The sequence below is a fragment of the Hemiscyllium ocellatum genome, chromosome 7 (genome assembly GCF_020745735.1).
Source record: "Hemiscyllium ocellatum isolate sHemOce1 chromosome 7, sHemOce1.pat.X.cur, whole genome shotgun sequence".
In the NCBI taxonomy this organism is placed as follows: Eukaryota; Metazoa; Chordata; class Chondrichthyes; order Orectolobiformes; family Hemiscylliidae; genus Hemiscyllium; species Hemiscyllium ocellatum.
In genome coordinates, this window is record NC_083407.1 from 89,235,013 (window position 1) to 89,305,650 (window position 70,638).

A 70,638-nucleotide genomic window follows, 5' to 3' on the forward strand; every position below is an offset into this window, starting at 1 on the left:
CTCAGATTTCTCCAGTTTCCTCATTTCCCCTTCCCCCACCTTGTCTCAGTCCCAACCCTCGAACTCAGCACCACCTTTCTAACCTGCAATCTTCTTCCCGACTTCTCCGCCCCCACCCCCACTCTGACCTATCATCCTCACCTTTACCTCCTTCCAGAAGAAGGGCTAATGAAATGTTGATTCTTCTGCTCCTTGGATGCTGTCTGACCTGCTGCGCTTTTCCAGCAACAATTTTCAGCTCCTGACTTTAATCCTACATTCAACATTCAAGTTCAACGTTCCAAAATGCATCACTTTGCACTTATTCAGGTTGAACTCTATCTGCCATTTCTCAGCCCACTCTGCATCCTGCCAATGTTATTCTGTGGCCTGCAATAGCTCTTGATACTATCAACGGTAATTCCAACTTTTGTGACACCGGCAAACTTACTAACCCATCCCTCAACCTCCTCATTCAAGTCATTTATAAACATGACAAAGAGCAGACGCCCAAGAACAGAGCCCTGTGGGACACCACTCACCACTGACTTCCAGGCAGAATACTTTCCATCTACAAACACTCTCTGCCTTCTGTCAGCTAGCCAATTCTGAATCCGGACAGCCAAATCTCCCTGCATCCTATCTCTCATGACTTTATAAATGAGCCTATCATGGGGAACCTGATCAAATGCCTTGCTGAAATCCATGTAAACCACATCCTCTGCTTGACCTTTGTCAGCTTGTCATTGTCACCTCCTCAATAAGATTTGTGAGGCATGACCTGTGTCTCACAAAGCCAAAGCCATTCTTGCCCATATGCCTATCCAATGACCATTTCAATGCCCTTAAAGCTGATGAATCTACTATTGTTGCAGGCAATGCGTTCCACACCCCTACTACTCTCTGAGCAAAGAAACTATCTCTGACATCTGTCCTATGTCTATCACCCCTCAATTTAAAGCTATGTCCCCTTGTGCTCGCCTTCACCATCCGTGGAAAACGTCTCTCACTGTCCACCCTATCTTACCCTCTGATTATCTTATATGCCTCAAATTAAGTCACCTCTTAACCTTCTACTCTAGCGAAAACAGCCTTTCCTCTTAAGATCTTCCCTCCATACCAGGCAACATTCTAGTAAATCACTGAACCTTTCCAAAGCTTCCACATCCTTCCTATAATGCAGTGACCAGAGCTTTACGTAATACTCCAAATGTGGCCACACCAGAGTTTTGTACAGTTGCAGTCATAAAGGATATAAAGGAGTTCTGTTGTAAAGGCTAACATAAGCATTCGACCGTCTGCTCAAAAAGCCTTTTGGAGGCAAGTTCCCATCATCAGTTGCATTGTTAATGATCTTTTGTCCATGATAAGGACAAAGTTGAGGATGTGTGCTGATGATTGTACATTGTTCGAGAACTATTCACTACCCATCAGATACTGAAGCAGTCATGTTCCTATCAAAGAGGAACTCAACAATTAAGCTTGAGTTAAAGTGTAGCAAATAACATTCATAACGCACAAGTGCCAGACAATGATCATCTGAAATAAGAGAGAACCTAACCAGTTTACATTGGCATTCTACGTTGTTATAATCTCTGAATCCTGCACTAACAACATTCTGGGTTTAGGGTTACCATTGAACAGAGGCATAACCATAATTACTATTAGCTATATGAACAGGTAAAAGACTGAAGATCCATCACAATCTTATATGTTTCAATTATATTAGCCTTTACTCTTTTCAACTCCAACAGACATAAGCTCAGCCTAGGTGAAAGTGAGGACAGAAGATGCTGGAAACCAGAGTTTAGATCAGAGTGATACTGGAAAAGCACAGCAGGTCAGGCAGCATCCAAGGAGCAGGAAAATTGATGTTTCGGGCAAAAGTCTGATTTTCCTGTTCTTCGGATGCTGCCTGACCTGTTGGGCTTTTCCAGCACCACTCTGACCTAAACACAAGCTCAGCCTAAACTATCTTTTATCATAAGACAACCTGCCCATTCCAGGAATCAATCTAGTAAAGCTTCTCCGAAATACTACAAATTCATTTACATGTTTCCATAAATGAGGTGACCTTTACTGTAGACAGTATTGTAGACAGTGTGGTCTCATTAGTGCCCTGTATATTCATGTCCTCTATATGTTTGTACTCAATTCCCTTAATAATAGATTATAAGTTCTACAAGTTTCCTAATTAATTATTGTACCTGCATACTACTTTTGTGATTTATGAAGTATGATAATCAAATCCCACTGCATGTCAGAGTTCTGCATTCTCACTATTTAAATAATATGAATCCTTTTTATTCTTCCTGCAAAATAGACAATTTCACATTTGCCAAGATCATACTCCATTTGTCAAATCTTTACCCACTCACTTAAACGATTTTTGAAGCCTTCTTATTACTTCTTTACAATTTGATTTCTAACCTTTTTTTGTGGCAGCAACAATTCTGACCCTTCATCCAAGTCATTTTTATAAATTTTGCACAGTTGAGTTCCCAGCACTGATTTGGGAGAAAGTGAGGACTGCAGAAGCTGGAGATCAGAGCTGAAAATGTGTTGCTGGAAAGGCGCAGCAGGTCAGGCACATCCAAAGAGCAGGAGAATCGATGTTTCGGGCACAAGCCCTTCTTCAGGATTGCTAGAGTCCTGATTTGTAGGGAATTTTCATTAAATTGGTTGTCTAACTGCTAATGTTTTAGACACAATTTGTCTGGAATTTTCAAATTCGCCACCATGGAATGGACACCGAGACAGGATATATAATGAGCTGAGGATCTGATGTCTATCGTGACCTTGTTTTTTTGTATCAATTTGAATATATCTCTGAACTATTGTCTCAGTGATTCTGTCTCCAGCCCACACAATATCTTAGAGAAAGTTCCTGGAAATCCAAACACAAGGCAATTGAGAAAAACAGAAATGAATGCACGTGTATTTATTTGACCAATACATATGTCACAAAAAACATTTTTGTCAAGAGCAATCTAGAAATCCCTCATGCGCCTGAAAGATCCGATAGTTGAGCTGTAGCCTCCCCAGTCACTGTATCTCCTGTATTCACCGGGTCTCATGAAGTACTGTCGCCCTCTGTAGTTGGGATGTTCATAGAAGATCCAATAACCGTCCATCACGTGGCAGGAGTGGATGTCACGGTAACGGAAACGATCGTAGACGGATGGACAGTCATCCGTGAATTCCATCCTCTGTCCTCCAAAGTCAGGCCTCTCGTAAATCCTCATTCTGTAGGAGCCTCCTCGGTACTGGAATAGAAGTAAGATCATGTTAGTGAGAAACGTATCAATTAAATATATAAAATATGCAAAAAATTAGCTAGTTTATTGAGAATAAAGCTGAAACAATTCAATAACAGGTGTATGGATCATATTCTCATCTGATTATAATTGTTCAACTTTGTGCAATTTTCTATAAAGTGAAAAGGAATTATTGGTCACATATAAGACAGGAGTTTCTTTGCATTTGTAAATGTCTAATGTGCTTTTCCCTTCAGTTTAATATTTTCTCATGTCTCCAGGTGAATGATGCGGGAATGAATATTTACATTTCATGACTACCTTCGGGCTGTTTGTGAAATGAGTGCATCATGAGTTGCATGATCTTACTGCTAAACATTCATTTATTGTGTAAGTGGACCCAAGCTAAGGATATTTTCACAGATAATGCGGTGATGGGATTTGGTCTAATTCACTCAATGTGACCAGTGTAGTTTGAAATACATTAACTTGATTGCCTGTGATTGTGAGGAATGGGCAGTTTTTGAGGGCAATATATTGAAAACAATAGAATAATTAGATGGATTTACGTACAGCAGTGGGGACTCTTGTTGGGCCATGTGATATTGGAATGTTACTTTTATGTATTGCTGGTGTAATGTGAATCATGAATGATGTTCTCTGGAACACACTGGAAATGTGAAGCACATTCCAATAACCAACTTCAATTGTGATGCAATAAAGCAAGCTCTAACATAAAAGCAATCTGGAAAGGAACATTAATATTTTGCATCAGTAGGATCTATCCAACAACTTCATACCCTTAACCTATGCTCTAGATCCTCAATCCATGGGCTCCTTTTAAGGGAAACAATATATTTAACACAAATGTTTACCCCTGCTGCAGTTCTGTAGCATATTTAAATAAACCTGCTTATAGGTATAATGAAGTGGTAGAAATGTCAAAAATAGAAAGGATACTATTCATGTGTTTAAGGGAAATTTCAATAACTGCATGAAGGCAATAGAAATGGAAATATGCACTCATTGTGTTGGTTGCAGAGATATATGAGCCTATTGTGGATAAGCATAATCAGAGAGATACAACTGAATAAACTTGTAAAACTGAATGGTCCTGTGCTATGAACTCTCTGTAAATAATTTACTCAATTATAGATGTTCATCATCTTAAACTAATAGCATTTAGGAAGTACACGTTTATTCAATCTCATATTTATTCCCAGACTTGAAGCCAGAGACGTGGCAACCTAAGAGCCAACATTAAGCATGAGCACTCATTATCTTTCAAGGTCCAAATGCAAGAGGTCATGACCACAAAGACTATGGAGTCAGACAGGCGCCCCTACATTCCTTAGGCTAAATAGCAGCTTTTCATCAAACAAACAAGTCGTGTTGATCAAATGCATTGGATACTGCAGCCATTTAAGAATGCCTCACAATACAACTTCCTGGCACAGAATTAAAACAAAGCTTTAAGCCCTTCATTCACATTTTAGGTGACTCTATTCCTTTTTAGGATGGCCACCTATAAAACTTGAAATATTAGTTGAGATGCACTGGGTACCTTTTTTTTAAACTGATGCATATTTATACACATAAAAACTCACCTTAATCTTTGCAATTGATACACATATCAAGTGTGAAAAATGGGAAAGCATCCATTAACTTAACTGCTTTACTCTCTGCACATTTTCTGAACTTTAATCTGAGTAGAACATGTGAACAACCAAATTATATAAGGGTTGAAGTCACATGATCCAACGCTATCATGGAATCCCATCCTAATAAATCCCATGCACTGAGTAAACAATAGAGGAGCAGACAGTTGCAAATATAAATCAGTTTATAAACCCATTTATTCCAACAAGGACAAAGAATGACTTACGTATGGGTGGGAGCGACATGATCTGACACAGTCATTGAATCCCATCCAGCGCTGGTAGTCAGGATACTCTCCCCTGGTCAGAATATACTGGTATCCCATATAATTGCGTTTCTCATACAACACCCACCAGTCACTCTCAACACGGATGGAGTTACAGCGGCTGAAGTAAGGGGACAGGTCGGCACAGTCACTGCTGCACTCATAGTGCCGTCCCTGGAAGTTCCTGTCCTCGTAAAAGATGATCTGTGGAATGTAGCACAAGATAAATTATTGGACTTGGAAATCACAATTCAGTAATCAGAATTCTTGAATCATGTAAAAAATCAGACTTGTTCGTACCTTTCCCATTGTGAGCTCACGGCTAGGTGAGTAACTGATCTAACTTTGTAGCATTATCTAACGCGTGGTATTTATATGATGGACAAAATAGCCTCTCTACTGTATACTCTTGTTATGCAAATAATTTGGTGCTGAACGACAAAAAAAAGAATAATGGACATCACTTGACATGTTGCTTGACATGTGACTGATTCTTTCTAATATGCTTCCACTTCATTTTAGTTGTTGTTTGAAAACAAAGGGGGAAGAGTCTGTTGTCTGTTCAACACTTGAACAGTTCTGAAAAGAAACACAGAAAAAAGTTTCAAGATTTTAATTTCAAAGCATAATCAGCTCAACCAGTTCTGAAATTAATCAAAAGTGATGAAACAAAAGTTGCAATAGCTGTTGTGGTCATTGTTGTAAATGCTTTAATTTATATTACAACTGTAAAGAGGGTTGCTGCTCTGTAAGGTGCTCATCAAAATGGTCTTTGAATGAAATTGGAAGCATTTTGCAGGTAAACTGCAGGAACAGCAATGACTTATTTTTACTGTATGAATCCATCTCTGATTTTAATTTTTACTGCTTATTGCTTTCCTTGATAAGGTGTCTCATAACAAACTGGTCAGCAAATTGGAATGTCATGGAATGAATTGGGCAATGGAACATGGGTGGAAAGTTGGCTGAGTGATGGGATACAGAATGCATGCTAACAGGCTGTTTTTCACCCTGGAGGATGTTGCATTCTGGGGAACCCAGGGGGCGCTATCAGGAACTTGCTTGACTTCTTCAGTACCAATGACGTATACTTCAGTGTACTGGGCATAATTTCAGCATTTTCCAATCAAACCATGGTTGTGAATGTCGTGGAATGTGAGAAGAAATATGTTAAACTTCAAGTGAAATTACTTAGGCTGGTGAAGAGAGCTGAACACGGTGATGGAATTTGATGTAGTGAAGTGTGACTTGAATCAATTCAACCGGAGGACTGAGGAGGGGTAATAAAAAATAAAGCATACAATGTTACAGAGGATGCAAGAGCAGGACAGGCCCATATTTGCTCAAATCCTTCAAAGTGGTAAGTCTGGTTGAGAAAGTCATTTGTGTTGATCCTCGGGGTTTATAAATATGAACGATGAGTATAAAAGTAGGGAAGTAATGATGAACCTGTATAAATGTTTGGTTCCTCCTCAACCAGAGGATCATGTCCAGTTTTGTTCCCTTCACTGGAGGAAGAGTGTGAAGGCATTAAGAGTGGCTGCAGAGAATATTTGGGATCATGGGTCCAAGAATGAGGAGCTTCATATACATAGATTTGAGAAGCTGGGGATGTTCACTGCGAAGAGACAAACAAATCATGCAGGGCATAGACAGAGAGTATAAAACGGAACTGTCTTCATTGCTTTTGCACTACCAGAGGGCACTGACCGGATGAAGGTGACTGGTGAAAGAAAGTATAATGGCAAGAGTGAAAGGTGTTTTCTATAGCAAGCAGAATAGAAGCAAATTCATTTTGAGATTTTTAAATTATTTGTCATTAATAAAAAAATTACACGTTTCCGGGGTTGTGATTCTAAGTTGCCCATGCAGAGAGTAGACACAGAACATGCAGTGCTGCAATAGTTCTATGGGTCCATGAAATCAATCAGCTTGAAATCTGGTGGTTCAGCTGTCAGAGTAACTGCCATTGACGCCTTCCGTCTCTGGCACTCCACTGTGCCAACTGTTTTTCTACCAATCTCACGAAATCAAAAGGTGGCTGTTGGGTTTCAAGATGCCATCGGCTCATGACATGACTGATGATTCTGGTATGCAGCCCATGCACACATGTACAGTGTGTAGACTATGAAAGCCATGCTGCCACCCAGAAGGACTGGGTAACTGTGCTGAATCCGAGCTGCAGCTGTGTGGACCATTCTTCATGAATCCTGCACAGTAATTCTCAGGATACATGGTGCCCTGTTGTTTAACCTTGCCCTTATGAGCAAACAACACACTTGACTCACTCTACGTAAAAGAACTGCGGATGCTGTAAATCAGAAACAAAATCAGAAGTTTCTGGAAAAGCTCAGCATGTCTGGCAGGATCTGTGGAGAGAAATTAGAATTTGCGCTCATGTACAAATCTTCGGGTCGAGTGACCCTTCCTCAGAAATGACCTGGAACATTAATTCTGATTTCTCTTCACAGATGCTGCCAGACCTGCTGAGCTTTTCCTGCAATTACTATTTGTGTTCACTCACTCTACACATAGATTTTTAGCAAAAATAAAGATTAAAAGTGAGAGAAAGAAAAAAAAGGTAGGGAGGGTTGATCAAATCTGCCCGAAAAGGTAGATGCAGAATACATGGGTTATTTTAAAAGGCAATTGAGCATGTACTTGAATGATATTAATTTTTAGGTATCAGAGAAAATTGTTGAGGAGGGTAAACTGAATGGTGAATTGGCAGAAGCTGAATGAATCCAGTACCCTCCTGCTGTGCACTCAGAGACTTTCAATGCTGAAGTTTTTCACTTACGATGAACAGACATCATTCAGTTGTTGCTTTCTTATAGTTCCAACAAAACCCTGGGAGGTGACATGGCTCCCCCCTTCGGTCACACCAACTATCATCTTTTCAGTGAGTGGCTATACCACTTCAATTGAAATGTGATTAATTAGATTAGAATAAAGGAGCCAAATTGCAAAGTTTTTATAATTTTTAAAAAAGAGGGATTTTATTATGTGCGACCAGAAAAGGAAAAATCCAAACATGACATCAGGCACTCACAAACAGCAGGAAAAAACCTCAAAAGGAAGGGAGGGTATCCATACAGAGTGAATTGTTGATATTTAAACTTCTTAAATTCTTTGCGTTGTGAGGGTGAGTGTTGATTGTGTAGTTGCCTTGTTTCTTCGGCTGTGGCGAAGTTTTGCACCTAGTGGCTGCGCTGGGTTGCGTTTTCATAGAGCACTGAATTTTGAATAATGAGACTGAGGGGGAGAGAGAGAGATTTTCAGCGCTCATGTACAAATCTTTTCTCATTCTCTCTACTTTGCTGCATTAATGCAAGCAGCTGTAGATAAAGGTACATTTGTAACCTCCTGAGTCAGCTCATTGTTTCTCCAAGATAGCTAACTGGCGGGCAAGCACTGAATAGCCCAATCTGTGCAATTATCATACTTCTAGAGTCATAAGCTGTATGGCAGGAAACAGAGGTCCAATGTGTCCATGCCAACCTGACATCCTATATTAAGTTAGCCCCAATTGCCAGCATTTGGACCATATCCCTCTAAACCTTTCCTATTCACATACTCATCCAGATGCCTTTTAAATATTATAATCATATCAGCCTCCACCACTTCCTCTGGCAGCTCATTCCATACACGTACCACCCTCTGTGTGAAAACATTGCCTCCTAGTCCCTTTGATACCTTTCCCCTCTCACTTTAAACCTATGCCCTCTTGTTTTGGACTTCCCCACCCCAGCAAAAAGACTTTGCCTAGTTATCCCATCCATGCCCCTCAAGATTATATAAAGTCGTCCCTCAGCCTCCAACGCTCCAATTTAAATATTCACAGCCTATTCAGCCTCTCCCAATAGCTCAAATCCTTCAACCCTGGCAACATTCTTGTAAATCTTTTCTGAATTAAATGTGAATGAAATAAGTTGCAAATTTATTGGTCGTGATTATTTCTTGGATTGACTGTCTTTAGATCAATGGGGATTTTATTGCAGCCAAGAAATGGTAATCTCACCTTGATTTCACTTGACTCACTGATCAGGTGATCACAGCATCTATGTTTGGCCATTAGTCATTCTATTGAAAGACAGTATTGTCTATTAAATCTGCAACAATATAACGTTGGATGCTGGACGTTCATAGAATGCTACAATGCAGATACAGGCCATTCGGCCCATCCAGAGCCTCCAAAGAGCATCTCCCCCAAATTCCACCTCAGCCATCCTTGTAACCCCACATTTCCCATGGCTAATACACCTAGCCTATACATGCTGGAACACTATAGAACAATTTTAGTACAACCAATTCACCTAACCTGCGCAAATTTGGGAGGAAGCTGGAGTACCCAGTAGAAACCCACACAGACACAGGGAGAATGTGCAAATTCTATACAGACAACTTGATGATTGCACAGTTGAATTCATATTTGTCATTATTAAGAGGTGACCTCTGACCTCTTAGAGGTTTGTAAAATCATGAGGGGCAATAGATAGAGTAAATAGATAAGGTATATCCCCTGTAGGTGGGGTGGGGGGGGGTGGGGTTGTAGATTGCAAAGCGAGAAGGCATTGGTTAGGGTGAGAAGGATTTATAAAATACTTAAGGGGGAACGTTTTCACACAGATGGAAGTTGGCGTGTATGGAAGGCATCTGGATGAGTATTATCAAAGGTAGGGTTTGGAGGCAAATGTTGCCAAATGGGACTAATTTATTTAGGATATATCGTCAGCATGATCGAATGGACCAAAGGGTCTGTTTCCATGCTACATATCTCTTTGACTCTATGACTGTACTTAGGACAAGATGCATCTTGCATTCCTCTTTGTCTGCGTTCAACACAATATATAATCATTGAACTCACTGTCGGACAGATGGCAAGGATTTGAAGAGATGCAAAGAAGATCCATTAGAATTGTACAAGGACAATGGAAATATAATTACTAAAGACTAAAGGTGAGTGAATGTGTGGGTTAATGGGATCTAGGTGGGTGAGGATAGGTGAGGTAGACGATGTGAGTAATTGTGTCAATGTCGATCGTCGAAGTGGGTGAGGTCAATGAAGTGGGTAGATGAAGCGGCAAGTAGATAGCCCAGAGACGAAGCGATTTGCTTTGCTGGAACAGAAGTAATTTATCTGTCACGGCAGCACTAATGGGCCGTGGAGCAGCAGATGGTGTTTAATTTAGGTAGATGTGAAGTGCTGCATTTTGGAAAAGCAAATCAGAGCTGGACTTAACTACTTAATGGAAAGGTCCTGGGGCGCGTTGCTGAACAAAGAGACCTTCGAGTGTAGGTTCACAGCTCCTTGAACATGGAGTCATGGATAGATAAGATAATGAAAAAGGTGCTTGATATGCTTGCCTTTATTGGTCAGAGCATTGAGTATAGAAGTTGGGAGGTCATGTTGCAGCTGTACTAGAGTTGATTAGGCCACTTTTGAAATATTGTATCAATTCCGGTCTCCCTGTTATAGGAAGAATGTTGCAAGTCTTGAAAGGGTTTGAAAATAATTATTCAGGATGTTTCCAGAGTTGGAGAATTTGAGCTATAGGGAGAGGATGAATAGGCTACAATTATTTTCCCTGGAGCATCAGAGGTTGAGGGGTGACCTCATAGAGATTTATAAAATTATGAGGGGCATGGATAAGGTAAATAGGCAAGGTATTTCTCCGATTAGGGAATGGGACGGTAGAGGAGAGGTGTGTGGATTCCAAAACGAGAGGGCATAGGTTCAGGGTGAGAGCGAAAAGATTTAAAAGGGACTTAAAGGGGAACGTTTTCACACAGAGGGAAGTAGGCATGTATGGAAGGTGTCTGGATGGGTATTATAAATAGGAAGGGTTTCAAGGCATATGGGCCAAATGCTGACAAATGGGACTAATTTATTTAGAATATGTAGGCAGCATGAATGAATGGACTGAAGGGTCTGTTTCCGTGCTATATATCTCTTTGACTCTATGACTCTGTTTAGGACAAGATACATCTTGCATTCCTCTTTGTCTGTATTCAACACAATATATAATCATTGAATTCATTGTCGGACAGATGGGAAGGATTTGAAGAGATGCAAAGAAGGTTCATTAGAATGGTACAAGGACTACGGAAATCTAATTACAAAAGACATTTGGAACTAGTTTTCTGTAATCTTTTGCAATAAATTCTGTGTCTTATGATCTTATACTCCACAACCACCTGATGAAAGAGCAGCACTCCAAATGCTAGTGCTTTCAAATAAACCTGTTGGACTATAACCTGGTGTTGTGTGATTTTGAACTTTTGTTTAAATCATTCTGTTTCTGTTCATGATGAGAAAATGAAAAGGAAAATTCTGTCTAAACTTCCTTCTTTTGGAGTTTTGGACAGCAGTCAGAATTATGGATGTTGCAGCACCAAGGAATGAAGCAAACTTAACATTTATGGTGAATGGAACTTTTTATTGTGTCTACGCTATTCTTTTAAGACCATAAGACCATAAGGCCATAAGACATAGGAGTGGAAGTAAGGCCATTCGGCCCATCGAGTCCACTCCGCCATTCAATCATGGCTGATGGGCATTTCAACTCCACTTACCCGCATTCTCCCCGTAGCCCTTAATTCCTCGAGACAACAAGAATCTATCAATCTCTGCCTTGAAGACATCTAGCGTCCCGGCCTCCACTGCACTCTGCGGCAATGAATTCCACAGGCCCACCACTCTCTGGCTGAAGAAATGTCTCTGCATTTCTGTTCTGAATTGACCCCCTCTAATTTTAAGGCTGTGTCCACGTGTCCTTGTCTCCTCGCCTAACAGAAACAATTTCCTAGCGTCCAACCTTTCCAAGCCATGTATTATCTTGTAAGTTTCTATTAAGTCTCCCCTTAATCTTCTAAACTCCAATGAATGCAATCTCAGGATCCTCAGTCGTTCCTCATATGTTAGACCAACCATTCCAGGGATCATCCATGTGAATCTCCGCTGGACACGTTCCAGTGCCAGTATGTCCTTCCTGAGGTGTGGGGACCAAAACTGGACACAGTATTCCAAATGGGGCCTAACCAGAGCTTTATAAAGTCTCAGTAGTACAAGGGTGCTTTTATATTCCAACCCTCTTGAGATAAGTGACGACATTGCATTCGCTTTCTTAATCACGGACTCAGCCTGCATGTTTACCTTTAGAGAATCCTCAACTAGCACTCCCAGATCCCTTTGTACTTTGGCTTTACAAATGTTTTCACCATTTAGAAAGTAGTCTATGCTTTTATTCTTTTTGGCAAAGTGCAAGACCTTGCATTTGCTCTCGTTGAATTCCATCAGCCATTTCCTGGACCACTCTCCCAAACTGTCTAGATCCTTCTGTAGCCTCCCCACTTCCTCAGTACTACCTGCCTGTCCACCTAACTTCGTATCATCTGCAAACTTCACTAGAATGCCCCCAGTCCCTTCATCCAGATCATTAATATATAATGCGAACAGCTGTGGCCCCAACACTGAACCCTGCGGGACACCGCTCGTCACCGGCTGCCATTCTGAAAAAGAACCTTTTATCCCAACTCTCTGCCTTCTGTCAGACAGCCAATCCTCAATCCATACCAGTAGCTCACCTCGAACACCATGGGCCCTCACTTTGCTCAGCAGCTTCCCGTGTGGCACCTTATCAAAGGCCTTTTAGAAGTCTAGATATACCACATCCACTGGGTTTCCCTGGTCTAACCTACTTGTCACCTCTTCAAAGAATTCCAACAGGTTTGTCAGGCATGACCTCCCCTTACTAAATCCATGTTGACTTGTTCTAATCAGACTCTGCTCTTCCAAGAATTTAGAAACCTCATCCTTAATGATGGATTCTAGAATTTTACCAACAACCAAAGTTAGGCTAATTGGCCTATAATTTTCCATCTTTTGTCTTGATCCCTTCTTGAACAAGGGGGTTACAACAGCGATCTTCCAATCCTCCGGGACTTTCCTTGACTCCAGTGACTCTTGAAAGATCTCAACCAATGCCTCCGCTATTTCCTCAGCCACCTCTCTCAGAACTCTAGGATGTATCCCATCGGGGCCAGGAGATTTATCAATTTTAAGACTTTTTAGCTTTTCTAGCACTATCTCTTTTGTAATGGCAACCATACTCAACTCAGCCCCCTGACTCCCTTTAATTGTTGGGATATTACTCATGTCTTCCACTGTGAAAACTGACGCAAAGTACTTGTTAAGTTCTCCTGCTATTTCCTTATCTCCCATCACTAGGCTTCCTGCATCGGTTTGAAGTGGCCCAATGCCTACTTTTATGAGTATCAAATAAAGCTCTTCTCGGTCGAATGGAGTGCAGATCAGATCTTGATTAGATAGTATACAGGGAGGGGATTAGTTAAAAATAATCTTGATCCAAAGTGCCAAATGGAAAAGTACTGAGATGAGACATTTGATCAGGATGTCTGAGTATGAAACAATCAAGAACCCCGATGTATTAAGGTCTTAGTGTTCAATGCAACTTTTGTCAACCAATTCATCATGTGTTCATACTCTACTCAAAGTTTTCTGCCCTAACTTTGAGTAATTTCAAACCCAGATCACGTCGACCATCTGCTGTTATTTCATGAATATTTACATTTCACATTTTACACTCTAAAAGTTTAAGGAATGGAACTTCTGGCTCCCTTTAGAAAGAAGACTCAGGGAATTAGATTTGTATCATTGTGGAATTGGTTAATCCAATTGTCAATGATGCCAAAATTGTCAATTTTAAACTTTAATTCTGAGGAATGGAAAATGGGTCTGGGTGTATCTTCCCCAATATGTCCCAAACTTGATGTTCATCATTCGGCACATCGGGGTAAGGTTTACACTTTGATTCTTACACTGTTCTATTCAATTTCTTAACAGGATAAAAAATGTCCCTAACCTTCCTAACACAATCAACTGACAGAGACAGCAGTAAATTTGTGCGTATTTATTCTGGTTAGACTTATGTCAGAAAAATTGAAATGCTTTTGTCAAGAACAATCTAGAAATCCCTCATGCACCTGAAAGATCCAACAGTTGAGCTGTAGCCTCCCCAGTCACTGTATCTCCTGTATTCACCGGGTCTCATGAAGTACTGTTGCTCTCTGTAGTTGGGATGTTCATAGAAGATCCAGTGACCATCCATCACATGCCAGAAATGGATGTCACGGTAACGGAAACGATCGTAGACAGATGGACAGTCATCCATGAATTCCATCATCTGTCCTCCAAATTCAGGCCTCTCATAACTCCTCATTCTCTGGGAGTCTCCTCAGTACTGGAATACAAACAAAATATAAGAGTATAAGAGTTAGGAGCAGAAGTCGGCCATCTTTCTCTTCAGGCAAACTTTATCATTAAATGCGATCTTAGCTGACATTCTACTTCACCACCATTTTGCTGATGCTTTTAATATGTGAAAATCAGTCAATTTCAGTCTTGAATAAACACAGTAAGTGAGGTTCCACAGACATCTGCGGCAAATAATTTAAAAGGTTCACCAATATCTGAATGAGGAAAATCCTCCATATATCAATGGTTATGGCTTGCTCCATATTCAGAGACTGTGTCTTCTGTTTCTAGACTCCCCAGCCAGTGGAAATTTCCTTCCAGCATGTACTTTGATGATTACTGTAGGAATTTTCTATGCTTGAATTAGTTCACATTTCGTTCTCTAAACTTTACAGAATGTAGACACAGTCTATTTAATCTTTCCTCATAAGACAATCCCACTATCACAGGAATTAATTTTGTAAGCATGAGTTGTGATCGCCTCTATGCAAAGTATGTCTTTCCTTAGGTAAGGAGACCAAAACTGCATGCAATACTCCACATGTGGCCTCACCCTGTTTCTACGCATATACAGAAAGATATCCTTGATTCTGTACTCGTAATAAGTCTATATATCATTTGACGTTCTGACTGGTTACTGTAACTTCAAATTAATGTTCACTGACTGAAATAATCTTGAACTCACAGGAACAGTTGAAATTCAACACTTCCCAGTCTTACACCAGTTAAGAAACACTCTGTGCTACTATTTTTTTCCCACATTCCTTCAGGAAAACCTAATATTTCTCCAGATTGTATTCCATTTGACAATTTCTTGCCTTTCCACTTGTCCAAATACACCTGAAGCGTTTTTGCAGCGTCTTTGGTTCCCACCAGTTATGTGTCATATCCAAACTTGGAAATGTTACAGGTTATCTTCATACAAAAATCATCAAAATACGGTTGGAAGTGCTGAGACCCAAGCACTCATCTTTGGTCTGCCTCATTAACCACAGCATGTCACTCAGAAAATGGCTAATTTATTTCTACCGTCCGCTTTTTGTCTTCAACATTCTTCAGTCCATGACAGTATATTTTCACCATTCCCATGTGATCTTGTTTTGTTGGCCAATCTCTGACATGGGACTTTATGGATAGCCTTCTAATAATGTAATATACCAAACCCAGTTTTTTCCCTTTGTTCTCTTTTACTGAATTTCAACTGCTCCTGATCTCAAATGCTCCGAGTTAAAACCAGAAAGCAATAACTATACTAACTTGCATCAATAGTTCCTAGCCAATAGCCTCTTAATCTAAACCTACATTCAAAATGTCCAATCCAATAATATCCTTTCTAGATCAAAACATGTATTTAATATGATCAGCTCCAGTTGTGAATGTGTAGTATATTTGAACTGATCTAAGTAGACAATGTGGAAGTGTGAATGATTATCAGAAACAAATAACATGAAGAAAATATATTTCAGGAAAAGCTATATGAGTGTACAAGGGCTAAAAAAATAGAAAAGACCAAGTTAGATGAATAGATGCAGAGAAATATTCATGTGCGATGTGTCCATAACATCTGAATACACTTATGCAGCTGAATGGCCCATTTGGGTGAATTCAATTCAATTTAAATAAGTTATTTAATCATAGTCAGATGCTCATAGACATTAACTAATGGTATTTCTGAGGCACAAATGTAATTGGTGCCAATTTTGTTCCCAGAATTACAAATGGATAGGGCACATCATAACAATCACAATTAAGCACACACAAGTGGATTAGACTGCGAATGGGGGAACCCAAAGTTATGTAAAGATTGCAAAGGGTTCAGTTCACAAAGACCATGGATTCGGACAGACATCCCAATATTATTTTAGCACAACTGGCAGTATTTCCTCAAAATAATCTCCTGTCGCACAGTGTTTAGTCATCTAAGAATCTATCATAATCCCGTTTGCTTGGTGGTAACTGAAATGTAACCATAGGCCACTCACTTACATTTAAAGTAATTCAACTTTGTTTGTCATGGTGACCAACAATGCCTAAACATTGACTTCAGACAATTTCAAGATGCAATTGTTCAAATTGCTATCAGTCAGCTACATGTTTTCACTGTTATTGCTAATGAGAAGTGTGAAGAAGGGAAAAACATCCCCAAATGTAACAGCTTTGCTCAATGGCAATTTTTAAGACCTCAATCTGTGATGACAACACAAACATGTAACTTACATATAGGTAGGAGTGACATGATCTGACACAGTCATTGAATCCCATCCAGTGCTGGTAGTCAGGATACTCTCCCCTGGTCAGAACATACTGGTATCCCATGTAATTGGGTTTCTCATACAGCACCCACCAGTCACTCTCAACACGGATGGAGTTACAGCAGCTGAAGTAAGGGGACAGGTCAGCACAGTCACTGCTGCACTCATAGTGCCATCCCTGAAAGTTCCTGTCCTTGTAAAAGATGATCTGTGAAATGGCACAAAATAAATTAATGAGCTTGAAAATCAAAATGTAATGTGAAAAACATCTAGCATCATGTATAAAATTAGACTTGTTCTTACCTTTCCCATTTTTGCGCTCACAGCTAGGTGAGTAACTGATCTACCTTTGCAGCATAATCAATAACAATGTATTTATATGATGGACAAAATGGCCCCTCTACCGCATACCCTTGTCATGCAAATAGTTTGGTGCTGAAAGACATCAAAACAAAAGCAATAATGGACATCGCTTGACAAATTGCTTGACATGTGACTGATTCTTTGCAATGCACTTTCACTTCATTTTAGTTGTTGTTTGAAAACAAAGTGGAAGAGTCTATTGTGTGTTCAACATTTGAGCAGTTATCAAAAAAATCAGTGGTCACAGAAAACATTTTCAAGGCCTTCAAAACATAAACAGCTAGATCAGCTCCCAAATTAATCAAGAGAGGTGAAACAAAAACTGTTGTGATCATTGTTGTAAATACTTACATTTAGATTAGAACTGAAATAGATTTGCTGATCTGATTGGATCCAATTAAAATGCTGTCATAAAGTGGAGGTTGACCCCCCTCTGAGAACTAAAACCTAAACACCAAAGAGGAGCATCTCACCCTATAATGTGTAAAACAGAGCATGAAAAGTGGTGTAACCTGCTTTTCAGCAACTTCTAGCAGTTAAATAGAATAAATCCCTAACACTCACTTTAAAATCACGAAGTAACAGTTTGTTTATCTAACTCTAACAGTAAACAATTTAACTAAACTATTAACGAACTGAATAAGTCCTTCTAACTGCTGATCATTCCTGAATAAAACAAGATTCTAATGGTATGCTGTTCCAACAAATAGAAGTCCCACTCATATAACAAAAAAATTAAATTTGGTCTCTCGAAATTACAGCCTGATAATGTGTCTTCCAAAATGTTCTGTACCTTTTCTGTCAATTCTTCTGTCAGGAATGCCTTCTCCATCGTTGATACCACTGTTATTTCGATGGTGCTTTCTCTAACACATAGCGGAGGCTGTGAGGACAAACAATTCTTTTGAGAGAGAGCTGAGGGCTGTTAGCTCTGGCGGATGGCGGTCTGCTCTGGGGTCTTTGTCTAACTGCCCCCTTCTTTATTACCCATGATGACATATCAATATTTCTGACAATGGGATTGGTCTTATGTTGCCAAAATCATCCGAATTAAATTTAATAGTTTTGTGGTATCTAAGTACCTGGTTCAAATTGATTGGATAACTTCAAAAGCCTGCTGTCTTGGTAAAAACTGCTGCTTGGCCTATTAACTGTACAACCTTTCAATACACGCGTTTCAATTTGGGTACTCTCTGTGCACCTGCAAACTTTCAAGCTGCTGCTCACAGATATCCATATTAAATCTCCATCTTCTTTTAATGGACTATGTAATGCTTTCCCCATTTTACAATTTTGCAAACACCAAATTCTAACTTTCTGTCTTCCAATCTACCCAACTCCACAACAGCACATATTATCATGATACTTGAATGAAGTTGGAAGAATTTTGGAGGTAAGCCGATGAGTTTTTTTATTGTATGACTCCATCTCTGATTTTATTTTCTATTGCTTATTGCTTTCCTTGATAAGGCATCTCATAACAAATTTGTCAGCAAATTAGAACGTCATGGAATGAAATGGACAGCGGAACTTGGGTGGAAAGTTGGCTGAGTGATCGAAATCAGAATGAATGCTAACTGGCTGTTTTTCACATTAGAGGATGTTACGTTCTGGTGATTTCCCCACTTCTCCAGATCAATACCAACTACCTACACTTTCATGAACAGGTAACAATTTCAACATTTGTCAATAACGTGGAACGTAGATATACTGCGAACTAAGAGAAGGATCATAGAGTCACAGAGTCATAGAGTCATATGGAAACAGACCCTTTGGTCCAACCAGTCCATGCAGAACATAATCACTAAACTAAACTAGTCCCACCTGCCTGCTCCTGGTCCATATTCTCCAAACCTTTCCTATTCATGTACTTACCATGTTGAACTTCATCAGTACATGTATGGAATGAGCTGCCAGACAGCTCATTTAAAAGGTGTCTGGATGGGTATATGAATACAAAGGGTTTAGATGGATATGGATCAAGCACTAGCAAATGGGACTAGATTAGGTTAGGATATCTGATTGGCATGGACAGGTTGGACCAAAGGGTCTGTTTCCTGCTGTAGATCTCTATGACTGTATGGTTCTATGCTGGTTGAATAGCTGATGAAATTTAATGCAGAAAAGTGTCAAGTTAACTAATTAGACAAAGAAATGAGGAAAGGTGATATAAATGAAAGGTACGATGCTAAATGGATGCTAAAACAAAACAGCCCTGAGGGTATGTTTGAATAACGCACATGGTTTCCCAGGTTTGTGAATATGGGTGATGGGTATTTAAAAAAAGAATTAATGATGAATCGAACAGTTGAACATTTGAACAGTGCATTTACTTTACCAACACCTTCCACCCTGACCGCAAATTTACCTGGACCATCTCAGACTCCTCCCTCCCCTTCCTAGACCTTTCCATTTCTATCTCAGGCAATCGAATCAACACGGACATTTACTATAAACCGACTGACTCCCACAGTTACCTAGACTACACCTCATCCCGCCCTGTCCCCTGTAAAAACGCCATCCCAAATTCCCAATTCCTTCGTCTCTGCTGCATCTGCTCCCAGGAGGATCAGTTCCAATACCGTACAACCCAGATGGCCTCCTTCTTCAAAGACCACAATTTCCCCCAGACGCGATCGACGATGCCCTCCACCGCATCTCCTCCACTTCCCGCTCCTCTGCCCTTGAGCTCTGCCCCTCCAATCGCCACCAGGACAGAACCCCACTGGTCCTCACCTATCACCTCACCAACTTCCATATACATCGTATCATCCGTCGTCATTTCCGCCACCTCCAAACGGACCCCACCACCAGGGATATATTTCCCTCTCCTCCCCTATCAGCATTCCGTAAAGACCAACTCCCTCCGTGACTCCCTCGTCAGGTCCACACCCCCCACCAACCCAACCTCCATTCCCGGCACCTTCCCCTGCAACCGCTAGAAATGCAAAACTTGTGCCCACACCTCCCCCCTTACTTCCCTCCAAGGCCCCAAGGGATCCTTCCATATCCACCACAAATTCACCTGCACCTCCACACACATCATTTACTGCATCCGCTGCACCCGATGTGGCCTCCTCTATATTGGGGAGACAGGCCACCTACTTGCGGAAGTTTTCAGAGAACACACTGGGACACCCGGACCAACAAACCCAACCACCCCTTGGCTCAACACTTCAACTCCCCCTCCCACTCCACCAAGGACATGCAGGTCCTTGGACTCCTCCATCGCCAGACCAGAGCAACACGACGGCTGGAGGAAGAGCGCCTCATCTTCCGCCTAGGAACCCTCCAACCACAAGGGATGAACTCAGATTTCTCCAGTTTCTTCATTTCCCCTCCCCCCACCTTGTCTCAGTCAAATCCCTCGAACTCAGCACAGCCTTCCTAACCTGCAATCTTCTTCCTGACCTCTCCGCCCCCGCCCCCACTCCAGCCTAGCACCCTCACCTTGACCTCCTTCCACCTATCACATTTCCAACACCCCTCCCCCAAGTCCCTCACGCTTACCTGTTGGGCACACTTTCCTCATTCCTGAAAAAGGGCTCATGCCCGAAACGTCGACTCTCCTGCTCCTTGGATGCTGCCTGACCTGCTGCGCTTTTCCAGTAACACATTTTCAGCTCTGATCTCCAGCATTTGGAGTCCTCACTTTCTCCTCAAATCGATATAAATGCCTGGTTTAGCCTGGATTAGCCAGAGTGTTGTGCCCAATTCTGTTCCCTACACTTCAGGAAGGATGTGAAGGCATTAAGAGCAGCTACAAAGAATATTTGGGATCATATGTCCATGAATAAGGAATTTTATATTGGAGAAGCTAGGAATGTTCTCTTTTGAAGAGACAATTCAACCATGCAGGGCATAACGAGAATGTATAGATAGAAACTGTGCTCAGTTGCAGTAGGTGGAGAACTAGAGGATACTAATTGAAGACGACCAGCAAAAGACTTCACAAAGACACAACGAGTAGTTAGAATCTGGAATGCCGTTCCTTGAGACCAGAATGGGAGCCAATTCATTTGAGATTTTCAAAAGGAATTTTATAATTATTTGCCATTAACAAAAAATTGCAGGGCACCTGGGAATTGCCAGAGTATTGCAACTCAGCGTGTTGCCCATGGAGAGCGTAGACACAGAACAGCAGGACAAATGGCTTCATTCAATGCGTAACTGATCTATCATTTCCATGAGATGGTGCTGCTAAGCGTCTGGTGAGTAGCTGTCATTGATGCCTTCAGTCTCTGGCACTCCACTGTTCAAACTGCTTTTGTATCCATCCCAGGAAATCAAAAGGTGGCCGCTGGGTTACAAGCTGCCGTCTGCTTACGATATGAATGACGCAGCCCAGCATGGACACGTGGCTTATCTGGGTCATATATTTCCTTCTCATTCACTTTTAGCACATGAGTATCACTGGTTGGGATCACATTCCTAATTGACTTGCGAAGATGATGATGAGCCATTGGTCTGGTCTTGGATCATAATACTTTCCTTGATTACTTTAAAATAAATGGGTAGTAACTGCCATTCTATTGATGTTTTGGAATACATTTTATTAATACTTATTTTCTTTCTCAGCTGTGTACTATGATTAAACACTCCACAGTGCATTTTAAATAGCAAATACAATCCAGACAGATCCCACAGCTTTCTCAGCATCTCCTCCCAGATGTTAACAGGTCATTAAATCTCACTAAACTTCACCAGCGATTGTGGTTCTTCCATTTTGTTGATCTGGCCTTGAAACTCCCTGTCAACAGCTGCATCATCAAGAAGATCTGAAATAATTGTGCCTAATCTAGTCGATCCCGCTCTGTTCCTGTGTCCTTCCTTCCCTTCACACCAATAACTGCACACCAGCATTTATTCACAGGCACAACCCCAGGTTTTCACCAACAGCCTGCTTCACTAAGCTAAAAACTGCCCCTGAGTATTCCCTGAGATCCAGTCTTGCTTAGTTGTATCAAACAGACACTTCTTATGTCATTTCAAAGCTGCACTGATGCATTCATGCTTACATTCTTCTTCTGAGCCATTCCTGACCTTTCCCAGTACAGAGCCTGGGAGTCTCATACTTTCTGAGCACTCCTGCACTTTACCCCCGGCCTGACTGTAACTTCCAATTGCTCACTGATCCCCTGAAGTTCTCCTAATTTATTTTCTCTATCAGCCATTCAAAACAGAGCCATTCAAACGCTGCTGCCTTCCCCCTGCAGGCCTGCTAAAAATCAGCACTGCTGACGTGGAATCTGCCCTTATATCTGTCCTTTCTCCAATTATCCCGTCTCCTTAGAACTATATTGCAGTGACCACAAACTGCCCTGAGAGACTGACTGAAAAGAAGCCACTGCCCTATCTCGGAGCAGCAATTCTGCTACTTCATTACTCTGGAACTCTCTGTAATGTTGAATGTTACAGTATTCACACCTTTATGAATGTTTACAAAAAAGGATTCATCACAAATAATATAAGCTTAATGCCAATTGATGTGTGAATGCTATTTTGTTTCAGCTCTTATGCTTCATTCATTTGAAATAAATCTCTCTCAAGGGGAGACTCTGTCAGGCTTTGACTGTGCTTCATAGATGTGCCTTTACAAAATTGGTCAGGAACCAAAGTGATCGACACGTGAAAGGCTCTAGGGCTCAACATTATTGAGAATGCCTGAGCTGAGAGAGAATGTGGAATGTATGAATCCAGACCCACAATACTGAGAACTCCAAAGTCATGGTAACTTCCCTCATTTTGTTCTGTGCATTAATGCACTGAATAAAACTCCCATGACTCTCTTCACTAAAGTTGTGATAAAATGTAAGCTCAGAACAACATAGCAACCTGCTGTTATGGACGGGGTATGTGTTGATTGTTAATACTTTTGAATTTCCACATTTTGCACTCTGAAAGTTTAAGGAATGAAACTTCTAGCTCCATTTAGAGAAGAGACACAGGAAAGTAGATTTGAATTATCATGGAATTGGTTTATCTAATTGTCAATAGTGTGGAATTTTGAACTTAAATTCCATGGAGTGTGTGAGGTGGAAATTTGAGAATGACATGCGTGAACCTTTAAATCTATATGAATTTCCTGGTGCGGTTAGAATGAGGTAGGAAGTTTTAGTTAACTTCATGAAGAATAATCATAAAAATCAATCAGAAGAAATTTTCCATTTACTCTCATTCAAAGAAATAGGGCAAAAAGAAAGTTATTAAACTGCATCAAAATGCTCGGATGCTAAAGCAGCAGACAGACTGAGTTTCTGTGAGAATGCAATGTAGCTGAACCAGCTTGAAGCCAGAGGCCTTATTTGGAAATGGAACATGAAGATTACCCTGTCCACACCAAGTAAGACAAAGCAATGGGATGTAATCAAGGATGGGAACAAAGCATAAGTTTCAGAGAGGAGTTGGATGGCACCTGGGAAGATGGGAAGTGGTGAGACCTAGGGTAATAGGTGCCTTACCACTTTTGGAATGGAGGCAAAATAGGATATTTATCTAAAAGTGACCATTTTGGAATTTGACCAATGTACTATGTATGTGACTTACCATATATAAATACCTGAGGAATCCTCATTGGGTTAGAGTGCTACCTCAGAGTCTTTTCTGGAGTGGACACTCCCAACACTGGCCCAATAAATGACTATTGACTTGTACCTTGAGACTTCAGAAATTATTCTGTCAAATAATCTGCCCACCACAAATAAAAAATGATACTGGGCGCATCACGGACAAACAATCCCTGATATGTCATAAATTTGGCCTAAATCATCCTGGACATCAGCTAAAGTCACTCTCTCAGATAGTCTTTTGCGATTCTATTCAATAACAGGATAAAAAAAAAGTCTCTGACAATTCAAACAAAAGTCAACTGAGAGCAACAGCAGTCAATTCATGAATATTTATTCTGCTCATATATATGTCAGATAAACAAAACCATGTTTGCCAAGAACAATCTAGAAATCCCTCATGCGCCTGAAAGACCCGATAGTTGAGCTGTAGCCTCCCCAGTCACTGTATCTCCTGTATTCACCGGGTCTCATGAAATACTGGCGCCCTCTGTAGTTGGGATGTTCATAGAAAATCCAGTAACCGTCCATCACATGGCAGGAGTGGATGTCACGGTAACGGAAACGATCGTAGACAGATGGACAGTCATCCATGAATTCCATCATCTGCCCTCCAAAGTCAGGCCTCTCATAAATCCTCATTCTGTAGGACCCTCCTTGGTACTGCAATAGAAATGAGATTATGTTAGTGATGAAATGTGTAAGAAAGTAACTGGCTGGTTAGAAGGGATCATTTGAAGGAACTTTTGATTAATATTGAGAGTAAAGCTGAGATAACTCAATGTCATGTCCAGGACATTTGGATTGAATTCTCACCTGATTATCACTGGGCTTCCGTGTGTACATTTGTAGGATGTAAAGGAAATGGTGATCACAGTGAATGTAAGGCTAATGTATTTGACTCATGTAGACTGTAGGCTTCATAAACTTAATAAAATTCCATTTTATTTTGTTCTGATTAAGATTATTCCATTCCTATAGATGGATGACTGTGATGATGCCGGAGTCTGGGGTGGACAAAGTCAGAAGGCACACGGCACCAGGTTTTAGATTAGATTACTTACAGTGTGGAAACAGGCCCTTCGGCCCAACAAGTCCACACCGACCCGCCGAAGCGCAACCCACCCATACCCCGACATTTACCCCTTACCCAACACTACGGGCAATTTAGCATGGCCAATTCACCTGACCCGCACATCTTTGGACTGTGGGAGGAAACCGGAGCACCCGGAGGAAACCCACGCAGACACGGGGAGAACGTGCAAACTCCACACAGTCAGTCGCCTGAGTCGGGAATTGAACCCGGGTCTCAGGCGCTGTGAGGCAGCAGTGCTAACCACTGTGCCACCGTGCCGCCCATAGGTTATTGTAACTTCACCGGACAAGGGAGCAGCGCAACAAGAGCTTGTGATTTTAAATTTACCTGTTGGAATATAACTTGGTGTCATGTGACTTCTGACTTTATAGATGGATAACGCAGGAATCAGAATTCACACAACCTGACTATTTCACTTCCCAGGCCTTTTTGTGGAATCAGCACATCTCAAATTTTAATTATTTTGTTGAGCATTTTTGTATTCGCTATATATGTAGACTCGAGGTATAAGAGCAACTTAACAGATGATGGGATGACGGAATGGGATGACAGTTCACTCAACTGTCTCTGTGATGGTCTGGAATATATCAGTCTGATCTGCTTTGTGAGGAATGGGAATAGTTTACCGGGACAATAACCAGGGTGACTTGGAAACAACAGATTTGAGAGAAACAGGTGGAAGTATATAATAACAGATGATGGATGCAGATAGGTGCTAGAATTACATACCATGAGGACTGAATAGACTTATGGGTTTTTCTGTATTATAAACTCTATATTAATCACAGATAGATTATACTGGTTTTTACATGTTAAAGATCCATTCATATTTTGGGTCCATCCTCATAGACAGTTGGCACCAACTAAGTGGACCTTCACTGGCCTGAATGTGACTCTGACAAAGATGCATTTTATACACAGCCACCCTCAGATGGCAGTTGGCATTTTTGAAGGGCGCAGGATGACAGCTAAAGCAGACACCAGGTATTGGAAAGATAGAGGGGTGCCGTGGTGGTGGTGGTTGGCGGGGGGGAGGTGGGAGTAGAGAAAATGCCAAAACGCCATCACAATGACTGCGGATTAAGGCCAGCACACCTTTTTCTTCCGAGTCCAACAACAACAACTTTCATCAAAGCATTACTGTTCTTCAGTTGTCACAACGGCCATGTAAGAATCGATTACAGTCCATCTTTGCTTGTTAGCTCCTCACTTGCATTTCATACAGATATTTGATAGTTACAACACCAACGGAGGCCATTTGGCCAATCATATCCATTGCCAGCTCTCTGTGAGCCTTTTGCCTTTTGATAGTTAGCCAGTTCCACAATGAAACTGCTTTAATCTGCCTGCACCACACTCTGAAGTAGTGCAATTAGATCTTAATTGCTGTGTAAAAATATTTTCCTTGTCTCACCATTGTTCCTTTTAACAATTCAGTTTGTATTGGCATTCTCTGGTTTGTCACAATTACACCAATGAGAGCAGCTTCTCCCTACTTTAATCTTTCCTGGCCACCTTTTGGTGTTGAACACCTCTTTCAAGTCGCCACATGGAGTTTCTTTATTCTAAGGGGAACAATCCCAACTTCTCCAATCTCTTCTTCCCCCAACTCTCAACTTCCTCTGCCACTTTCAACCTACTCACTTACCTCCCACTCCCTCTGCCAAGGCACCCTATTTTGGAAAAGTATTCATTATTTTATATTGCCCCTCCTCATTCCTTCCACTGAAATGCATCATTTTGCACTTTTCAGGTAGTTCATTCTGGATTTCATCTGCGATGTGTCCAACCTTTACACCAGCCTGTGTAGTTGGAAATCCATCACTTGCTCTGCACAGGTCTCATTACTTCCAAGTTTTGTGTCATCTGTAAATTTTGAAATTGTGCCCTGCACACCCAAGACTTAGTCACTAAAATATAAATCAAGAAAAGCAGTGTACCTTCATGATTGGGAAACCCAAACTTACACTTTTCTCCAATCCAAGTGTAAGGTTGACCAGACTCTTTGTTTCAGGTTATTCAATCATGTCAAGTGAAACAACCTTTGTATTAGATGGCCACCAGGAATGCCTGAAACACTTCCAAATGCCATTTAAACTGAAAGAAATTCCAGTTTCTACTGTACTGATTTGGGCATGTATGAAATTGACTGCATAGTTTTACTGTTATTACAAATACTTGATGTGTTAAACACAATAACATCCTCAAGTTTAGTTGCTTAGCTCAATGAGCATTTCCTTGATCTCAGTCTGAACAGAATGCATAAACATCCAACTTACTTGTGGGTAGGAGCGACATGACCTGACACAGTCATTGAATCCCATCCAGCGCTGGTAGTCAGGATACTCTCCCCTGGTCAGAACATACTGGTATCCCATGTAATTGGGTTTCTCATACAGCACCCACCAGTCACTGTCAACACGGATTGAGTTACAGCGGCTGAAGTAAGGGGACAGGTCGGCACAGTCACTGCTGCACTCATAGTGCCGCCCCTGGAAGTTCCTGTCCTCGTAAAAGATGATCTGTGGAGAGACACAAGAGATGTTTATGAGCTTGATAATCAAAGTGTAATACTTAAAAAACTATAGCATCATACAAAAAATCAGACTTGTCCTTACCTTTCCCATTTTGAGCTTGAAGCTAGTTGAGTCACTGATCTGACAGTCAACATTATCTCCAGCGTGGTATTTATACACTGCATGAAATGGCCCCTCTACCCCAGACTCTTGTTATGCAAATGATTTGGTGCTGAACATCAGCAAAAAACACATCACTTGACGTTTTGCTTGTCTCATGACCAATTCTTTTCACTTCGCTTTCACTTTTCATTTTATTTGCCATGTGTAAACAAAGTGGGAGAGGTCTACTGCATTTTCTATACACTAACTGCTTTGTAACAACAATCAGTCAAAAAAATTCATTTGCCAGAACTTACTTCCGAAGTTACCAATCTAGCTCAGTTCCCAAATTAACTCAGATAGGGGAAACCAAAAGTGGACCGTTTAGCTCACTACCTTACAGACTTTCAGTTACAGTTCAATGGTACATCTATCCCTCTGACTGACAAAACTTCAAATAATTGTATATCATTGAGATAATGTATGTAAAATAAGAGGGAAGAGCTCAGTACGTAATGTGGCAGAATACCAAATAGGATTGTTGCATTTTAAAACTCTCAACTAAATTTTACCAGAAATCAGATAAGTGTCGAGGCTTCTCTGCATAAGCACTCATGTGATTTCACATGCTAAATTCTGAAACTCATCTCCTTCCCAATGCACAGTGCATTGCTCTCCCTATCTTCCCGCTCACCAGGGGGCAGAAGTGCTCACTGCTGCCAAGACCTCCCAGGATTCCCAGAGCTGGCACCATCATTAGAATGCCATTGTGCATCAGATCAAGCACTGTCTGCTCAGGCATGTCCTGTGTATGGTTTTTGTGCATGAAGAATTGCCCCAGAGATGTCAGACAGAGGCAAAGTTGCCACCCTGATTTGCTGGAAGCCCTGGTGGACACCAGAATGGATTAGAGAAGGGTTGTTTGCTTTTCTCAACACTGGTAGAGAAGACTATGCCAGCCTGGTATCAATTTTCCACCCAGGTCAATGCAATGTCACCGGTCTGGAGAAATGCCCAGCAATGCTGCAAGAAGGTCAATCAACTTCTCTAACCTGCAAGTGCCATCATTTTCCCTTGGCCACTTCATACTCAATCTATTTCTACTGCAGTACCCCCCTCCCACCAAGATTTATGGGTCTATCCCTATCACTATTGCATCAAACGTCTTCCCTCACTCCACATTGGCTATTCACTCACTACCTTTTCCCCATCTGTACCAGATGTAAGAACTATGCCAGCCACCATCATATCATTCAATCCCTCCCTTTGCTGAAAACACTAGGTCCTGGCAACCAAGTGACAGCCATTCAGTGAGACTCTCCCCTTACTGTCACTGTGAATGTATTCTGAACAATCCAAATTCCTATCCATATTTCACAACTTCTTCTCTCTTTTCTCTTGGTGGAATCTGCACAGTCTCTGCCATCATAAAGTCAAAGTCATCACGTGATATAGAAACAGGCCCTTTGAATCAACTCATCCATGCTGACCAGGTTTCCTGAACTGAACTAATACCATTTGCCTGTGCTTGGGCCTTATCTCTCTAAATCTTTCCTATCCATGTCCCTGTCCAAGTGTCTTATAAACGCTGTCATTGTACCAGTTTCCACCACTTCCTCCGGCAGCTCTTTCCATACATGCACCACCCTCTGCGTGAAAATGTTGCCCCTTAGGTCCCTTTTAAATCTTGTCTCTCTCGCCTTAAACCTATGCCTTCTAGTTTCAGAGTCCCCTACCCCGGGGAAAAGACCTTGGCAATTCACCTTATCAATGCCCCTCATTATTTGATAAACTTCTAAAAGGTCATCCCTCAGCCTCCTACACTCCAGGGAAAAAGTCCCAGCCTACCTAGCCTGTCCCTATAATATAAACCTTCCAGTCTCAGTAACAGAGCTGAAAATGTGTTGCTGGAAAAGCGCAGCAGGTCAGACAGTATCCAAGGAACAGGAGATTCGATGTTTCAGGCATAAGCCCTTCTTCAGGAATGTCCAGTCTTCCTGAAGAAGGGCTTATGCCTGAAATATCGAATCTCCTGTTCCTTGGATGCTGCCTGACCTTCTACGCTTTTCCAGCAACACATTTTCAACTCTGATCTCCAGCATCTGCAGATCTCACTTTTTCCAGTCTCAGTAACATCCTTGCTCATCTTTTTTCATTCTTTCCAGTTTAATAACATTCTTCCTTTTGCAGAGCAATCAGAATTATAATTAGTACTGTGAATGCTGCCTCACCAATGTCTTGTACATTGGCAACATGGTTTCCCAAGTCCTATACTCAGTGTTCTGACCGATGAAGGCAAGTGTGCTAAACGCTTTCCTCCCCACGCTGTCTAACTGTGACTCCACTTTCAAGGAACTGGGCTCATCTTGTCAAATTCTGGCCCCTCACTCATGGCTGTGATGATACAAATATCTCTGCCAGGGGTCCCATAATTTCTTCCCTCACTCCCCACAATATCATGGGATACACATAATCATGTTCTGGGGACCTATCTACCCTCATGCTTTTCACGACCTCCAGCCCCTCCTCTTCTGCAATGTGAATTCTTTTCGAGACATCATTATTTATTTCCCTGAGTTCCATTTTAAGAGACTCAAGGCGTAATTCACATCATCTCAGCGCTCTAACTCTCATTGACCCCCATCTCTAACCCATAGCATCAGTGCATTCTCCAGTTCCTGGGAGCAGAGACTCCAAGGCCCAAGAAGTGTCCTTTGACTGGACAGTATCAACATAAACCCCAGACAGGACCTGCATGGGAAGCTGATGTCAAGAGGCCATTCTGTATCCATTGTTACCCCAGTGGAAGGAGGTGCTCCATTGCAGATGCACAGAGTGTGATCATAAAGCTCTGGTTAGGCCCCATTTGGAGTACTGTGTCCAGTTTTGGTCCCCACACCTCAGGAAGGACATACTGGCACTGGAACGTGTCCAGCGGAGATTCACATGGATGATCCCTGGAATGGTTGGTCTAACATACGAGGAACGGCTGAGGATCATGGGATTGTATTCATTGGAGTTTAGAAGATTAAGGGGAGACTTAATAGAAACTTACAAGATAATACATGGCTTGGAAAGGGTGGACGCTAGGATTTTTTTTCTGTTAGGCGAGAAGACTAGGACCCGTGGACTCAGCCTTAAAATTAGAGGGGGTCAATGCAGAACAGAAATGCGGAGACATTTCTTCAGCCAGAGAGTGGTGGGCCTGTGGAATTCATTGCCACAGAGTGCATGGAGGCTGGGACGCTAAATGTCTTCAAGGCAGAGATTGATAGATTCTTGATGTCTTGAGGAATTGAGGGCTACGGGGAGAATGCGGGTAAGTGGAGTTGAAATGCTCATCAGCCATGATTAAATGGCGGAATGGACTCGATGGGCCGAATGGCCTTACTTCCACTCCTATGTCTTATGGTCTTATGGTCTTGTGGTCTTGTGGTCTTACATACAGATTTGACTTTCCCCTCTGCTCAGACTCTACTATCATCACCCTTCTCTTATCAGTTCTGTATGCATTGTAAGACGAGTGACTGTTGCTCGGCTGCATCATGAGGGCATTCATGGTTGGACATTCTGTAGTTCCACATCAGGTGAAGGTAGGTGCTAGTCCTGGATGTGTTCCTCATCTATTCATGTAGCAGCCCTTAGCACAGTAGACACAGGGCCAACCATATCTTCTGTGCTCAGATCCACTGGAGTCAGATCCAATGGATTGAGAGTGAGGTGCTGGGAAAGCACAGCAGGTCAGGCAGTATCCGAGGAGCAGGAAAATTGACGTTTCAGGCAAAAGCCTCAGGAATAAGGTTTGGAGACTAGGGGGTGGAGAGATAAATAGGAGAGGGTGGGGCTGGGTGGAAAGCAGGTGAGAGTGCAATCAGTGATTGGAGGTGGGGCTAAAGGTGATAGGTCGGACCTGCACTTGCACAAATGTCATTTACTATATCCGTTGCTCCAGATGCAGTCTCCTCTACACTGGGGAGACAGGACGCCTGCTCGCAGAGTGCTTTAGAGAATATCTCCAGGATACCTGCACCAACCAACTCCACTGCCTGTGTCCGAACACTTCAACTCCCCCTCCCACTCCACCGAGGACATGCAGATCCTGGACCTCCTCCATCGCCACTCCCTCACCCCCCGACTCCATATCTTCTGCCTCGGGATACTTGCATCAATGTGGACTTCACCAGTTTCCTTATTTCCCCTTCCCCCACCTTCCAGCTCAGCATTGCCCTCATGACCTGTCCCATCTGTCCATCTTCCTTCCCACCTATCCGCTCCATCCTCCCCTCCGACCTTTCATCTTTACCCCCACCTCTATCGACCTATTGCACTCTCAGCTACCTTCCCTCCAGCCCCACCTCCCCCCTCCCATTTATCTCTCAAAGCCTCATTTCTGATGAATGGTTTTTGCCTGAAATATCAGTTCTCTCCTGCTCCTCAGGTGCTGCCTGACCTGCTGTGCTTTTCCAACACCACACTCTCGACTCTGATCTCCAACATCTGCAGGCCTCACTTTCGCTCAGTTGTAATGGACCCATATCATTGGCAATATCAGAAACAAAGCAGCTCATCAGTCATGTGATCATTCAGCAGTCACAGCACACAAAATAACATTCAATCAACATCCTCCAAACACTGGGGCATGAGTGAGTCTAACACAGTGGGATACCTCCACTTGGACATTACACATTATGACACTGATTCAGATGTCTTTTGCTCAAGTCTTTTGGCGCACATGCAAAGAGAGGTTTTATCTCTGGCAGCAATTCTGAGGTTCTGTACCATACCCCCAACTCCTTAATTAACCACAAAATGCAGTGTGGCATGCAGAATAACAGTGTGGAGGTTTTACGGTCTGAGTGAAGTGAACAGCTCCTGTGTCTCGTGCAGTTTATAGGACCTTGGAAGGTGATTGCTAATTTGGCAACTAGAGTGAATATTTCCTAGTCACAAATCATTGTTAATGCCTCTCAACCAACAGCAGGATTGATTCATGATGTTGAATGATGTGGTCAACAGTGTTTATGGCCAAGACTTTTACTTGACACAGTCAGAAAAGATGCTTGGCTCACACTCAGCATTTTGTGTCTTTCACCTTCACTGAGTGGGTATGTACTTAATGCGATTGTCCTTTGAAGGGTCTTGCATCATATGAAAGAGAAACCTCTCCCTTAGAGAATGAAGCACTTAATCTGCCCATTCTGGGTGTGATGCTAGTCAATTTTTTCTCCATTACACACTCACTGTTTGGATAAGGGTAGGAGGCAACACAGGGCACAAATCTTCAAACCCAGCTTTGATCTCCATCACATTCCCACGCGACCAATCTGTTTAACTTACCACTTTATCACCAGATCACCCCCTCCATGCAGCTCCATGAAGAAATGATCTACGATAACTGACATTCAAAGAAAACATATTTTATTCGTGCTCAGAAATGCTTGAGCAATTTTTTTAAAAAATCATAGTTTTTAGCAACAGTCTAGAAATTCCAACAGTTGAATTGTAGCCTCCCCAGTCGCTCTATTTCCTGTATTCACCGGGCCTCATGAAGTACTGTCGCCGTCTATAGTCAGGGTGTTCATAGAAGATCCAGTAACCGTCCATCACATGGCAGGAGTGGATGTCACAGTAACAGAAACGGTCGTAAACAGACGGACAGTCATCCATGAATTCCATCATCTGTCCTCTAAAGTCAGGCCTTGTTCTATGAAGAAACAACACAAAAAATTTACAACCCAGGAACAGGCCCTTCAGCCCTCCAAGCCTGAGCCAGTCCAACTCCACTGTCTAAACCCATTGGCTAATTCCTATGGATCTGTATCCCTCTGCTCCCCACCTACTCATGCATCTGCCCAGACACATCTTAAATTAATCTACCATGCCTGCCTCTACCACTCAGATAACAAGGTGTTCCAGTCATCTACCACTCTCTGAGTACCAAATACTTGCTGCATGTATCCCACTTAAACTTTTTGCCTCTCACCTTGAACACATGACCTCTCTTTACTGAATCCCTCACACTGGGAAAACGCTTATTTCTATCCAACTTGTCTATACCCTTCATGATTTTGTGGACCTCAATCAGGTCCCCCCTCAACCTCCTTTTTTCTAATGAAAACAAACCTAACCTACTCAACCTCTCTTCATAGCTAGCACCTTCCATTCCAGGCAACGTCCTCGTAAACCTTCTCTGAACCCTCTCCGAAGCATCCACATCCTTTTGGTAATGCGGTGACCAGAACTGTACACAGTATTCTAAATGCGGCTGAACCAAAGTCGTGACCAATTTTAACATGACCTGCTAGCTCTTATACCCAATACCCCATCTGATGAAGGCAAGCATACCATATGCCTTCCTGACCACTCTATCCACCTGTGCAGCCACCTTCAGAGTACAATGGACTTGAACTCCCAGATCTCTAGTTTGTAGGAGCCTCCTCAGTAGTGGAATATAAGAATGCTATTGGTAACTCATTTTTGTAATTATATGTTCAGTAATGTCATTCTGACTGCTTGAACACCATCAATTGTAATCACGCCACTATTAGTCACAATGCTATCAGCAACCTGGTTCCAAAGCCTTCTTTGGAGTCTCATTGCTCTTTCTACTTAAAGCCTATGTTCTTGACTTGCATCTTGTCCTAATATCTCCTCTGTGCTCCATGTCTAATTCTGCCTTAAAACACTCCTGTGAATCACCCTGACCATTTTATTACCTTATAGGTGTCATATAAATATCAGCTATTAGATGATCTGATTTGAAAATCAGTAGCCGAAATCAGAATCCAGAGGAAGAATTGGATTCAAAGTAACTTTAAAAGAGACATTGGGATTAGAACAGTTAGATGGTTGTTTTTGACCAACACAGACTTGATTGGCCAAAGGGACTTTTTCTGTGCTGTAGACCTCTATGGCTCTATGATTTTATGTCATGGAGCTGATCTGTAGAGCTTTGGGGCAAAAGCAAAGGTAAGGAGGGAACTTGGATTTGACTTTCAGAAATCCATTGGAGGCACATTTCATCAAGTCTGAATGGCCTCCTTCTATGCAGCAAGAGTTTACATATCCATAATAATTAAACACTTTGCTGTATGCAGTGATATGGTCTGCATCCTCAATCAGTTATTAACTTGGTGAGTCGATTTGAAGATTTGTCCGAAGAGAGTTTGAATTGAAAATCATGTTACAGCAGGATACCTCCATCTCAAGGACATTCAGATCAGGGCACATCATCAAAGGAAAGATAATATTGGCCTTGAATGAAATATAGTGAAAATTCAGCACAGATGTTGGGGGTAAGAGGATTAAATTCAGAGGGCTGCTATTCCATTTAACATAGAAGCTTAAAGTGCTTTTAGAAAGTATTTCCTCTGGTGGGGGATTCCAGAATAAGAATTGGGCCACACAGATCAGACCAAGAAGAACCTTTCAATAGAATATTCAGCAAAAATCTGAAACTGGATCACACAATAGGTTATTGAGTCTCGGTCAATCGAAAATTTCAAAACTGAGTTGATATTCTTTTGCTAGGTAAGGTCATGAAAGGCACTGGGACCAACTGGAGAAATAAAGATTTGAAAAAGATCAACTATAATTTGCTTAAAAGTTAGATTGAATTTGAGGGGCAGGCCAGCCCCTTCCAGTTTTTTTATGCTCCCATGCTCTCACAAGGACAAACTGTCAAACTATAACTGACCTGTGGGTAGGAGCGACATAACCTGACACAGTCATTGAATCCCATCCAGCGCTGGTAGTCAGGATACTCTCCCCTGGTCAGAACATACTGGTATCCCATGTAATTGGGTTTCTCATACAGCACCCACCAGTCACTGTCAACACGGATGGAGTTACAGCGGCTGAAGTAAGGGGACAGGTCGGCACAGTCACTGCTGCACTCATAGTGCCGCCCCTGGAAGTCGCACTTGGTGTTGTGGTGCAATGGTAACAAACTCTCTCTCTATGTCAGCAAAACTAAAGAACTGATGATTGACTTCAAAAAAAAAGGAGAACACGCCTCCATCTGCATCAAGGTGGCATGGTGGCTCAGTGGTTAGCATTGCTGTCTCATCGCGCCAGGAACCCATGTTCGGTTCCTGCCTCGGGTGACTGCTTGTGTGGAGTTTGCACATTCTCCCTGTGTCTGCATGGGTTTCCTCCAGGTGCTCCAGTTTCCTCTCATAATCCACAGATGTGCTGGTCAGGTGAATTGTCCATGCTAAATTTGCCATCGTGTTACATGCATTAGTTGGGGGTAAATGTGGGTCTGGGTGGGTTACTCTACGGGGGATTGGTGTGGACTTGTTGGGCCAAATGGATTGTTTCCACAATGTAGGGAATCTAATCTAATCAAAGGAGCTGAAGATGAGAGGATTGAACGTGCAAACTCCTACGAGTGACGATAACCGACAACCTGTCCTGGACTTCCCATGTAGATGCAATGGTCAAGAAGGCACAACAACACCTCTTCTTCCTCAGGTGGCTCCGAAAATTTGGCATGTCCATAAGGACCCACACCAACATTTATGGATGAACCATTGAAAGCATACTGTATGGGTGCATAATAGCCTTGTACAACAATTCTCTGCCTAGGATTTAAGAAACGGCAGAAGGTTGTGCGCATAGCCCATACCATCATTAGATTAGATTAGATTACTTACAGTGTGGATACAGGCCCTTTGGCCCAACAAGTCCACACCGACCCGCTGAAGCGAAACCCACCCATACCCCTACATTACCCCTTTACCTAACACTACGGGCAATTTAGCATGGCCAATTCACCTGACCCGCACATCTTTGGACTGTGGGAGGAAACCGGAGCACCCGGAGGAAACCCACGCAGACACGGGGAGAACGTGCAAACTCCACACAGTCAGTCGCCTGAGTCGGGAATTGAACCCGGGTCTCAGGCTCTGTGAGGCAGCAGTGCTAACCACTGTACCACCGTGCCGCCCACAATCATGGAAGCCAACCTTCCATCCATGCATTCTATTTATATGTCTTGTTACCGCAGAAAGGCTGCCAACATCATCAAAGACCCATCCCAACTCAGTAATGCTTTCGACAACCTCCTCTGTCAGGCAGACGATACAGAAACTAGAACACGTGCAGCAATAGATTCAAGAACAGCTTCTTCTCTGCTGTTATTAGATGGATGAATGGACTCTCTAACTTCAAATCATGCTGATCTCATTAATGTTTATCTTGCCTAGTGCACATCCTGTGCAGTGTAACCTTACACTGTTCAAGATTTTTTACACCCTAACATCTGTATGTCCTTGCTTACTATGATCTGCCTGTACTGTTCGCAAACAAAGCTTTTCACTGTAATTAAGTACACATGGCAATAAATCAAAAGAAATCAAATCAAATCATAGTGCCGACCCTGGAAGTTCCTGTCAAACATGATCTAAAAAAAACAGAAGTTTAAAAATCAATTTCTTAAAATAAGACATAATTAGCAAATTATTTTAATGTAACAAAATATAAGTTTACCTTATCATTCCCATTTTTGAACTCACAGTTAGCTTAATACATTACTTCACACAGATTGGTATTAACTGAACACATTTGCTTTGGCAATGCTTTGTCATTGTAATATTTCAGGACTCAAAATCAGCAAAAATGAACAAAACATGTGTTGTGTTCACGGTAGAAAACACCTGAAACATATAATGTCCTAACCATTCTTTCCCTTTTTGCTTGCGTTGCATGAACAGGAAAGGGAAAATGGGTGCTTTACTTTTCCTGCATCAGACTCCATTTTATTGTTGAAATATTTCAGTAAAGTCACTAAATTCTATTTGTGACATTGCATTGTGCCTCCAAAAACACTCAAATGTGGGACAAAGAAAGTCGACTGCAAGTTATGTTGCTTTCGCTGTTCCAACCATTCAGCTTTACACTTAGCTGTAAAACCAAGGGTGACTACAGTGGCTCAGTGGTTAGCACCGCTGCCTCAATGTATCAGAGGCCTGGGGTCGATTCCAGCCTCTGGTAGAGTTTGCATGCTCCGTCTCTGTGGATTTCTGCTGGGTGCTTTGATTTCTTCCCACAGTCCAAAGATGTGCAGGTTAGGTGGTTTGGCAATGCTAAATTGCCCCATAGTGTTGAGAGTATACAGGCTTGGCGGGTTAGCCATTGGAAATGTAGAGATAAGGTGGAGCTGGACCTTGATGGGATTCTCTTTCGAGGGTCAGTGCAGACTTGATGGACTGAATGGCCTCTTTGCACACTGTGTGGATTCTATGAAAATCTACCAATATGATATTGAACAATGTAACAAAGTATGAAGTTCAAAATTGTAGGCAGGTTCACACCTCGTTCGTAGTTTGGAAAATTATATTAAAAAAAAGACCGGCCGCCAAAAGAATATGTATATCATTGCAGTGGAAGCTCCAGCAGTAGTGTTGAGTGGGATTTTAGTTAGCAGGGATCTTTAAGAGCAAAGGAAATCAACAATACTCGAAAAAATCAGTTTGAACTGACAATAATCAGCTTTTATTGATAATACTGCAGCAGTTTTGGCTAAAACTTGAGAGGAAGAAATACAAGTTGTTCTCAATTTCTCTTCCAAGTTTCACGCCTTTACAAAGGAAGGTGTAACATTTATATACTTCAAAATATGTTGAGAAGTGACAAATTATCATGAAATGCCATTATCCGTAACACTGAACTTTGGCCTTCTTGGTTTTCTGAAACATTATTCATTTGCGTCATTCCATGACTTTCTTTCTGTAAATGGATATTTTGTTTAGACTAAAAAGAAGCCAAACGCCAGCTCGCGGACGCCTCCTCTTATCGCCCCCTTGACCACGACCCCACCTCCCACCACCAAACCATCATCTCCCAGACCATCCAGGACCTCATCACCTCAGGGGATCTCCCATCCACTGCCTCCAACCTCATAGTCCCACAACCCCGCACCGCCCGTTTCTACCTCCTGCCCAAAATCCACAAACCTGCCTGCCCCGGCCTACCCATTGTCTCAGCCTGCTCCTGCCCCACCGAACTCATCTCCCAATACCTCGACACGGTCCTGTCCCCTTTAGTCCAAGAACTCCCCACCTACGTTCGGGACACCACCCACGCCCTCCACCTCCTCCAGGATTTTCGCTTCCCCGGTCCCCAACGCCTTATTTTCACTATGGACATCCAGTCCCTGTACACCTCCATCCCCCATCACGAAGGACTCAAAGCCCTCCGCTTCTTCCTTTCCCGCCGCACTAACCAGTACCCTTCCACTGACACCCTCCTTCGACTGACTGAACTGGTCCTCACCCTGAATAACTTCTCTTTTCAATCCTCCCACTTCCTCCAAACTAAAGGAGTTGCCATGGGCACCCGCATGGGCCCCAGCTATGCCTGCCTCTTCGTAGGATATGTGGAACAGTCCATCTTCCGCAACTACACTGGCACCACCCCCCACCTTTTCCTCCGCTACATCGATGACTGTATCGGCGCTGCCTCGTGCTCCCACGAGGAGGTTGAACAGTTCATCAACTTTACTAACACCTTCCATCCCGACCTGAAATTCACCTGGACTGTCTCAGACTCCTCCCTCCCCTTCCTAGACCTTTCCATTTCTATCTCGGGCGACCGACTCAACACAGACATCTATTATAAACCGACTGACTCCCACAGCTACCTGGACTACACCTCCTCCCACCCTGCCCCCTGTAAAAACGCCATCCCATATTCCCAATTCCTTCGTCTCCGCCGCATCTGCTCCCAGGAGGACCAATTCCAACACCGCACAACCCAGATGGCCTCCTTCTTCAAGGACCGCAGATTCCCCCCAGACGTGATCGACGATGCCCTCCACCGCATCTCCTCCACTTCCCGCTCCTCCGCCCTTGAGCCCCGCTCCTCCAACCGCCACCAAGACAGAACCCCACTGGTTCTCACCTACCACCCCACCAACCTGCGCATACAACGTATTATCCGCCGCCATTTCCGCCACCTCCAAACGGACCCCACCACCAAGGATATATTTCCCTCCCCTCCCCTATCAGCGTTCCGCAAGGACCACTCCCTTCGTGACTCCCTTGTCAGATCCACACCCCCCACCAACCCAACCTCCACCCCCGGCACCTTCCCCTGCAACCGCAGGAAATGTAAAACTTGCGCCCACACCTCCACACTCACTTCCCTCCAAGGCCCCAAGGGATCCTTCCATATCCGCCACAAGTTCACCTGTACCTCCACACACATCATCTATTGCATCCGCTGCACCCGATGTGGCCTCCTCTATATTGGTGAGACAGGCCGCTTACTTGCGGAACGCTTCAGAGAACACCTCTGGGCCGCCCGAACCAACCAACCCAATCACCCCGTGGCTCAACACTTTAACTCCCCCTCCCACTCCACCGAGGACATGCAGGTCCTTGGACTCCTCCACCGGCAGAACACAACTACACGACGGCTGGAGGAGGAGCGCCTCATCTTCCACCTGGGAACCCTCCAACCACAAGGTATGAATTCAGATTTCTCCAGCTTCCTCATTTCCCCTCCCCCCACCTTGTCTCAGTCGGTTCCCTCAACTCAGCACCGCCCTCCTAACCTGCAATCCTCTTCCTGACCTCTCCGCCCCCACCCCACTCCGGCCTATCACCTTCACCTTGACCTCCTTCCACCCATCCCACCTCCATCGCCCCTCCCCCTAGTCCCTCCTCCCTACCTTTTATCTCAGCCGGCTTGGCTCTCTCTCTCTTATTCCTGATGAAGGGCTTATGCTCGAAACGTCGAATTCTCTATTCCTGAGATGCTGCCTAACCTGCTGTGCTTTGACCAGCAACACATTTGCAGCTGTGATCTCCAGCATCTGCAGACCTCATTTTTTACTCTAAAATCTGCAGTTCCAAGTATACAAGGAGTCGTTAAGAAGATTACTGAACTATTACCAAAATTGCAGAATTTGTTTACATTCAGCCTGAAATGAATGCTGTTTCTGACCTTCTGCCACAGTCCTTGTTAACTTATTGATCTGTAACCCTGAAGTATGGCCAATTTTTCCTATCATGCAATGTTAAATGTTCCCCACAAGACCACAGTAGGTGGTGACAGTGAGTGAGCACACTTAAGCAGGGGCACTCAAACCATTGTGCTGAGATCTCCATCAGTAGGTGACAAGGTTGAGGAAGGCTAGCTGCAGCAGTCAAATGGACTCTGTCTGGGAAAATGTCTGCCTTTGAATGAAAGAGGCTTCATGGGAAAGGAGCAGACAAACAAAGGGCTCTTCAATTCCAAAGTAAACCATAGATTTTATTCTGTATAAATACTTCTCTGTTAACCTTAATTTCCCTTCAAGTTTATAATTATTTGATGCCAATGGAATAGTGAATTCCTGTTCATGATCTTTGGGCCACCTGTGTGTTCAAATCTTATGTTATATCATCAGGATTATCAGCTTAAATTTCAATGATTTTTATTTTGCTTAACTAAACAACCAAGTTTCTAGTTACATTTAATCTATGCTTCCTTGAGTTAACAAGTTAATGACACTCCTACACATGCAATTACCAAGTCTTTTTTTTTGCTTTTTCCAACTGCTCTAAAATGAGAAATTTGAAAGCTGAGGATTTATAAGGAAAGCAACATGTTTGAGAACATTTATACCGGATGAATGCAGTCCCCATAATACTCAAGAAACTCCACAATATTCAGGACAAAACAACTTGCTTGACTGGTACCTCAACTCTCATCTCCAACATTCACTCCCTCTTCACTGACATACAGTGACAGTCATGTGTACCATCCACATGATGAATTACAACTGCTCACCAAGGCTCCCTCAACAGCACTTTTTGAAACTGGGAGCTGTAGGAAACCCACTTGAGCTCTCCCTCATTAATCAATCTGCCATGATGTATCTATCCATGATAGTACTGTCCAGAATGTCCACTGTGCAATCCCTGTGGACGCTAAGTCACATCTTGATAGTAAGGAATTGGCAAGCTGAGGATTATTGCAGAGAAGTGGAGGTCAGCAGCAGACTAGAAAGGGACTCAGGGCAAACAAGAACAGGATTTTTTTTGTCGTCTGTACATAAGTAGGATGAAAGATAGGAGCAAAACAAGACTTCATACTCTATTTAGTTAAGTTGTTTTAGAACTCACACCCCTGATTTGCACATGATGTATGATATAGAAAATCCTAAACCCTCCAATAGTCTGCGTGACTGTGTGTGCAGGAGTTGCCTCCAGCTGGAGCAACTCAAATTCCCGTGTTGGGGCAGCTGGGAGCACTAAGATGCATTCATGAGTTTGAGGGGTTCATGGATAATTCCTTTTCAGGATGTGATCACCCTGAAACCTAAGCAAGTGCAGGCAAAGTGAGAATAGGTGACTACCAGACTGAAGAAAGGGGCCAGGCAGGTGGGGAGGGGATCATCTTGAGCCTTTTGCACCTGGAAACCCTTTTCCAGCCATGAAAATCAGCGAGAGTGGCAGTCCCTCTGTGGAGGCCTGCCAGACCAAGGCCATTATTCTGTGGGTGGTTCAGATAAGGTGCGGAAGGGAGAAGGTGGTAAGTGATTTGTTAGGGCAGGGAAGAGTCAGATGCTTTTGCAGCAGTAGATATGACTCCATAATGATATGTTCTTTCCAAAGTCTAGAATACATTTCATTTAGAAGTACGGATTCCCACAATATAGGCATGCAAAATATGCTAAATCCCTGTCTTTTGTCACAACATATTTAGATTGAATTGTGGGCACCACCTTGTTAAGCTTTCTGGAGAGGATTGTGGGGAGGCAATGGTGTCGTGTGGGTAGTAATGATTCACAAGATGAAATGGTGGAATGGATGAATAATGAATGGATGAATAATAACACATGTTGTGTTGTCTAAAACTTGTATTTAGACTCTTTGAGTCATAGAGATGTACAGCATGGAAACAGACCCTTCAGTCCAACTCGTCCATGCCGACCAGATATCCCAATTGGATATAGTCCCACCTGCCAGCACCCAGCCCATATCCCTCCAAACCCTTCCTATTCATATACCCATCCAAATGTCTTTCAAATGTTGCAATTGTATCAGCCTCCTCCACTTCTTCTGGCAGCTCATTCTATACATTCACAATCCTCTGGGAGAAAGAGTTGCCCTTTAGGTCTCTTTTATATCTTTCCCCTCTCACCCTAAACCTATGCTATCTACTTCTGAACTCCCCCACTCCAGGGAAAAATCTTTGTCCATGTCTTTTCATGTCCCTCATGAGTTCAGAAGTGGACTGAGGAGACCCAAGAGGGGGCACAAAAAGAGCTTGGCAGAAAGGATTTGGGAGGACCCAAAGGCATTTTATTCATATGTGAGGAATAAGAGAATGATCAGGAGAAGGTAGGGTTGATCAGGGATAGCGTAGGGAACTTATACGTGGAGACTATGCAGGTAGGGGAAGCCCTAAATGAGTCCTTTGCTTCAGTTTTCACAAAGGAAAGGGACCTTGTGAATGAGAACTTTGATGAGCTGGGATATACGCTTGATCAGATTAAGAGTGATGATGTTCTCCTGCTCCTTGGATGCTGCTTGACCTGCTGCGCTTGATTAGATCAAGAGTAATGATGTTGATGCGCTGGAAATTTTGGCAAACATTAAGATTGATAAGTCCCCAGAGCCAGACCAGATTTATCCTAGGTTGCTCGGGGAAGCAAGAAAGGAGGTTGCTAAGCCACTGGCAAAGAACTTTGCTTCGTCACTCTCCACAGGAGTCGTACCGGAGGATTGGAAGGAGGCGAATGTTGTTCGTCTTTACAAGAAAGGTGATAGGGAAATCCCTGGCAATTACAGACCAGTCAGTTTTACATCTGTGGTCAGCAATGTTCTGGAAAGAATTCTGAGGGATCAGATTTATGACTATTTGGAAAAGCATGACATGATAAAAGCAGTCAGCGTGGCTTTGTCAGGGGCAGGTCATGCTTCACAAATCTTATTGAGTTCTTTGAGGAGGTGACAAGAGAGGTTGACCAAGGTCAAGCAGTGGATGTGGTGTATGTGGACTTCAGCAAGGCATTTGATAAGGTTCCCTACAGTAGGCTCATTCATAAAGTCAGGAGGTTTGGGATACAGGGAGACTTGGCTGTCTGGATTCAGAATTGGCTGGCTGACAGAAGGCAGAGAGTGGTTGTTGATGGAAAGTATTCTACCTGGAGATCAGTGTTGAGTGGCGTTCTGCAGGGCTCTGTTCTTGGGCCTCGGCTCTTTGTAGTTTTTATAAATGACTTGGATGAGGAGGTTGAGGGGTGGGTTAGTAAATTTGCCGATGACATAAAGGTTGGAGGTGTCATTGATAGTAGGGAGGGCTGTTGCAGGCTGCAGCACGACATAGACAGGATGCAGAGCTGGGCTGAGAAATGGCAGATGGAGTTCAACCTGGATAAATGTGAAGTAATACATTTTGGAAGGTCAAACTTGAATGCTGAATATAAGATTAAAGACAGGATTCTTGGCAGTGTTGAAGAACAGAAGTTCAAGTGCATAGATCCCTCAAAGTTGCCACCCGAGTGAATAGGGTTGTTAAGAAAGCATATGGTGTTTTGGCTTTCATTAACAGGGGGATTAAGCTTAAGAGCCGTGAAGTTTTGCTGCAGTCCTACAAGACACTGGTGTGACCACACTTGAAATAGTGTGTCCAGATCTTGTCGCCCTATTATAGGAAAGATACGGAGGCTTTGGAGAGGGTGCAAAAGAGGTTTACCAGAATGCAGCCTGGACTGGAGGGCTTGTCTTACGAGGAGAGGTTGACTAAATTTGGGCCTTTCTCTCTGGAGAGAAGGAGGAAGGGAAGTGATCTGATCAAGGTATACAAGGTAATGCGAGGCATGGATAGAGTCAATAGCCAGAGACTTTTCCTCAGGGTAGGATTGATTGGCATAAGGGGTCATAGTTTTAAGATATTATGAGGACGGTATAGAGGAGATGTCAGGGGTAGATTCTTTACACAAGGAGTTGTGAATGCATGGAATGCGTTGCCGGGGTGGGAAGGGAAGCAGAGTCATTAGGGACATTTAAGTGACTTGGCATGCACATGGACAGCAGTGAATTGAGGGATGCATAGGTTAGTTAATTTTATTTAAGATCAAGAATAATCCTCAGCACAACATCATGGGCCAAAGGCCCTGTTCTGTGCTGCACTTTTCAATGTTCTCTGTTCCTTGATTTTATAAACTTCTATAAGGTCATCCCTCAGCCTTTGACGCTCCAGGGAAAATAGCCCCGCCTTTTCAACCTCTCTCTATAACTCAAATCCTTCAACCCTGACAACATCCTTGTAAATATTTTCTGAACCCTTTCAGGTTTCACAACATCCTTCCAATAGGAAGGAGACCAGAATTGCAATGTTCCAAAAGTGGCCTACCCGATATCCTGTACAGCTGCAACATGACCTCCTAACTCCTGTACTCAATACTCTGACCAATAAAGGAAAAATACCAAATGCCTTCTTCATTATCCTAGGAACCATGAACCTGCATTCCAAGGTCTCTTTGTTCAGCAACACTCCCGAGAACCTTACCATTAATCCTGCTAAGATTTCCTTTCCCAAAATGCAGCACCTCGCATTTATCTAAACTCCATCTGCCACTCCTCAGCCCATTGGCCCATCTGATCAAGATCCTGTTATAATCTGAGGTAACTTCCTCACTGTCCACTACACCTCCAATTTTAGTGTCATCTGCAAACTTACCAACTATACCTCTTATGCTCACATCCAAATCATTTTTTAAATGATGAAAAGTAGTGAACCAGCACCGATCCCTGTGTTTTTCTTGAGTTTTGATGCTGAAGCATTCATCTTGTTGAGGTTTAATGATCTAACCAGGAAAATATGATGGATTAAATAGTCAGATGGTCAGAACAATGGGATATTCCTAAAATTAGAGTTAGACTGTTGAGGAATGATGACAAACAGCACTTTATCACACCAGTGCAAATCATAAACCACCTTTTTTTATCTGTATTTTGGCTTGGTTTGTTAAAAATGTTTATACTCTCAATAATAGATTTGTATTAATCAGGTTATTGTAGAATATAAAAGCAAAATACGATTCTGGAATTAAGATACAGATTGGCCATAATTTAATCAATCAGCAGTAAACACTCAGAGATTATGGATTTGCAATGTTGACTGTGCTTCCTCTCCACTGATGCTGCTAGATCTGCTGAGTTTTTTCAGCAATGTTCTGAAATTAGGATATGCTTTCACCATAACATAATGGAACAGGCTGAAGGAGCAGAATTGACTCCTGTCCCTCTGTGCCAAGGTTCATCATGGAATATGGATTGAGAGAGATAAAAAGTATTGAAGTGCTGTTGAATGAATGCTGGAGTACTGTTAGGAAGCTGAATGGCACACAAATGTGTACAACTGCGTTATGCCAATTTGATGCTGAGGAAGACATTGTTGCTCATTGCCCATGCTCCCTGTTCTCTGACATGTGATCACATGGAAACCTGCTTCTGTGTTCCAGAACAGTGCGTGATCACAGTGTAAATGACCAGGGGTTTACCAGACACAGCATCATCAAGGTGTGACCCTTGACTCACGCCATCACAGAGCTAGTCTCACCATCACAAAGTGTATCCTAGTGATATCAAACATCACAATGTGTTGGTAAACTGAATACATTTGAGGCAAGGGACTGCACAAACAGTTCAAAGGAAGGAAATGGAGGGGCAGCCATGAAAGTTAGGAATTGGAGGTTAGTCTATTAAGACCCGAATGTGGTAATTCTAAAGATCTCAATAATTATACTTTCTGAAGTCCAAAGCTTCATCAACTGGTAGAGTCATAGAGAACAATAGCATGGAAATAGACCTTTTCGGTCCAACTTGTCCATGCCGACCAGACATCCTAAATTAACTTAGCCCCATTTGCCAGTATTTAGCCCATTTCTCTCTAAACCCTTCCTTTTCATGTACCCAAATGTAATTGTACCAGCCTCCACCACTTCCTCTGGCTGCTCATTCCATACACACACCACCCTTTGCATGAAAAAGTTGTCCCTTAAGTCCCTTTTAAATCCTTTCCCCATTATCCTAAACCTATGCCCTCATGTTCTGGTTCCCCTGCCCCAGGGAAAAGACATAGTCTATTTACCCTGTCCACATCTCTCCTGATTTTATAAACATCTATAAGGTCACCCCTCAGGCTCCAACACTCCAGGGAAAACAGCCTCAAAATGAAAAGATGCTGGTAATGAAGTAATTATCTAATTTGAAATATGGTTTTCTTGTTACAATTTAGAAGGAGCTGTTGTATTTGTGGTCACAAGTAAACCTTCCCTGTTGTTACTCACAGATAGTCAGGTGCCAGGAACTAGGATCAGATGGATCTCTGATGGTTTATCAGTTTCACTCTTAACTTCAGTCTTCAGAGTCCCTGACTGAGTATCTCACCGCCAGTTTATAAGGTCGGTTCATGTGCTGCTCTATGTTGCTAAATGGAGACACTTAGCATCACACCACATTTAACAGATATTAAGAAATTTGAGGAGGTTGCTAACATGCTGGAAGGGGAGTCTCTATAGAAGTTTCCTATTTAGAGATTATGAGACTGTTGAGATAAAGAAGACTTTCCCTGAATTCTGTGCATACAGCTACATAACATTATTACTTGATAGTCATAGAATCCCTACAGTGTGGAAACAGGCCATTCTGCCCTACAAGTCCACAATGACCTTCCAAAGAATAACCTATACAGACCCATTTCCTTACTACTCTACATTTACCCCTAAATGATGCATCTAACCTACACATCCATGAACACTACGGACAATTTAGCATGGCCAATTCACCTAACACGCACATCTTTGGATTGTGGGAGGAAACCAGAGCACTTGGAGGAAGTTCATGCTGACATCAGAAGAATGCACAAACTCCACACAGACAGTCACCCAAGGCTGGAATCAAACCCAGATCCCTGGCACTGTGAGACAGCTGTGCTAACCACTGAGCCACCATGCCGCACCATGAGAGTGTGGAGACACAGAAGAGTTTCCCTGAATTTTGTGCATACAGCTGCTTAACATCATTGGTAGATCTCCTTGGTATTGCAGGCATCAGTCTGAAGGGATGGGCAGGAGTTACCAGCCTTCACTGGGCCTCCCAGTTTCACTCTCCATCCCAGGTTCTGTTGTGTAAACTGAATGTACATAGTGGAGCTTATTGGACTGGTTTATCAAGCAAGTCTGGTCTCCCAGGCTACAACATGTTGAAAAGCAGCAATCTCAACAAAACTACAGCACATAGGCTTCAACTCTATGCAAGACTTACACTAATCAACAACCCCCCTCAACCATGACCCCACCCCCCATCACCAAACTGTCATATCTCAGACCATACAGAACCTCATCACCTCAGGAGATCTCCTACCCACAGCTTCCAATCTCATAGTCTGGGAATCCCGCACTGCCCGGTTCTACCTCCTTCCCAAGATCCACAAACCTGACCACTCTGGCCGACCCATTGTCTCAGCCTGGTCCTGCCCCACTGAACTCATCTCTACCTACCTCGACACTGTCCTATTGTCCCTAGTCCAGGAACTCCCCACATATGTTCGAGACACCACCCATGCCTTCCACCTCCTCCAAGATTTCCATTTCCTTGGCCCCCAATGCCTCATCTTCACCATGGATATCCAGTCACTCTACACCTCCATCCGCCATGGCCAAGGCCTCCAAGCCCTCCATTTCTTCCTCTCTCGATGTCCCCAACAGTACCCTTCCACCGACACACTCATTCGTTTGGCTGAACTGGTCCTCACACTTAACAATTTCTCCTTCAAGTCCTCCCACTTCCTCCAGACCAAAGGGGTAGCTGTGGCACCCGTATGGGCCCCAGCTATGCCTGTCTCTTTGTTGGTTACGTGGAACAGTCCATCTTCCGTAGTTACACTGGCACCATTCTCCACCTCTTCCTCCATTACATTGATGACTGCATTGGTGCCACCTCATGCTCCCGTGAGGAGGTTGAGCAATTCATCAACTTCACCAACACATTTCACCCTGACCTTAAATTTACCTGGACCATCTCTAACACCTCCCTCCCCTCCCTGCACCTCTCCATCTCCATTAATGACAACCGACTTGACACGGACATTTTTTACAAACCCACCGACTCCCACAGCTACCTGGATTACACCTCTTCCCACCCTACCTCCTGCAAAAATGCCATCCCGTATTCCCAATTCCTCCGCCTCCACTGTACCTGCTCCCAGGAGGACCAGTTCCACCACAGAACGCACCAGATGGCCTCCTTCTTTAGAGACCGCAATTTCCCTTCCCACGTGGTTAAAGATGCCCTCCAATGCATCTCATCCACATCCCGTTCCTCCACCCTCAATTCCCCCTCCCCCTCCAACCATAACAAGGACAGAACGCCCCTGGTGCTCACCTTCCACCCTAACAATCTTCGCATAAACCACATCATCCAACGACATTTCCGCCACCTCCAAACGGACCCCACCGCCAGGGATATATTTCCCTCCCCACCCATTTCCACTTTCTGCAAAGACCGTTCCCTCCGTGACTACCTGGTCAGGTCCACGCCCCAACAACCCAGCCTCCCCTCCTGGCACCCTCCCCTACCACCACAGGAATTGCAAAACCTGTGCCCACATCTCCTCCCTCACCACCATCCAAGGCCACAAACATGCCTTCCACATCCATCAAAGCTTTACCTGCACATCCATCAATACCATTTATTGTATCCATTGCTCCCGAAACAGTCTCCTCTACACTGGGGAAACTGGACGCCTCCTAGCAGAGTGCTTCAGGGAACATCTCTGGGACACCCGCACCAATCAACCCCACCGTCCTGTGGCCCAATATTTCAACTCCCTCTCCCACTCTGCTGAGGACATGCAGGTCCTGGGCCTCCTCCACAGCCGCTCCCTCACCACCAGATGCCTGGAGGAAGAACGCTTCATCTTCTGCTTCGGAACACTTCAACCCCATGGCATCAATGTGGCTTTCACCAGTTTCCTCATTTCTCCTTCCCCCACCTCACCCCAGCTCCAACCTTCCAGCTCAGTGCCATCCCCATGACCTGTCCTATTTCCCAACTTCCTTTCCACCTATCCACTCCACCCTCCTCTCTGACCTATCACCTCCATCCCCACCCCCATTCACCCATTATACTCTTTGCTACCTTCCCCCACCCCCACCCCCCTCTCATGTATCTCTCCACTCCGCAGCCTCCCTACCTCTATTTCTGTTGAAGGGCTTTTGCCCGAAACGTCGATTTTCCTGTTCCTCGGATGCTGCTTGACCTGCTGTGCTTTTCCAGCACCACTCTAATCTCGACTCTAGGGTTGTTATGAAGACTTATGGTGTATTGGCTTTCAGTAGCAGGGGGATTGAGTTTAAGAGCCACGAGGTTACGATGCAGCTCGAGGGAACCCTGGTTAGGCCACACTTGCAATTTTGTGTTCGGTTCTGGTGCCTCATTATAGGAAAGATGTGGAAGCTTTAGAGAGGGTACAGAAGAGACTTACCAGGATGCTGCCTGGACTAGAGGGCATTTCTTATGAAGAAATGTTCAGGGAACATAGGCATTTCTCTTTGGAGCATAGAAGAGTGAGAGGCAACTTGATAGCTGTGTACAAGATGATGAGAGGCATAGATAGAGTGGATAGTCAGAGATGTTTTCTCAGGGCAGAAATGGCTATCACTAAGGGGCATAATTTTAAGGTGATTGGAGGAAAGTTTCAGGGAGATGTCAGAGGTTGATTATTTATACAGAGAATGGCATGTGTGTGTGTGGGAATGCACAGCCAACAGTGGTAGCAGAGTCAGATACATTAGGGACATTTAAGCGACTCTTGGATAGGCACATGGATAATAGCAAAGTGAAGGGTATGTAGGTTAGTTTGATCTTAGAGTAGGATAAAAGGTTGGCACAACACCAAGGGCTGCAAGGTCTGTACTGTACTGTACTGCTCTATGTTCTATGTAGGCATTTAGTTCTGCATTTGCGATGCTGAGGCATACAAGTTATGGGCGAGAGTGTGATGCTGGAAAAACACAGCAGGTCAGGGAGCATCCGAGGAGCAGGAGAATCGATGTTTGGAGCAAAAGCCCTTCATCAGGAATGAGGCCTCATTCTTGATGAAGGGCTTATGCCCGAAACGTCGATTCTCCTGCTCCTCGGATACTGCCTCATCTGCTGTGTTTTTCCAGCACCACACTCTCAACTCTGATCTCCAAAATCTTCAGTCCTCACTTTCGCCTGGGCCAAGTCTGGATAATGGGATTGAAGAGTTAGCTGGTTGTTTTTGATTGGTGTTGATGTAATGATTCAAATAGTGTTTTTCTGTGCTATAGATCTGTATGACAGTTTCTGTTATTCTAAGAGACAACAGTTCAAGACATCCGCTATATAGGCAAGTTAAAAATATAGGCAAGCTAAAAAGAATGGAGTTAGAGACAACCAAATTCTGAGGATTGACTGTCCAAAGCACAAACAGTTACCAATTATTCTTTGATTAGATATTTGATGAAGTGGACCTAGGCATGACCTTGTTTTAGAATTCTTTCTTTTTCAGCTTTCTTTGCTTTCCTGTCTTTTTCAAATGGATGCTTTCTATTTGTAGGCTTTGAACATTGCACTCACTGCTGCATTGCCAATTACAGCTTTTAGAACTCAGTAGCTCAACAAATCAAACAACTGTTGTTAGGTAGCATTTCTTTCACACAAAATGCTCTCAGTGCATCAATCATGAATTCTACCCTTCACTGTTCAAACAGCAACATTGTATCGCAAAGGAGGAGCACTTGATTTTCAAATTGCAAAATCTCCTGTTTTTCAGCTACGATCCAAATTCCATTTCAGTCTATTGTTCCCAAAGAAAACATAAGTAATCTCTGATAATGGCAACCCACTATTGCTCCATAATTCAGCTTCATAATAACCCAAAATCAGAAAAGGCAAACAGTGCTTCAGAAGTGTTGGAACCATCCTCCACCAAGAGTAAGGGCAACGGAACATTCACATCATTGCTCATTGCCCTCGAGACCTATTCTGTGCATGTTAGCAAGGCTTTGTGTTCAAATTCATTCTGGTATTGTGACCTAAATGAAGCCCAAGGTGGGTTACCCAAACCTTTCTGCAAAGTGAAACCTTTTACAGTATTCAGGTAAGCTGGATGAACTGTGATATCACAGAGGGAATGCTAACTCTCATGTCAGATCAGAAGACATAGGAGTAGAAGTAGGAGACAGTGAGGTCAGCAGATGCTGGAGATCAGAGTTGAGAGGGTGTTGCTGGAAAAGCACAGCAGGTCAGACAGCATTCGAGGAGCAGGAGAGTTGACGTTTCAGGCGTAGGCCCTTCATCAGGAATGAAGGTGGGAGCCTCGAGGGTGGAGAGATAAATGGGAGGGGGTGGAACTGGGAAGAAGGTAGCTGAGAGTGCAATAGGTAGATGGAAGTGGGGGTAAAGGTGATAGGTCAGAGAGGAGGGTGGAATGGATAGGTGAGAAGGGAGGACCTGGAGTGGGGCTGGAATTCGAGGTGGGAAGGGAGCAAGGACCTGGAGTGGGGCTGGAGTTCGAGCTGAGATGTGAGCTAGGGCCTGGAGTGGGGCTGGAATACAAGGTGGGATGGCAGCAAGGACCTGGAGTGGGGCTGGAGTTTGAGGTGGAATGGGAGCTAGGACCTGGAGTGGGGCTGGAGTTCGAGGTGGGATGGGAGCTAGGACATGGAGTGGGGCTGGAATTTGAGGTGGGATGGGAGCTAAGACCTGGAGTGGGGCTGGAGTTCGAGGTGGGATGGGAGCTAGGACATGGAATGGGGTTGGAGTTTGAGGTGGGGGCGGAGACAGTGGCTTGAGTGGGCATGGTTATAGGATCTATAGTGCCATTCAGCCCGTTGAATGCTCCACCGATCAATTATGGAGATAGCAGTTAGGAACAGATATGCTTTGTGAAGGGAACATGATACTGGGAAGGTTGCTGCTGTGAAAGGTTTGTTGATATATGTTGTGAGAGCTGTTGACATGATTGATATTGGGTGTAGTGTTGGGATAGAGTGAATGGGTAAGGACAGAGGCTGAGAGGGAAGGTATGAAAAAGTGAATAATCAGCTTTACAGATCATCCAGAAACACAGAGGGCAGCTTTAAAACTTGAACAATGAAGGGGATAAGGTGCTAAAGAAATTCCTCAAAGATGATCTGAGTAAGTGGCTTTTGAGACATAAACTGTGAAGCGATCTGAAGAAGTTATCGGTTTTCTAACTTCAAAAACAATGGGAAGTCCCTTTTAATACTAAGCAGACACAAATAACATTACAAGGAAGGGAAAAAAAAACAATTGGACATCATGGTGATTCAGTGGTTAGTACGACTGCCTCACAGTGCCAGGGGTACATGTTCGATTTCACCCTCAGGTGACTGTGTGGAGTTTGCACATTCTCCCTGTGACTCCCACAATCCAAAGGTGTGCTGGTTAGGTGGATTGGCCATACTAAATTGACTACAATGCCTAGAAATGTGTAGGTCAGGTGGATTAATCATGGAAAATGCAGGACTACAGGGAATTGGTATTGGTGGGATACTCTTCAGGGGGTTGGTACAGATTGGTAGGCTGAATGGCCTGCCCCTGCTCTGTAGGGATTCTATGAACGGTTTTTCCTCCTAGAATCTATTCAATTTTTACAGTTTAAATGATTTCACTATATAGAAGGAGGTCATACAATGAACACCAGTTGTACTTGTTGCAATCCAGTATTTTCTGTCTCTAATTTCTGCTTCTGCCACAGGTACACAACTGGTGTCAGGATGAGTGAACTGAATGCAGTTTCTGTCAAACAGTCCACAGACATGATTTGAGAAACAAAACAACAAGGGCAAGTGGATCCAAACAAGAAAGAGTTAGTTCCTACCAAAAAAACAATCAATGCCAGTGGTCATATGTTAATAATGGAGCAATGCAACTAAAACTCTCCTCACGTTATCACACTGTATTTCTCAATGTCAGCTTTACAACCTTTACTTTATTTTTTAATTCACAGTTAATAACCATCCCCATCAATTTTTCGGAATGCCTTGTTAAATGGGATAATTGAGGGAAACACTGTCCAAAGCATCCTTCAGGAAGAATGTGGATAACTATTTGAAGTAGTTGATTAGGATGCAGGCTGCCTGCAGCCATTGGGAGCTGTGTTCTGGGCATTGGGACATTTATCTTTAACATCAATGCCACACTTCATTCTGACACGGATTTCCATTGTGCATTGTATAATTCCAACAGCAGGTCAATGCAGGCTGGATGTTTCACACCAAGTTGCCATTTTGAGCTAACCCTGCTCACATTTCAGTTTCAGTCTGACACTACTTGGAGCTAACTGCAATGTCACAGGTTAAGGATAATCCAAATGATCATCTCTAAACCAATGTTCACCCTGTGATGACACAGGAGAGTCTCAAGGAGAGAGAAATGTTGCAGTCCTCTGTGTTTAGTCAAGACCTCCAAGAGAGGAGCAGTGGACAAGTCAGATGCCAGTGGACATATCACAAATTGAATTGGTTTAGCTCAATTGGCCGGGTTGTTTGTTTGCAGAGCAGTATGATACTAGCAGTGTGGGTTCAATTCCCATCGCCAGTTTTGGGCGGCACGGTGGCACAGTGGTTAGCACTGCTGCCTACAGCGCCTGAGACCCGGGTTCAATTCCCGACTCAGGCGACTGACTGTGTGGAGTTTGCACGTTCTCCCCGTGTCTGCGTGGGTTTCCTCCGAGTGCTCCGGTTTCCTCCCACAGTCACAAAGATGTGCAGGTCAGGTGAATTGGCCATGCTAAATTGCCCGTAGTGTTAGGTAAGGGGTAAATGTAGGGGTATGGGTGGGTTGCGCTTTGGCGGGTCGGTGTGGACTTGTTGCCACACTGTAAGTAATCTAATCTAATCAAACGAGGGAGCATGGCAAGTGAAATTCTCCTTATGTTTACCCTACTGTGTCCTATCTGTTTCTCAATATCAGCTTTTCAGGGTTGTGCTGGTGTCACCAGTGGGCCTGTGGATGTCTCTGGTAAGAATGAAAGGGAGTGAATGGAGATGGTTTTATGCTAGCATACACTGCCACCACAGAGCCAATAGAGGAGTTTTCCTCATTATTCTACAAGGCCCCAGTATGTGCAGGGGAATCCTACATAGTGCTGTGCATTTGGATGGCATTCCTAAAGATTGATGGGGATGGATGACTGTTAACAAAGGTTCATAGATATTGCATCTTATTTTCAACACGTAAATCCTGAACCACTTCGCTCTCTCTCTCTCTCTGAGGTTTTCCTGCACAAAATGGGACTCACCAGAACCAGGTAACAGCTCAGAAAGGGGACCAATCATTGCAGTGAAACTGAAAGGCAAGGGACGGTGAAGCTAAAGAGCTGAAGAGTTAGGGTATTTGAAACCCTTAGCAGTTAGAACTGAAATCTTAATAAACTGGAGATCTGGGAACTTAGTGAATTTCTGGAGATAAATTCCATGATATATTCCAGTGATAGGAGTCAAACTTTGCTACTTTCTGAGGCTGTCAATCTGTAACCGTGACAGAGTGAGGTGTTATTGTACATAACATTTCTTTTGAAAGTTACGATGACAGCTTGACAGGAATATCTGAATTCATGGAAATCCGATCAGGATTAATCAATTTGCCAGAATTAATGAATCAATGTGCATTCACTGCAGTCAAAATTCCCCAGAGCATGAGGAACAAAAGGAGCTGGCAGTCTAACACCAGCAGCAACAGCAGGAGCAAACCCAGTAGCAACAGCAGCTGCTTCTTCCCCTCAGCCATGTGCTGCTCCACAGGACAGAACTGATAGACACTGAGACCCAGCTGGGAGCAAGGGAGAACTCTCCAACAATAGGGTCGACAGACAGAGAATTAGCTCTTCCAATAGCTCTGAGCACCAGAACCAGGCGATGAAGCTGCATCAGCAGGCTCAGGCTGTCATGATAGCTTATTGCTGAGATCTCCCGAAGCAGGAACCCCCTTCCCCATGGGCAGTAGTAATTGAGGCACGCTGCATGAATTTTCTTTGGCACCGGATGATAGTAGTCTTCTTGGAGTAGGAGAGGTCAAAGGTATTTGCAAATACTCACACCAGGCTGGTCCACACAGGATCTGAGTGCATGGCCAGGAACTCCAGCTGGGCTGGGCACTTTCCAATGGTTCATACTCAAGAAGGCTGATCGAACATCTATAGTAATGACTCTGGGTACAGGCTCACCCAAGGCTATTGAGGCCAGTAACATCATTTCACTGTCCTTCTCGTCAAAACGAGCATAAGATGCATTGAACTCATTGGGAGGATGTGTTGTTGCCAGCGATTCTACTTAACTTTGCTTTGTAGTTTTGGAATATTGTGCAATCCTTGCCAGAATGAATGTGTGTTCATGCGGTTAGTCTGTGACTCCCTTTGCCTGGTATTGTTTCTTGGTATCTCTGATAGCTTTGCGAAAATCATATGTAGATTTCCTGTATAGGTCAGGGTCACCTGTCTTGAATGCCTGAGATTTGGAATTCAGTAGAGAGTGGGTAGCCTGTTTCATCTATGGCTTCCAGTTGGGGGACACTTGGATTAACTTCTTTGGTACACACTCCTCGACACACTTACTGATGAGGTCAGTAACAGTGGTGGCATACTGATTAATGTTGGCCATTGAGTTCTTGAATATGGATCACCGACTCTAAACAATCATGTAGGAGCTGATCAGTTGCCTCAGACCAACACTGCACTACTTTCTATACTGGATCCTCACGTTTCAAGTTCTGCTCGTGAACTAGGAGAAGGAGCACAGACTTACTTTCCAAAATGTGGGCGGAGAATAGAATAGTAGGTATCATTGTTAGTTGTGTCACAATCATCAACCATGTTTGGACTTCTGGTGGGACAGAAGATGTGTTAATAGTATTCTGAATGATGGAGCATTGAAGTCACCATCTACAATGAATAAGGCCCTGGGGTTTTCCATCTCAAGGCTATTTGTCAAGTGTGCTTTTTTGCTTCCACATAGGGTAGGTGTAAACCACTGTCATGATAGCGGAGGTGAACTTGCGTAGCAGGTAATGTTTTATTTCAACGCTTTAATGAAATTTCCAACGTGTGGAAATAAACTTGGAAGGAAAATTATTGAACTGTGTGTGGTCTGGTTTGTGCATGGATCCTAGAGAAGAACAAATGGAGGACAAACTGAATTTTCTAATGGGACATTGCAATCTGGGAATTGTGAATAGTTTCAGCTACTGACTAGGTGATGTCCCTGAGCCACACTCGCCAGGCAGGGTCCAGATAAATGCACAAGATAATCAGACTTTACCAGCCCATTATTCTGTACATTTCTATTGCATCCATCAAGTTGTTCTATTTAGTTCACATCATTTCACACATTGTTGTCCAAACACTTAGAAATGTTTAGACCATAGTCATTTCAGGGAAAATCTGAGGCTGCAGGAGAGGCACAAGATAGTTAACCTGTTTAAACTGCCTAAAATTAGTAATATTCTCTTAGGAGACATCAAATTTTTATTCAAAGGACAATAATGACCCCACACACTCCACATGTTTCCACGTTCCTCCAGAATGTGGTGACTCTGTGACAAGTTGCTCGATTTTGTATCTGACAGGAGAGCTGTCGGGACTCAATTGTTGGGGGATAAATGACAGAACATGCAAGCCAAGATTTGATAATTTTATCAGGTTTTGCAAAGAAACACAATGCATAGCAGAAGCTCTCTTTAATCCTATTCCTATTTAAAAAGTGATTTTAATCAAACTATTATGACACACTTCCAGTGCAGGTGGAACTTGAACACATACTACCTAAAGGCAAGGACACTATCACAAGACCCACTGCTCCTAGGTATAATCAATCTGTTAGACAGCTCCAGGACATATGAGATTTAAAACTGCACCTTCTGGTCCAGGTATAATGATACTGGCATTGTGCCACAAGACCCAAATAAAGTGATCAGTCTATGTGAGTGTTATGACCCCCACTTCGATAGTCATCATATCCTGAAGTGGGACTGGGACCAAGCAGTTCTGGCTTGGAGGTAAGGAGACTACTGCTGCACCACAGACGAGCACAAGGCCATCTGGAATTAATACCCTTCAAGTGAATGTGATTAAACATCGATTAATGCACAACTAAATGATTCCCTTTCTTCCCTTTACACAAAAGCAAATAGACATCCAGTGGGACAGGAAGACTTACCAGAGGTAGAGATGGAGGTGTCTGGGTATGGTTGTGGGAATGATACTGTTAGGCTGTTGTGTAACTAGTCTTTGGATAGTTAGATAGACAGCTTCTTTCCTTTGGAAAAGAGACAGCTGGCTGATATGAGTAGTAAAGGTTATTATAGGTATTCAGCAGTTTGTACATGGACATGATGTTTCCACTTGTGGGCAGGACTAAAACTTGGGAGGCCAAAAAATGAGACTATCAGTCATAAATCCAATAGGGAGTCCAGGAGATGTTGCTTTTAACTAAGTCCTGACTCAGTTGGTTGTATTCCTGTGCCTGAGCCACAAATTTCCATGTTTACGTCACACTCCAGGGTTGAAGCTAAAAGCAAGGCTGACATTCCAGTTGTTATGATCCCAGCGGATATCGTTACCAGGCAAGTCACATTCCAGACAAAAACCTCGTTTCAATATTGTGATTTGCTTAGATTTAAACATAGTGGTCTCTCCATTAAATATAAGCTGCAGGTTTTCCTTTGTCAATAAAACAGAAGTTTGTCAACAAAAGAAGTGAAGATGAAATTGAAGAATACAAACTTTCTACTGGGAAAACAAATTCAAAATGTTTAAATACTGAATAAAAGTAGAATCCCACCAATCCCCGAGCACTCCTTTGTAAATTGGAAAGAAACAGCAGCTTTTGAATGAAACCAAAAGCACCACTCGTACAATATTCAAATCAGTATGCCTAACATTTAATTTGATAGATTTAAGCTATTTGTCACTTCAACTTTTACACTGGAACTGCAGATAGCTTCTTCCTGTTAAATCTAATGAGAGCTATGAGCAATCTCTTCAGGGTTTTATCTCAATACTTCTGACAAACACAAATTCCTCACTCTAAGGTAACCTAGTTCAGTATATATATATTTATTTCCCTTCTTTGTAACACTGGTCCACAAAACCATTCTATTCCAAGGATTTCACAGAACTGCCCAACTCAAAGTTGAAAGTGAAATTAAAAGTCAAAAATGAATCTAAAAGTCTCTCTCAGCTATAGGTGCTGTGGAAAATAAAGAGATAAGGACATGAGAAGGGTTAAACATGAGGATCTGTGGAATACTACATTAATCAGGTATAGAACAATGGTGGTACAATTATGTTCGTTAGGTAATATAATTAGGTTAAGTACCAATGGCAGTATTAATCAGGTTAATCAAATGACATATAAGTAAATGTTAGTATTATGTAATAGAGTCAACCTAAGGCTGAAGACCATGTGGCAGATGTAATAGTAAATATTTAATTATAGTATAACCGAGTAAGATTGAGCTTGGAGAAGGGAGACCATTGTGGCAGATGTAAAAAACGTAATCACTATGGTATGGATTAAGTTTGAAGTAGGAAAAACCCAGAGTGGAAGAAGCAGAGAGATAACATGAACTAACATCATTGGTTTGTTGCATAACTGCAGAAAGATCGCCCTAACACAATTGGACATGCTGGTAAACTCAAAGAAAACATGATAACTAAAAAGTATTTTAAAAAATGGATCCCAAGATTCGGGGACAATCATGAATTCGCTTTCTGGTTGTCATAGCTTTTGTTTGCAAATAAAAGATCAATTTCTTGAAGAACTCTCCACATCGCCTGGTAATTCTCCATGACAGTGCCTCCGTATAGCTTTAAAAAACAATTTCTACAACTCTTTCATGAACTTTGAGGCCCCATTATCTAACTTACCGAATCGTAACAATCTAAATCAACAAAAGTCTTTCTTGGACGCACAAATCTTATTCACTCTTAAACCAGCACTCAAAAACTGTTGTAAAAAGGAAATATTTGCAAATTAATTACTAACTTCAGGCATACTGAAAACCCATCAGTTACTAAATCAAAAACCAGAAACCAAAACTTACACATATCACATGAAAAATCATTCACATATTTCCCACAGTTTACAGCACCTTTACCAAAACTTACGCAGCAACAAATATCACAAAAAAAGTTGTCATGATCATTTTGTAGTCTATGGGAGCTCACTGAGTGTAAATTGGCTGTCACGTTTCCTACATTACCACACCACAAAAATGTTTCAATGACTGTGAAGTACTTTGAGATATCTGATGGTTGTGAAGGACATAAAGTGTGAGGAAATTCTTTAGCTAAGTCTGCAGTCTCAGGGAATGGTAGATGTAAGAGTTATTTTCATGAAGTTTTTAAACTCCAAGAAGCCGAGTTATTTGTCATCTCAGAGGCCAGAAGTAGACATTTAAGATGTGAGAAAGTTAATTTAGTTTGGCTTTTCAATTAAATATAATGCTTTATTTTATGGTAGTGCCACTTGTAACAAAAGACTGAACACTGTCACCAATGTTCATCTTCGTAATTAAAGTGAAGCAGAATTAGAGCATACATTGTGCACTAATTGCTGCTTTCTGTGTGAAAAGGAACTGATGCATTTGAATCATTCTATTTTTGCTGATATCTTGCTGTGCAGCTTGGTAAATTGATCTGAGAAGAGCATTTTGTGTCTCACTGTTTAAAGGAGGTAATTTCTACAGTGAATGTCTTCAAGGACAAAATTATTTTTCTTCATTGGAAATGAGCCTTATTGGGAAAATCAGCCAGATCAACCAAACACAATTTTATTCATCTATATATTTCTTATGCACATTTGATGGAGAGTGCAGTGTGATTACTTACCTCATCCTGCAACTTGTAATCATACTCCAGACACAATACAATTTTAGAGTTTACATATAAAGCAAAAGTTATAAGTCTCTGCGGCGTTCTGTTCTACAATCTGCTGTCAAACTGCCTAATAACTGAGGTATGAGCAGTTCAGTTGTTCGGAGATAGTTGTTGATCCCTGGTTCTACAGAGTTGTTTTCATAAGTAATTTGATCTCCTCCTGACACAACAATGGAACAAAATATAACTTCATGCTAATATATATCAGTGCTATGTACATTCAAAGGAGATGTTTGTAGAGATCTTTAAGCTTTGATGTTTGGAGGAAGGGTTTGAGAAATAGGGAGGATCTCTGTCCCACCTGCTGTCACCCACCATCATCCCACCAACTGCATGGAGAGATAGCATGTTTCATATCGGCAGATACTGGTGAAGGTTCTCTTCCTGATGGGACAGCACCAGCCCCTCCAGGGTGATATTGCAAAAGGATTATAATACCTCGCTAGACATTGACTCAAAGGTTATTTAGAAGTTCTAACTAAACTGCAACTCATGCTTTGATTGCTGCTGAAAATGTGTTGCTGGAAAAGCGCAGCAGGTCAGGCAGCATCCAAGGAACAGGAAATTCGATGTTTTGGGCATAAGCCCTTCATCAGGAAGATTCCTGATGAAGGGCTTATGCCCGAAACATCGAATTTCCTGTTCCTTGGATGCTGCCTGACCTGCTGCGCTTTTCCAGCAACACATTTTCAGCTCTGATCTTCAGCATCTGCAGACCTCACTTTCTCCTCATGCTTTGATTGGTCCAACATAAATGAAGGTTTGTCAGGAACATCACCAGACAATATTCCTTATAACCCCTCCCCTGCCATTGTACCACCAACCACATTTACAGAACAAGGAACCTTCACCCTCACCTCCACCCCTGGGAATGACAATGAGATGCTACATTCTCAACATCTTAATCAATAGATGGTGACCCATACTGCTTGCTGCTGGAGCAGTTTGTGTTCACAATGCAGTTTAGTGCAGGGACACACAGAGACAGAAAGGGTCTGCTGTAGTCTGAAATCTGATTGTATTTCTCACTAGATCCTTGCAGTGGTAATCTATACGGTAATTTGTGGGCGGCAGTGGCTCAGTGGTTAACACTGCTGCCTCGCAGCACCAGGGACCCGGGTTTGATTCCAGCCTCGGGCGGCTGTCTGTGTGGAGTTTCTTCTGAGTGCTCTGGTTTCCTCCCACAAAGATGTGCCAGCCAGGTGAATTGGCCATGCTGAATTGCCCATAGTTGCATTGGTCAGGGGTAAATATAAGGTAGAGGAAAGCGTCTGGGTGGGTGGATCTTTGGAGGGTCGGTGTGGATTTGTTGGGCCAAAGGGCCAGTTTCCATACTGTATTTACTTAAACTAATACTGCAAAGTGACAGGAAGAAAAAGTTACATTACAAACGTCATGTATGGAGTCACCTCAAATTCAGCAGTCATGATGGGCAAGACTGGTGCTGAGCTGCATAATAATTTGCCTGTGGAGTCTTTACTGCATCTATCGATCCATTTCTTGGTCTGCAATTTATTAATCCATTACTACCGAGGTGGTGAAAAGGTCTTTGAATGAGTTTGGATCCTCCTCTTTGTGACATTGTGTTAACTGTCCCTGTTGTGACCTGCCCATTTGTTCCCTCTCCTATTATATTACAAACAACATTGGCCAGTGCTTTCCAGGGCAGATTCAAACACCTCTAATGCATCACCTTGCGAATTCCACAAAACCATTCATAAAATGTGTGTGCACACACATACGCACACACGTGCACACTCACATACACCTTTCATGATTAATATAGAAACACATAAATGAAACTGCACAAATACATCAAAATAAAATTCACAGCCATGGGTGATTTATTTTGATTTTAGTGTCCTCTGGCAACTGTAAATTAGAATCAGTGCTTCATTATCCTATACATAAAATATATCTATATTTGTACAATCCAATGATGGGATCATTTCGACTTGAAGCAGAATTTTATTTTTCTGAAAAGGTTCCATTAAGGTATTTCTAGTCATTTGCTGTTAATTAACTGGGGTTATTATGTGGATATTAATTGTCATAGAATTATCAGTGCTTTCACATTGCCTTTGTCCATTCAGGAGATGTGTGCTTTCCTGGCTGAGTCAGCATTTATTGCCTAACCATAGTTGCCTTTGAGAAAGTGATGGAAGCTGCCATCTTGAAGCAGCACAATCCATTTGGTACAGGCAGACTCACACGCCTGGAGACGTGTGGGGCTTTGTGCTGGCTCGGACTGGAGCGCAAGGACTGTAAATTGAGTACATTTTTTTATTTTTCCTTTTGATTACTATGATGCACTTTTTTAAGTATTTGATGCCAATTCTTTAAGTATCTGTACCTAGGTATCATCTAACTAAGATAGCGGGGTGTTGCTCCCAGTGATGTGCTGTTGCATGTTGCAAGAAAATTCGCCTAATAATATCGTATGATGTGAAGAGATCAATCAAAATCAGTTGGAGGGGGGGATCCAAGATGGCGGCGACCCAGCAAGACTGAGTCCACAGTGCTCTACCCAAAACTTGGGAAAAGTGGGCTATCCACCCCCACCACACTCACTAAACCATTTATAATAGTTGTTAACCTTAAATAGTTACCTATTAGTACATTTAAATAGTCTAATACTAGCTGGAAAATGAGTAAAGGGAAGGGAACAGGCGGCTCTAAGAAAGCAGGGACCCCTCCCCCACCCTCTCCCTCTTCAGCTGCAACAAAGGTGTCTTCAGCTGCTTCAGGAGATTTACCAATGAAGATGAGCTTTGAGGAGATGTTTGCCAGGTGGGAGGCGAAGATTGATGCTTTTATCGATGAGTCTCGGCAGAGCAGAGAAGCACTATCAGCCGAGCTGCAGAAGCAGGGAAGAGACATTCAGGAATTGGAGTGCCGAGTCAGAGAGGTGGAGTCGAAGGCCGCAGCCTCAGAGACTGGGATAAAATCAACAGCCGACCACATCCGTTTTCTCGAGAATCGAGTCCAGAACCTAGAAAACCACATTGACGACCTCGAAAATCGATGTTGTAGAAAAAATATTCGGTTGTTGGGCCTTCCCGAGCAGGAAGAGGGAGGCCAGCTGACAGCATCCTTAGAGCATTGGCTGCCACAACTTTTAAATCTGCAGGCTGGATCAGGCCAGGTAAGGGTAGAATGGGCCTACCGGGTCACAATACGTGGGCCCGGCTCAACCCAGCGCCCACGCCCAGTCCTGTTCCAGCTGCAGAGCTATAGGGAGCGGCAGATGCTCCTGGAAGCCTCAAGAAATCTGGGAAAAGATCCCCAAGCTATGACCCACAAAGGATCCAGGATCATGCTGTTCCAGGACTTCTCCCCAGCTTTGGTCCGAAAGAGGAAGGCATTCGATGAGGCGAAGAAGCGTTTAAGGGACTTAAATATCCAGTACTCCTTACGATATCCAGCGACGCTACGCCTTAGCCACGAAGGATCCATATATAACTTCGGATCACCAGAGAAGGCTAAGGAATTCTTGGACTCTCTTAAATAAGCTGTAAGAGATTGTGGACGCTGGTCTGCCTTTCCCATTATTTTGGTTTACATCCCTTCATCTTGTCTTATCTTTCCCCCTATGTGTGTATGTATATATATATGTTGGGGCGTTTGGTTAATGTTGATGGGGGGAGGTGGTTACCTTATTCTATTTTACTTCTGTTTTTAGGAGCGGGGTTGTTTTTCTTTCCCCTGTTATTTTGTGGTATTATATTTAAGTATTACGTGTTGAGATTGTAATCTTATAGTTATATATGGTATTAATATTCCCAAATATATTTAGATGTGGGTGTGGGTGGGGGTGGGGTGTTCACTGTTAACACTAGCTTTATATTATATTTGAATTCTCCTCATTTTATTGAGGAACACCTGGGTCAAGGGTGGGGCACTGGTTGGAAGAGGGTAAGATGGACTGTAGGAGAGGAAGTGACGCTCCCTGGGAACAAGGGAGAAAATCTCCAATTCGGAATGTTTTATATTTTTTATACTTAGAAAGAGTTTTTTGTTATATTGTTTTGAGTGTATCAGAGAATCTTTACTTTTGTAAATCTTGTATGCTCCATGCTCGGGATGTTCTAGATAGGATTTCCCCTCCCGAGGGGTCTCGGATCTGTCCAGATGATTATGGCTGAACAGTCGGTTAAGTGGTGCACCTGGAATGTCAGGGGGAGTAATTCGCCAGTTAAAAGGAAGAAAATATTATCAAATCTTAAGAAGGAGAGAGTTGATATAGCTCTCCTACAGGAGACACACCTGTCGGATAAAGAACACTTAAAATTACGACAGGGCGGATTTGATCAGGCCTTTTTTTCCTCTTTTAATTCAAAAAGCAGGGGAGTCGTTATCCTTGTCCGGAAGAACTTCCCTTTGAAAATTCTAAATCAGATAAAAGACGAATCTGGACGATATATTTTGATTAAAGCCCTCATAAATGGAGAGGAATATGGGATCTTAAATGTATACTGCCCCCCGGCACACCCCTTTAAATTCATAACGGAAGCTTTTGCAAAACTGATGGCCTTTGGTGCCCGTCATACAATTATAGGGGGAGACTTTAATTGTATTATGGATCCGGAAATAGACAGGATTCCCAAGAGTGCCGCTGGAATATCTCCTAGATCTAGACAACTGGCGGACCTGAATAAAGAATTAGGATTGGTAGATGTATGGAGATGTCTCCATCCACAGGGTAGAGATTTTTCTTTCTACTCTAATCCACATAAATGTCACACAAGAATTGATATGATTTTTGCCCCATCGATTTTTCTAAACTCTATAGCAACCTGTAAAATAGGTACTATAGCAATCTCTGACCATGCCGCTGTATACATGGAAACTAAGGTAAAGAACAATGGGACATCTGCTCGGCATTGGCGTATGGACCCCTTCCTGATAAAAGATAGCACATTTTTAAAGTACTTCTCCCAAGAACTTAAAACTTTTTTAGAAATTAACACTGGTACGGCTAGCAATCCGTCAATGATGTGGGAGACCATCAAAGCTTATGCATGAGGTTTGATCATCTCCTATTCAGCGACCCAGAGGAAAATGAAGGGAGAGCAACAGCGTCTGCTCGAAGCTCGCCTAAAAGCAGCCGAAACAGCATACGCTGATAGACCTTCTATCACAAAATTGCAGAGGATTACAGCTCTTAGGACAGCTTTAAACACCGCGCTTACTCAAACGGCTAAAAGGGAAATATTATTTGCGAAACAAAGATTATATGAATATGGCGACAAACCGGGTAGATACTTAGCATTTCTTGCAAAGAAAAAGAAAGCCCCTCAAACTATTCCGACCATCAAGGAAAGTACAGGTACCCTGACTCATGATCATAAAAAGATCAATGCGACCTTTAAAGAATTTTATTCTGAACTATATAGATCGCAGGATTGTGAAGATAGGATTAGGAGGATGCAGTCATTTTTTAAAAATTTGACCTTCCCGGGCCTGACTCCGGAACAGGTGTCGGTCCTAAATACCCCTTTAACAGTCCAAGAAATACTTGAGGCAATTAGGCAACTTCAGAGCGGAAAAGCACCGGGCCCGGATGGTTTTCAAGCTGAATTCTATAAAGAATTTACAGGAATATTGGTTGACCCACTTATGGATATGTATAATTTTGCGCATAGTCAGGTCTGTCTCCCGCCCACGCTGAAAGAAGCAAATATTTCTCTTATCCTCAAAAAAGGAAAAGACCCAGAAGATTGTGCATCTTACAGACCAATATCCTTACTAAATGTAGACTTTAAAATTCTCTCAAAAATGTTAGCACTAAGACTAGAAAGGGTACTGCCATATATTATAAAGGAGGACCAGACGGGATTTATTAAGGGCCGCAGATCATCCAATAATATCAGAAGGGTCTTGAATATGATCCAAGCCTGTCATCAGGGAAAGATACCAGGAGTAGTAATTTCATTGGATGCGGAAAAGGCATTTGATAGGGTTGAATGGTCATATTTATTTTACACATTGGAAAGGTTTGGCGTTGGACAGGTGTTTACCAAATGGGTTTCAACATTGTATAATGACCCCAAAGCAGCTGTTATTACTAATGGGTTAAGATCGGATGGCTTCAGTGTGGGTAGGGGCTGCCGTCAAGGATGTCCTCTCTCACCATTGTTGTTTACACTGATAATCGAACCATTAGCAGAAGCTATCCGGACTGATCCTAATATAACGGCCCCGAGGATTGGTACAGGTAAACACAAAATTACCCTCTATGCAGATGACGTTCTCTTATTCCTCAGTAATCCTTTAATGTCAGTGCCTCGTCTAATTCAAGTTATTAATACATTTAGTGCACTCTCAGGCTATAAAATTAATTTTTCAAAATCGGAAGCCATGCCAATGGGTGGTCTGGCTATGATACCCCACTTAATGGACGGATCCCCTTTTCCCTTCCGTTGGTCCCTGGAGGACTTCTTATATTTAGGTATTTTTATCACGCCAGTATTTGATCAGCTGTATAGGGCTAATTTTGTACAATTAATGGAAAGGATAAGGCAGGACCTCCAGCGATGGAGAGACCTTCCAATTTCCTGGCTAGGGAGAATAGCATTAATTAAAATGAATGTTCTGCCCCGTCTCTTATATCCTATGAGAATGCTCCCGCTGATGCTGCCAAGGCTAGCCCTACGTAAATTATATGGCTGGTTGGGCTCCTTTATTTGGAACCATAGACGGCCCCTTATTAAGCTGAAGAAGCTACAGCTTCCACAGGCAAGGGGAGGACTGGACTTCCCAGACTTTAGGAAATATCAGTTAAGCTCCCTACTAAGTTACATAGCTGATTGGGTTTCATCTGATCCACAATCAATTTGGCTGGATATCGAAGCCTCCCAAGTAAAATACCCACTTATTAACCTTTTATTTTCAGATAAGAGGAAAATCATTACAGACCACTGTAAAAATCCCATAATATTAAACACAATTAAGACCTGGAATATAATGCGGCAAAATGAGGGTAACTCACATAAAACATCCCCCCATGCACCAATAGTAGGCGCATGGGGATTCCAACCGGGGATTACAGATGCCACCTTTAAACTCTGGAGATCCAGGGGCATCTCATGCTTAGGGGACCTATTTAAAGATGGGATCCTTTGAGCAGCTGCGTCTGAAATTCGGAATACCTAATGGGGATCTCTTTCGATACTTCCAAGTTCGAGATTTTATACAGAGGAAGACTACATTAATAGATAGTCTTTATAAATCAGACAGAGAACGTAATGTCTTACGACCAGCGGGGGCATCCTCCGTTAGTACTATATACCATTTGCTACATGATGGAGTCTCAGGAGACATGGATGACCTGCTTAAAACATGGGAGCAGGACTTGGGGCTAGAAATCTCTGAGGATATGTGGAATGACATTTGGGAAAATGCTAGAAGAATTGCTATCTGTAACAGAACTCAGGCTATCCAACTAAAGATACTTCATAGGGCCCATATAGCTCCGGCTCGACTGGCAAAATTTAAGGCAGGAGCATCTCCAATGTGTCCCAAATGCAAAATAGAGGTGGGTACTCTTGTACATTGTCTGTGGACTTGTCAGAAAGTCCGCAGATACTGGACTAAAGTGGCAAATACCCTGACAGAAATTTTAGGAACGGAAATTAGGGTGGACCCTGTATCTCTCCTTTTGGGCTTTTCGAACCTCTCATCTCTGGATATGCATGGGAAGAGACTATTTTCTATTCTCTCTTTCTGTGCAAGGAAAAATATTTTGGTGAACTGGGTGGCTGAGGGCCCCCCTGGACTTTCAAATTGGCACAGATCAATTATGGAATATATCCCCCTTGACTTCCTCACAAATATGGTGCACCGAAAGACTGAATTATTTTATAAAATATGGCAGCCCTTTTTGAATTATATAAATGCAGATATTTCGGCTATCCTAACAAGGGCTTTTATTTAGTGAAGATTTCAGACCGGGCTGCTCCGGGGCCCCTTGGGAGAGGAATCCTGCGCGAATACGGGTTTTATTATATTTGATGTTTATACATTCCGAGCATGTAAGAGACTTAGGTATACACTCTGGTTAGTTATAGGTTAGATTAGTAGAAAGTTGAGTTATTTTTTCTTTCTTTTTTCGTATCTTTTTTTTTCCTTTTTTGTTTTCTTTCTTTCTCTTTTCTTTGTTAAATTATGACTATTGTATATATGATTTAATTGTACATCAATGTTTGTATTTGAGAGTTTTGTTTATTTTTGTAAATTTGCAAAAATGTTAAATTTCAATAAAAATATCTACAAAAAAAAAATCAGTTGGAAAGTTTTGGAATATGTCACCTTCCAACAGTTACATCCACATACTCTTATATTTGTCCTCAGAACCTTTATTGAATAGATGACCATCAATGTAGATAGAAGGCTATATTAGTGATTACAGTAGCAACTATCTTTTCAAGTAACAGGTCTAGACATATAAACATTAGCAAAATGCTACTAATATAAATATTGGAAAATAGTGTACTCTGGGACCCTATATCAGTTAATATTGGATATATTTATTGACATACTGTGTCATGGCATCAGATCATACTCCTGAATTACTTATGTTTACTGTTTGACTTCAAGTACAACCAGTGCTTTTTTTTCAAGTCATACAAGCCCAAAGATGGCTGGGGAGGCTAAATTCAGCGGCTGTGGAAATCCTGGTGTGAATTGCAGTGATTCACAAGAGGAATTATGTAATACCATACCCGATAAGTGTCAAATAAACTTCAGCCAACCACATTTCAAAGACAGTGATTTCTGAAGTGTTGTGTCCCAGATTACCAATATGATATTAGTTGGGGATATTATTGTTGGAGCTGTTGAAATCGGGTCTGACCAGAATTAATTGAACTCAGATATCCTGAAATGTTTTAGAGCTGGAGGTGACGTGTGAACTGTGGAGGGGCAAGGCCACAGGTGAACTTGAAAACAACAATGAGAAGTTGTTTGAATTGGAGCCAGTTGCTAGAGAGAAGTATAAAGTTGGTAACTAGGGAGTGTGCAGTGGGGACCAAAGCCAATGGTGTCAATTTCACTGATTATTCCATAAGAAATAGGAGTGTAAGTAAGGCCATTCAGCCCATTGAATCCACTCTACCATTCAATCATGCCTGATGAGCATTTCAATGCCACTTACCCACTCTCTCCCTGTACCCCTTAATTCCTTGCAAGATTAAGAACTTATCAATCTCTGCCTTGAAGATATTTAACATTCCGGCCTCCACTGCGCTCCATAGCAACGAATTCCATAGGCCCACCACTCTCTTCATATCTCTTCATTTCCATTCTAAATTGACCCTCTCTAATTCTAAGGCTGTGCCCAAGATTCCTAGTGTCCTTGCCTGACGGAAACAATTGCCCAACATCCACCCTTTCTAAGCCATGCATCATCTTGTAATTTTCTATTAGATTTCCCCTCAACCTTCTAAACTCTAATGATTACAACCACAGGATCTTCAGTCTTTCATCGTATGCTAGGCCTACCATTCTAGAGATCATCTGTGTGAATCTCCGCTGGACACACTCCAGTGCCATAATGAAGTGTGGGGTCCAAAACTCGACACAGTATTCTAAATGGGGTCTAACAAGAGCCTTATAAAGTCTCAGTAGCACATCACTGCTTTCACATTCCAACCCTCTTGAGATAAATGACAACATTTTATTTGCTGTTTTAACCATGGACTCAACCTGCAAGTCAACCTTTAGAGAATCCTGGACGAGCACTCCCAGATCCCTTTGTATTTTGACTTTATGAATTTTCTCACCGTTTGGTTCATGCCTGTGTTCTTTTTTCCAAAGTGCAAGACCTCACATTTGCTCACATTAAATTTCATCAACCATTTCCTGAACCATTCTGCTAAACTGTCTAAATCTTTCTGTAGCCTCCCCACCTCCTCAGAACTACCCGCATGTCCGCCTAACTTCGTATCATCGGCGAACTTTGCCAGAATTCCCCAGTCCCTTCATCCAGATCATTAATATATAAAGTGAACAGCTGCCGCCCAACACTGAACCCTGCAGGACCCCACTTGTCACCAGCTGCCATTCCAAAAAAGAACCTTTTATCCCAATTCACTGCCTTCTGTCAGACAGCCACTCCCCAATCCATTCATTATAGGAAATTTCAGCTCATCTATTCCTGGATGTCAGATTAAGAGTCTGATAATTTATAAATGATGGAGAAGTCAAGAGAAGTGGTAATGCACAGAGCTGGCTATTGTCAACATAGCTGTAATGAACCAATGTTCTACTTAAAGATGATTTCACCAAGGGCATCATGTACATGAGAAATAGGACTTGCCAAACATAGTCTGAGACAGTTAGACTATGGAGAAGGATGTTGTGCCTTGAAATATTG

The 70,638-nt window shown here is 42.7% G+C and overlaps 3 protein-coding genes across 8 annotated transcripts; all 3 read right to left on the minus strand.

The window, feature by feature from the left end:
- Nucleotides 1-2,969: 2,969 nt before the first annotated feature.
- On the minus strand, nucleotides 2,970-8,617 carry LOC132817192 (gamma-crystallin S-1-like). 4 transcript variants are annotated; one of them, XM_060827469.1, is made up of 3 exons: nucleotides 8,606-8,617; nucleotides 5,118-5,364; nucleotides 2,970-3,238 (listed from the first exon to the last, which is right to left on the minus strand). In XM_060827469.1, the coding sequence occupies exons 1-3, from the start codon at nucleotides 8,615-8,617 to the stop codon at nucleotides 2,970-2,972; spliced, it is 528 nt and encodes a 175-aa protein (XP_060683452.1). The 4 variants fall into 4 exon arrangements, with proteins under 4 accessions (XP_060683452.1, XP_060683453.1, XP_060683455.1 ...); XM_060827470.1 differs by lacking the exon at nucleotides 8,606-8,617 and adding an exon at nucleotides 5,461-5,469 and having other exon boundaries at nucleotides 2,970-3,245; nucleotides 5,122-5,364; XM_060827472.1 differs by lacking the exon at nucleotides 8,606-8,617 and adding an exon at nucleotides 5,461-5,469 and having other exon boundaries at nucleotides 2,970-3,235.
- A 5,380-nt stretch (nucleotides 8,618-13,997) lies between these two features.
- On the minus strand, nucleotides 13,998-17,884 carry LOC132817637 (gamma-crystallin S-1-like). The gene is made up of 4 exons (XM_060828137.1): nucleotides 17,846-17,884; nucleotides 16,651-16,927; nucleotides 14,167-14,416; nucleotides 13,998-14,049 (listed from the first exon to the last, which is right to left on the minus strand). Exons 1-4 carry the CDS (start codon nucleotides 17,882-17,884, stop codon nucleotides 13,998-14,000), a joined length of 618 nt encoding a protein of 205 aa, XP_060684120.1.
- A 6,121-nt stretch (nucleotides 17,885-24,005) lies between these two features.
- Nucleotides 24,006-27,341, minus strand: LOC132817541 (gamma-crystallin S-1-like). 3 transcript variants are annotated; one of them, XM_060828038.1, is made up of 3 exons: nucleotides 27,333-27,341; nucleotides 26,994-27,236; nucleotides 24,006-24,281 (listed from the first exon to the last, which is right to left on the minus strand). In XM_060828038.1, the coding sequence occupies exons 1-3, from the start codon at nucleotides 27,339-27,341 to the stop codon at nucleotides 24,006-24,008; spliced, it is 528 nt and encodes a 175-aa protein (XP_060684021.1). The 3 variants fall into 3 exon arrangements, with proteins under 3 accessions (XP_060684021.1, XP_060684023.1, XP_060684022.1); XM_060828040.1 differs by having other exon boundaries at nucleotides 24,006-24,271; nucleotides 26,990-27,236; XM_060828039.1 differs by having other exon boundaries at nucleotides 24,006-24,274; nucleotides 26,990-27,236.
- Nucleotides 27,342-70,638: the final 43,297 nt, after the last annotated feature.

What these genes read in the sequence shown, in the direction of transcription:
- LOC132817192 (XM_060827469.1), bottom strand. An exon ending in TCGCTCCCACCCATACGTAA is followed by an intron (nt 3,239 to 5,117) that starts GTCATTCTTTGT and finishes TCCAGTACCGAG; the next exon opens with GAGGCTCCTACAGAATGAGG.
- LOC132817637 (XM_060828137.1), bottom strand. Translation starts at nt 17,884, where the DNA reads ATGGAGAAGGCATTCCTGACAGAAGAATTGACAGAAAAG. An exon ending in CAGAAGAATTGACAGAAAAG is followed by an intron (nt 16,928 to 17,845) that starts GTACAGAACATT and finishes TTGATTTTCAAG; the next exon opens with CTCATTAATTTATTTTGTGC. An exon ending in TCAACTGTTGGATCTTTCAG is followed by an intron (nt 14,050 to 14,166) that starts GTGCATGAGGGA and finishes TGATTGTGTTAG; the next exon opens with GAAGGTTAGGGACATTTTTT.
- LOC132817541 (XM_060828038.1), bottom strand. An exon ending in CATGTCGCTCCTACCCACAA is followed by an intron (nt 24,282 to 26,993) that starts GTAAGTTGGATG and finishes TTTCTATTGCAG; the next exon opens with TACCAAGGAGGGTCCTACAG.